Raw genomic sequence first — 65828 nt, forward strand, 5'->3', positions numbered from 1 at the left:
TAAATTTAAGTTTCTGTGATTCATCGTAAATAATAGTTAGATTTTTGTCGCAGATTGACGAGTGAAAAAGGTGTACATAGCTCCAACTTGTTCGATGTTCACATATAAGGCCACTTTTTTAATAACAAAGTTGAGCTAGTTTGCATCTAGATTGATGCAAGTGTAAGAAGATGCATGTGTCTAAGTTGCTAATTATTACATTATGATATATGAATATGGAAAATGGGGAATGAAGCAGAGGATGTACATAAACTAATTGAAACCCACAAAAATCCAACGCAAGAATCACGAGAATTGCATATGGCTGATATAAATATAGACGCGTAAATAGTTATAGATTTCGAAAATAAATAGTACAAGGCGGGCCTGTGTCCATGTCAGCCGCTGCAATGGTGTTCAGTCGCAAACCAACGAAAGAAGGAACAATGACAGCAAGTGTTACAGTAAATTAGAAGATAAGAAAATAGTTCTTCAAAATCATCAATCCAGAATAGAAACAAAGAGGATAGATTAGCATCAATAGTTTCTACTGTATATTTCATTTATAATTCAAACTTTATGCTTATATATTCCATATGTACCGGCATGTGCTAGTACACATATATCACTTATATGCACTCAGTGGCGGATCTGACTACAAATTAAGGGAGTCAGTTGTCCCCTTCCCCCTACTAAGATCCGCCTCTGTATGCACTTGGTCGGTCAACTTGAATTGGATATATTATGTGATGGGGAAACGGAAAATACCTTAATGTTCCTGTATAATTTATTTTTAGGATTTTCTTATCTAAAATTTATTCAAGAACAAATTTTTCAAAAAAAAAAAATAGGAAAGAGTAAACAGATACCTTTGTTCTACGAGTTAAAACAGTATTCAGTAGCATATTGGTGAACGTACGTGTAGGAAGCTAGCTAGCTTGGATATAGTTGGATGTGGGGAATTAGTAAAACCAGCTTGAGCATAAACTGAGTTCCAACAAGTAATGAGTAGCATATGCATGATCAAATGATCAGCTGGGATAGCTAAGAATAAATCTTACTACTCATCATTTTTTTCTTTATTGTTGATTCAGGGCCATATTACGTCCCTACATCCTCTCCTGTTACCGAGTAGTAGTATATCATAAGCTAGAGGAGTGCCTTGTTTTAGGCCGATATGATTCACCTCCTGGGAGGATTGCAAGGAAAAAGGCAACTGATCGTGTGTGTTAGAATATGGATTGCGTTCATCTCCTGAGTGTCTTGTTTTAGGTTGCGTTCGCGTAAGCATATTCATCAGAATATGGATTGTTTTCGAAAAATATATTTCATATTTAAATATTATTTTTTATATTTAATATTTACAAAATATTCAATATTTCTTAATCACAGAAGTATGTATTCATTCCAGAAATATATACATAACTACATATTTTTTAAAAAAAAAATAGAAGTGACTATTTTGAAAAAGTAAAATAAATAAAATAATGTATGTTTTCTCCTGCACTAAACTTGATTTACTATTTCGAAATAGTGCACTAAAAATCTATGATTAATTAAAAAATTCTGATTAATCCTTAAAGAAATTCCACCTATTACTCTTTGACTAAAGATATGCTATTTATTAAAAATTCTTAGATTTTTTTTTTTGTAAATCCGAAATCGCTAGGTTGATCAATAGATTTAATTTTCGATTTTTAAAACTTAAATTAAATAAATTTTAATAAATTTCGATACTGAGAGTGAATCAACAAGTTCGTCATATCGCTGGATTGTAAAAAAAACAGTGATGGATGACATAATCGTAACGTAAAAATAATTGAACACGCCTGATGAGTGATAACTGATATGCCAGGTTAGAACCTAAGTTGACAAGGCTCAAGTCGAAACATGACTAGCTAGCTAACGTCTGCACCTGGATGTGCATTGAATGCAGATAGGCGGCTTAGCTATGCCGATACAGATTGTACTATTTGAACAATTAAGCTCTGCACCCATACTCGTCATCTTTGCTCGATTCTCAATGATCTTTTCGCCATTTTTTCCCTGCTACTAGCTACTCTTACTATCCAGGGAAGGGATAGTGTTATTGTCCATTGTTTAATAAGCTTCGTTGGGTTCCTTGCCGGAATTTCTGGGCTGCTTACCCATATTAGCCCGACGACAGTATAAACTTAGCTTCCTTCCCAATCAACCTCTTCCTCTACGGTAAATTAGTACTCCCTCCGTCCTCTTTGAGTTCTAATGTTGCGGCACGTACTTTAATCTTTCTCTGTAATATAGTTTTATAATTTTTACTTTTCTGAACAAAAATTTTATATTTAAATATTTATTCATAAAATACATAATTTTAAATTAAGTTTTAAATTATATTTTATAAAAACATTAAAGTGAGTGTCAAATAGTGAATATATAAAACTAAATGAGAAAGAATTGGGAGTGGAAGTATGAAATATTTTTAGCATGGCTTGTTAATTTATTTATTTTATGTCATTCGGCATCCGTTTGACGTCATATGTAATTAACTTCGGCCTTTAATGTAGTATCATCAATGACTTAACTGATGTGATTAATTGCTGTCAAGTGGTTCAGACTTTCAGTTAAGAGTCCTGCTTCTGATTATGTGCTTGCAGCTGGTTTATCCGCCAGGTGTCAAACAAGCTTTTAGCTTATTTCAGAGTATCTTGAGTCCGATTAAGATCGGAATGATGATGACAATCACATTTGTCCTTCTAATTATAGTTGGCTCAACTGAAAGTTTTTAATATGGATTATTAAATTTTATTATGTAAAGTTTAACTGTGATGATACTGATTTTAGGAACGGCATATGTTGATTTTTCGGGAAGTCATTGCAATACTTTTAAATTTAAGTATTTGAAAAAAGTAGAAGTCGTGACTCGGGAGACAAAAGATAGTGAGAGCGTTTGGATAAATTTAAAAAAAAATTAGTTCTTACTTAAAATAAAACAATGGACTAGAAGTGAGAATTAAATAGTTAATAAAGTATTTGAAAAAAAAAACAGAATCTCTGAGAGAGAATTTAACATTTTTAGCTTTTTAAAAATGTTTCTACTTATTTAAACAAACGGGTGAAAAAAAATAGAAGCGCAATATAACTTCTGACTTCCACTAAACAAACATGGTAGTATTCTCAACTTCTTATAGGTATTCCTTGAATTTGTGTATAAATGATACGAATAAATATTTCAGGTTAAGCACCCGTTAAATATTTTAAATTTCTGAAATGACGGTTTAACCATCATCCAAACAATTTCACCCTTCCTCTTCTTAGTTCGTAAGAAATGTTTTATATATTATTTTGAAATCCAAGTCGTTCTACTGCCCTTGGATTTCACTAAAATAAAATTATTGGAGTTCAATTATCGTAACTAATTTCAGCTGGAATAAAATTATCTTAATATTCAAGCTCGATTCATTTCCTTGCAATTTAAACACAACTATGTCTCAAATATTTTCTCGAATTCGAAACTAAAAAACCGTTCAACTCGAATGATTCTCCAACCCTACCAACACACTTTTATAACTGTTAATTTCTCCAGCAAAAAGAAAATAAAAAAGAAAAAAGCTCCCCAACGCAGAATGGCAGTCAGTTAAAGTGGTGAGCAGAGAGCATATATGTCCCTAACACCTGCCCAAAGACGCATATACGTATATGCTCGATGTTATTGTAGTTTGGAATATTAGCTACAGATGAAAGAGAAAAAAGTGAAAAAGAAGAAGAAAGGTGAGAGATGGAAGAAGAAGAACAACAAGAGTCGTCACCTAGAGCACAGCCTTTAAAATCTCGTCACGCTGTTCGATGGCTCTTTTTATTTTTATTATTTTTTTATTAGCAGTAACTGTGGGACGAAATTAAATAATTGTGTAGTGGATTCGAGATTTTGACAAGAAGGTACGGTTCCGTTAGAATACAAGAGGAAGGTTACAAATTGAAAAGATGACGCCCGTTTGACGATGAGGGCGAAGCAAAATTAAAATCACCTTCTGCACCTCTTCTTTCTTCTTTTTCTTAATTATTCTATTCCGGTCATTTCTATCAGTTGGTTTTCGTGTAGTGCACAGTAAATTATTAAGGTGGAAATATCTGCCGATATTGCCCTTGATTTGTACTGTGTGAGCTGCACAGTATTAACGTGTTTGATCTTTAGTCACTGTGCAAATAATGGCTTCATTTCTAAGTTCTGTGCATTCTGTATACCTGAAATTTGTATATTTGGTCATTTTAGATAATTGATTTTAATCGAGATAAAAAATTTCAGTTACGTTATATATTGTGAGTATTCATTATAATATAGCTAAAGTGTTTGTTGAAATATAACCTAAGATCCGATTGAGTCCATCCTCGAACATCTTAAAATTTTGTATGAATTCTGGGGAGGTCTAAAATTCGACTTTACCAAAATTTTAGATGGGTTGATTTCTTATAGTATCTTCAGCTATCGGCTCGTTGGTAAGACAAGAGCTTCAAGCCTGATTTTTGATACAAATACAATATTAGAACTTTCTAATGAGCGGAGACGGGTATTATGTCGTTTAGATTTTATGGTTCTTATCGCATGTATAATTTAGTTTTTCTAGTGTTTTTGTAAATTTTTTTGGGCATGTAATTGAATTCGAGGCATTGTGCGCAAATTTAAAGGATATTAACAATCGTCATAACTTAAAAGATTTAGAAAAAAATTTGCGCGAAAGAAAGGAACAAAACGAAACACTTTATTCATGCAAAAAACGCTGTTGAACGTCCTTTGATATACGTATATTCACACACAGGAAGACTGAAAACGAGAGGGGCAAAACGATAAGTATAGTGCAGGGGGTTTGATAAAAGCAGATGCGATTTAAAATACGAATGAAAAATTGATCCTTTTGATAAACAAAAAGGAGAGCGGGGAAATAGGCAAACAAGCGTTTTCTCAAAAAGAGACAAAAAGGCAAGAAAGGGTTGCAGTGTCAATTTCACTCCCCGGTCTTAAATAAACCACCACTCTCGTGCTCTTGTGCGTGTGCGGAGCCAAGTGAAACCCAAAAAATTAAATAAATTTGTCACGGGATTGTCTTGAAAGGCCCTTATTTCACAGTCCTAGACAGACAGACACATATTCTCCTCTCTCTACATATTACCCCTCAGATTCCCTTGTTCTCGTCAATTTTTATTATCTTACTCTCTCCACTCTTAGGGCTACTTAGCCTACTAACACTCATCTACAAACATAAGGTTGTTTTGTTTTTCATTCTTGGTGGTTTTTGAGTAATGGCGCTGATGCTTGATGAGTGTGAGAGCATTTTGCTCTCTTTGGACTCGCATAAGTCTGTCCCGGCTCCGTTTCTTACGAAGACTTATCAGCTCGTTGATGACCCGGCCACGGACCATATCGTCTCGTGGGGTGAAGATGATAGTACCTTCGTTGTGTGGCGGCCCCCCGAGTTCGCCCGAGACCTCCTCCCGAATTACTTCAAGCATAACAACTTCTCGAGCTTCGTTCGTCAGCTCAACACCTATGTAAGTCGGATACTTTTGGCCGAGTCCTTGAGTAAAACTTTAAATAATTTTTTTAACTGAGTCGGACTTTGGCCCGAATTAGTATTTATTGGTTCGGACACTTTAATCATACTGATGTTGTGTTTTTTATTTTTTGATAATTAAAGTTATGTGCCTTACAAATTAATATATGTTCTAATACATTTCGGGATGATTTGTTGGGCAGGGTTTTAGAAAGATTGTACCGGACAGATGGGAGTTTGCGAATGAATTCTTCAAGAAAGGAGAGAAGCATTTACTCTGCGAGATCCACCGCAGAAAAACATCTCAGCCGCAACAAATGTCTCTAAACCACCACCACCAGTCCCCAATGGGGATTCACCACCCCGGCTTCTTCTCCTACCCGAACCGTCTCAGCATTTCTCCCACCGACTCCGACGAGCAGGCCAACAACTGGTCATGCGAGTCTCCGCAGCCTCTCTCGTCCCCTAACGGAGCCGCAGCACCGAACATATACAACACCTCCGTCATGGCCTTATCCGAAGACAACGAGAGGCTCCGAAGGAACAATAACATGCTAATGTCCGAGCTAGCTCATATGCGAAAGCTCTACAATGACATTATCTATTTCGTTCAGAACCATGTTAAGCCTGTGGCGCCTAGCAATTCTTACCCTCCTTCTCTCATTTTACCAAATGGCTTAGCCCCCTCAGGCGTTGCGATGAGCGGTAACGGATCGGGGGTGCAACAAAAGAGTATGAACCAGCACTTTAATATCGGGTATCATAATCAACAATATAATCATCAGACGAATAATATGACGAAACAAGGTGGTAATGAAGGAGCCAAGCTATTCGGCGTGCCACTTCAGTGCTCGAAGAAAAGATCGTTACACCCGGAGTTCTTGGGGAGCATGGGAATGAGCACAAACAAGCCAAGATTGGTGTTGGAGAAAGATGATTTAGGGTTGAATCTTATGCCCCCTTCACCATGTTAATTACTTAAGCTTGCTTTCTTTTTGTTCTTAGTTACACCCATTTAAGAAATCTCATGAGCTTTTAATTTAGCTGTCGCTTGTTGAATAATTAATCTTCAATATTTTTATTGTGTTCCTTCTGCGTATCTTTGATGGGATGTTGCCATGTTGGTGTGTGCTTCTGCATTGTAATTTATCTAGTAATGTATATATTGAAGTTTTGGGGAACTTGAGGATGAATATATGAAGCTTAACCTAGACTATATTTAATTATATTGTATTATTGATCAATTATAATTATGAGTTAGAGTTGGATGAGTAAAAAAGAGTTGAATATCTTGGCGCTCCTGGTCATCTGTTCCTTCTTATTTTCTTTATTTGTGGAGGATATTATATGGTCCCAGTGATGTTTCGGTTGCATTCATTAATGAAGAGATCCAAATATTGTCCTTTTTCAGTTTCACAGTGGATGAAACTCACAAGGGTTTTGTTTCATCACACACCTGCTTGTTCCATGCCAAAGTTTCTCTGGGTCCTTTTAAGGCAACGCATTAATGACTCTGTGTGCACCATTACATATACATTTTGAATATGCTCCCTATATATGCCAAGAAATTTAGTGGTACTCCAGTAAGTACTTGTTCGTCTTTTAATTTCAGACGATTCCTCAAATTAATATATGCTAGCTAGCTAGTACTACTACCATTGACTCTCTCTCTGAGGGGAGAGAGACTCTTTCCCTGTGGAGAGAGATGGAGGGAGGAAGGGAGTGAGAGAGAGAGAGAGATGAGATGAGAGACGGAGAGAGAGAGGGAGAGGGAGAGGGAGAGGGGGAGAGAGAGAGAGAGAGAGATGAGAGAGGGAGAGAGAGCAGCTGACATCCACTGATATACAATTCTTTTCAGAGATAGATAAATAAGAAGCTCATAATTGTGGTATAATAAGCATTATTTTCACCAAGGAAAGGAAGGGCATCATCATAGGTTGTGATTAAGGTTAGAATCTCAATTTTCTCGTGAAAATGAACAAATAGTACTAATGAGTGGTCACCCAAAGTCAAGAAAGAAACACACACAGATGCAAAACAAAAAGATAGGTAAATAATACTCCATGATATGCATGTATATGTAATAATAATAGACTGAGTAAAAATATGTGGGTTCGGTGTTATAGAAACGTTCCTATCAAACCTTACCTTCTATGCACTTGTTGCTTCTCAGAAAACCTCTGCCTTTCCTACTTTAAGTATCTCATATCTATCTCTCTTCAATCCCCTCCTCCTTTCCCCTCTCCTCAAATAGTGACATTTCTTACTGTAGGAAAGAGAGTGTCCATTTTGGCTGGTTTAATGTTTCTTATTGTTTTGACTGTACATTTCTTATTGTTTTGACTGTACATTGACCATATATTTCTAAAATATTTGCAAACCTCAGTTATTTAACTATAATTCTTGAAAATAAATTTTATTTTATAAGTAAATTTTAGTTTTAATACGATTTAAAATGATTTTAACATCCGGAGTTGATTCATACAAAACCAACTCGTTACTGAAATTAGCACCCGTATATAATTTGCCTTTCGTAATTCGCTCTATCAGAGTTTCGAATTAATAGTTTTTTTGGAATTATCAGAAGATCGGTAATTGTTCATAAATTTTACTCCCTCCTTCCCATATTAATAGTCCACTTTGTCAAGAAAAAATTTCCCATATTATTTGTCCATTTTCTTTGTCCAATACAAATTATAACAAGTTTCAATGTTAACATTTACTAGTTCACACAATTTTCATTATTTACAATGCAAACTATGTTGACTTTTAACCAAAATGAATGAAAACTTGGTAGTATATTTGTATAACCAATGCATGACAATGATAACAACATATCACATTTAATACTTCTTAATTTGTGTGATTTGTGCAAAGTGAACAATTAAAATGGGAAGGAGGGAGTATTTGAAGTTGAGACGAGTCACGTGGAGGAAGCATGTGCAGTGCAGCAGAAGGATAGATATATTGTTCAGGAGAAGAAAATGATAAAAGATACTGAGTGTCTGTGTTCGCTTATTTTTGAAATATTATACGGAAAGGTATAAACATATATACTTTGAATAAGGCTTGATTTGCTTAGTTTATGTCTTCCCAAGCTCACTTTATTGACATTTATATAAATCGTAGAAGAAAACTTTATTGACAATTTTTAACTTTATCATAAATTAGCGTGCATCTGGATGCATGGTAAAAACTAAAAATAAATACCTAAGTAAAAGTTATTGGAACCAACCTCTGCTTTAGTAGAAGGTGCGGAGCTTTTTCTAGTAATCTAATTTTTCCAGATTTCAAGTATTCTTTTTAGTTGGGATTCGAAATTCACACTTTTGTGTATATATTTACTTGCTTTGTGTTATGTTCGGCTAGTTTTTACACCTATAATTCAATAATAACTACTCCCTCTGTTTTTTTTATATGACGCTTTGACTTTTGGCACACATTTTTAAGTGCTTTGACCGGTTAGTGAAAAATATTATTTTTTGAATTTTCTTTTTTTGAATAAAAATTTTGATTATATATTATTATTCAGAAAAAGAAATTTTGAAAAATAATATTTTTAACTACCCGGTCAAAGCACTTAAAAGTGTGTGCCAAAAGTCAAAGCGTCATATAAAAAAAAACAGAGGGAGTATCTTAATATAACCTCTTAGTGTATAAAAAAAAATATATACTATTTACTATCATATTTAAACATATTACTATATTACTTCAATTAAAATAATATGTTTTTGTTTACAATCGTTTATAGTAAAATGTGAAATTTATAAAAATCAGTTTCAAAAAGTAATATAAAAAATAGAAACACCTATATTTTGTATGCATGAGGATCGTGAGCTGGTGCAACAGTTTTGATGTTTTTTTTATTTTTTTTGTCATAACATTTTGATGTTCATTTAATAGATACAACAGATACTTGTAATATTCTCTAAACCCAGCAGAAATGTGGTACCATGTCGCTAACAGTCTTCAAGTTCATTTAACACATACTTATAAATGTACTCAAAATAAACATACTTATCTCGTATAAATAATATAAGTTTTATAAGATCATCTCTAGAACTCTCGTCTTTATAAAAAATTAGTTTGTCCTATCCCAAACATTCAAAACTTCCTGAATTCGTAAGTTAGATAAATACATATTCATTCATAAAATTCTTCCCAGAGTTCGAAAAATAGATAAAATCATACATAAAAGTTTGCATAAAATCATTTGGCGAAAAAAAAAAGTTGGCATAAAATCAAATGTCCAAACCTTTATCAACTAAATTTCACGTGTCATAAACCATATTCGGCAATAACAAAGCATATTTTGTTAATAGAATAAGAACCAATTTGTTTTACTTTTGCGGTATATTATATTTTCTATGAAAATCAAATAATTCTGGAAAAAAATTGAAGTCAAATCATTATAAAATTTGTTCAATAATTGTTATAATTTTGTGGTTTAAAACATATTTAATACTCCAATATAATTAATATACATAAAAAAATTATATTTAAATCCATTTTTACAAACCCAATTTATATAAAATTCTGTTATAACCTATATATTTAAAATATATTAATCTGAATAAATTAATAATTTCGCAAAATAGATATAAAAAATTACCAGTACATCCTACCGCATATAACAAGAGTGTTGAAGTAATACAAATATTTCAGTAAAACGGATATTTTGCAAATATCAAATCCAACGCACTGATCAGAAGAAAACGAGGTACACCAAATATAAGAATCGGCCCCAATACCTCTCAAAAAAATCAAAAATTGGGCCAATAAGATGGCCATAACTGAACATGACTTATTCAAAAAAATCAAAAATTGGGCCCAATAAAATTGGACCTGGACGTAACTGAAGCTTCATGGGAGGATTGCATTACAAGTCAGTTTTCTCAATTCAAAGCTTGAGGACAAGCTTTTTGTTAAGGAGAGGCGTTTGTCAAGGAAGTTAGTTGTTAGGAGTTAGTTCAATGTGGAGGGAAAAACAGTTATAAGCAGTCCACTACTCTGTAATAGGAAATCTATCTGATTTGTGAACAATTCTCTTTACTGTAATTCTGTTTGTTCCCCAACTCTCTCTGTACTTACATTCTTTAGTGTGAATACTACTCCCTCTGTCCCCCTCATTTGTTTACAGTTTTTTCACACTGCTCGACACGCATTTTAATGCGCATATAAAACATAGTTCTATAGCTTATTTTTAAATTTTTTCTTTTTTGTATAAAAATTTAAACATCAAATTTTTATACAGAAGAAAAAAAAGTTCAAAATAATTTACCGAACTACGTTTTACGAGAGCATTAAAATGCGTGCCGAGCCCCCGTCCCCCAATGTAAACAAATGAGGGGGACGGAGGGAGTATCTTTTTGCATAACAAAAACTTGGTGTAGTTTTAAGACCAGTCCAACGGGCCAAGATGTACAATTCGGGCATAGTTAAAAACATTCGGCCTGTTCTTGAAAAGAATAATTTGGTGTGTTCTATATTGAAGTACAGAATGATGGAGTACATCTGATACATTCTCATTTAAACATCTATATTTTGTTTTAATTTCTTTTCATGAATGATGTGATAAATAAATATTTGATTTTAATTAAATAATTTAAGTAATTACAGGGGTTGATTATTATTAATGTAAATGTAATTAATCAAACATTATCTACTAAAATTTGAGAACAATTTGGAAACAATTTTTAATATAGCATTCTTGGTTTCAAATAAGAAATTCAAATGCCTCAAATCTAAGGCGTTTGAATTGAGGTTGAGAATGGAAATTGGGAATAACAATGGGAATGATATGGTAACCCAAGAGACAGGAAGAGTATGATTTAACCACCTAAAAGGATTGGAGTTGCCATTCCATAGCACCAAATAACTAATCCAAACACTTGTTATGAGATTAAGGTTCCGATTCCCATTAACCGGGCTCATTAACCATGAACCAAACACTCTGAAACAAATTTTACATTTTTCTTCATACCATAAGTAACGGGGTTTATATAACAAATTACTAATCACATATTATAATATTGTATATAACAAATAGTTAATTTTATTTGAGCGTTAATTCATTTGACCTTAAAAAGATTATTATTATATAATGTTACACTTTTTCCCCTCCCAATTAAGTATACCGAAGCTTTATAATCCTCTGGCGGCCTAAAAGAAAGCACCAAAGGTATAGGTCGGGGGTTGTTTTGTGCTTTGACATCATGCCGATAATTTTTTTTGGACTTTTGCAGCGAGTTAAATATTCTAGAAATTTTATTCTCGGTGACTGAAAATTTTAATTGTTAAACAAACACCTCTTCTTATCAATGGAGGGAACATTTATATATAATATATCGTACAAGACAATAATTCACTAAACAATATTATTTGTTTAATATCTAAATTATTTATTTAGTGAGCATGTCGGCATCAACAATAACACGATTGAGTAATATGTTTCTAAGATATACTTACATTTTTGTACAGATATTCACCTTTTCAAAGTCTGAACACACTTAATTAAGGTGGTGTTTGGCTACAGCTTTTAAGCCGACTTCTGGGCTTATAAGTTGGAAGCACTTATTTCGTACTGTTTGTGTAATAAGTCAAGAAGCACATATAAAAAGCTAGGAATGCTAGCTTTTGTTTCAGGACTTCTGCTTATTTGCCAAACACTTTAATCACTTATAAGTCTTGTCTGACTTCAAACTTCTACTCCACTTATTTATTTTAAGCAAGAAGCACTTATTTTAAGCTCAGCCAAACGGCCCCTAAATGTCTTTCATTTTCACTGGTCAATTCTTTGACAACTGATCGGAGAATTTGTATTTCTTTTTAATATAAAATATAAAATATACCAAAAACTAATGATTGAAATCTCTCTTGAGCCTGTGCCAGTCATGGAATCAATTTATAATCGACTAGTATTACAATATATTACAGAAAGATTTAGGTTTAATTTGAAGGAACTCTGAGATATTTGCTCATATTCTAGCGGAATACTAAGTTATAGGCTTTAGATTAAGTTTGTTATCAGTCTTGTAACATCATTATGAATCTTCATGGAAGCATATTTAAGTTAATTAAATTAGTTAATATACAAGATCAATCTTCTTGTCTGTGTTAAGTCGGATATATTTTTCGAGCAAAAGCATTTTGTAAGTTATTTTGCTAATTATATATGATCTTCAATATTTTACTTACAGGATATTGATAATTTTGAATTTTGTATTGATCAAATAAATATATTTATGATGATATATAAAATAATATATTTTTCTTGATGAACATACCTACTCTGAAAAGTCTTTGATGAAGTAACGGTTTTAAAAAAACTTGATTGGAATAAAAAAATATAAACATTTTGAACTCATGGCTTCCCCGTTTGATTGTCTCGTCCCGGCTAGTTACCGATTCAAAGTCAATGACTATTTTGTTCTGAAATATTTTACCGAAGAAACTATCATGTATTCAACTCAGATCACGACCACTAAAATAATTCAATGGATAAAATTGAGTTATCAATTGAAATTTAATCCCAAAATAACTATATATAGGAATTAGGTGTCGAATTCGTATCACGTATTTTGATTGACGGGTATAATGAATATGTTGATTTAAATTATTTAACTTATTAAATTTAGTTAGTTTAATGGCAAATTTAAACTATATATTTTTCAGTCATTAACAATTTTATATTAAATGCTTAAATAAAATTGTATAAATATAGATGCATATAATTTATGAGTTTTAGTTTTCATTATCAAAAATCACGCGTGACTTTAAAATAAATACTCTATCCGTTTTAGAATATTAATTGTTTTTATCAAATTCACATATATTAAGTAAATATTAAATAGTTATTTTGTTTTTGATTATACAGTTAAGTTAATCTGAACATTATTCAGAAAAACATGCTTTTTATTTATTTCAAGTAGAGGGTAAAAATTTAGTATAAAATCTCGTGCTTCCATAAATTCATTATATACCTCAAATTTCCTAGCATAAAATTTACTTGGGATCATATAAAAATGATAATTATAAAGATATAATTTAAAAAATATTTGCAATAAACCAAGAGTAGAACACGTTTTCCAGAAAATTTTATTCTTACGAGGAGTATGCAGGTATTTCAAGCAGAAAGACAGTAGGTCTGTAGATCGATACCCCGTACTCAGCAAATGAAGTTGGACTTGAGATTACATTTGTCTTATTTTAAGCTCATTTATAACTTCGTACATGTAACGCAATATATAACTTACAGTTCTTTTATTATTTGCGGCACACCAATTAGCCAAACTGAAATAATCAAATTATACATAAACCCTAGCTAGTTTGTTGACAGATCTGATCTACACGACTTGAGCGACTAATATCATTGTACTGCAATAATATTACATTAAAACTTCCACAGAAATCAAATAAATGTAACCTTACAAGCTATCGGAGTTAACCACAGCCACTTGATTGCGGAAAGACCCGCAACCCTTTAAGTCTTTAGCTCAAAACTTATTGTTATACCAATATATCCCTTTGTTCTGTTGATCTTCCTCAACGTAGACACAATCACTTATGGTGTTCCAAATTGACTTATAGAATGGGGTGAAATCATACTGATAGTACTCGCCCAATATTGGCTTAAATGCTTTGGTGGCTTCTACCGCATGGTAATGTGGCATTTTCGGGAAGAGATGGTGCGCTACATGAGTATTCGGCTGCTGATGAAACACCGTGTTGAGAAATCCGAAATCTCTATCGATGGTAGCCATGGATCCCTTTAGCCATTCCCACTCGGAGTGATCATAGTAAGGTACGAGAGGGTTCGTGTGTTGAAGTACGGCCACTATGATAAGCATAGCATTTGTGAATAGGTATGGACCTCCGTAGATGAAAGCGACCCATGCGAACCCTTTTAGCAAAGCAAGTTTGTACAGTGCAAAGATGACGGCCAAACACCCAGCATCGGAAAGCAGGACATGAGCGCGTTGCTTGTATGAAAACATTGGACTATACGGATCAAAATGGGAGGCGAATCGATCGTAAATTCGACCACGGAAGTTGACAAGAAGGTATAGAGGCACGGCAACAACTAGAACAGCACCAACAACAAAGAATTTCGCCACAGGGTTTTTGAGGTATCTGAACATCAAGGGAACTTGGGACTTGAGCAGTGGGATATCAAATTCCTCTTCTTCTAGGGATCCAGTTCTCGAGTGATGGCGATGGTGGCTGTACTTAAATGAAAAGTAAGGAAACAGAACGACAGAGTGGGTGATGAATCCGACTGTGTCGTCGAGCCATTGGTACTCACTGAAAGCGTTGTGTCCGCATTCGTGACCTATGACCCAAAATCGGGCTAGTATACAGCCTTGAAGCAATGAATATATGATCCCAGAAGTAACAAGATAGAGTTTAGAAGACTGAATCAATTCAGAGGTTAAGATATAGTTTGCGGCGATGTGGTAAAGAGAGAATAAGATGACGACATCTAAGACAAGGTATGACAAAGAGCGAATCGCCGAACGCTCAAAACAGTGAGGCGGAACTGCTTTCTTAACATCACTTAAAGTGAATGGAGGTTTAACGTAAGGAGATCTTGATGTTCTTTTGATGGCAGTGTTCAACTTTTGCTCCATGTTTCTGCAAGGATTCAGAATTAATTAGCTTCTAAACACTTGAAAATTAAATACAGTTAACATACAATTTAGAGATACAAGAATAGTTTACCTTGCTCCAGTGCCTTGACTTGCGAATCTTAATTGTTGTGGCAATTGTGTACAAAATGGCTGGTATATATAGGCACTTCGCACTTTCAAATCCCCAGCCGGTCAAAGCCCCCTTTATCCTAGTTGAAATATTAGGAGTGCCATGTTCTAGATGTCCTCGTAAGAATAAAAAACAATAATCAATACATAAAATTATTTTCTCTAATATTTAACTTCCAAATGGCATTTCTTTATGCAAGTAAAATGTGTCCTATTATGAGGTGGCCAATCATATTTTAGTCCTTGGTTTTCTACTGTTGAAACTTGAAAGTATACATACACAGGCGGCTTTTCACTCACGTAAGAGAGTAGGAGAACCTACTTACAACTATACAAGCGAAACGTAATTTTAATTTATGTGTTTATATATTTTTCGAAAAGTAATAATTTATATTGTATAAATATTTTAATAATATAATAATAAATTGATTGTGTACGTAATTGTAAAGTTTAATTTTCAAAAATGAAAAAGAAACGGAAAAAAATTAAAATTTGTAATTTTTAAGATTCTGACTTATAAATCAAAATATAATTTATAATTTTTTTATTGCACAAATACTACGTACGAATGAGCTTAATACAGAAACTCGAGAAATAATCAATACCCAAGTATACATGTAAAACATACATGTAGTATCATTTACATGTGATTGATATAAAATAGGCTCAATTATATCCTATAAGAAACAAGGTTAAGATTTATTTTATTTAAAAACAACAGACGCCTCTATGATTAACGGAATATTTGAGGGACTCGTTTCCTCGAAGGCAAGATAGAATTAAATATTCAAGCCATCACTTATATGCCGAATACCCACAGCATATGTGTGGAACAACGGACCGAGACAGATGTGCATCACGTTTTATATGGTTAAATTATCTGCACGCATATAAATTATCTTAAATTAAGTGTAGCATGTGTTGTTTTAGACTTAAAAGAACAACAAATCACAAGGATCACGGTATACGAACTACACTAAATGTAAAATACTTGTCATCTATTTTAAGCCTAGCTAATAGACCCTATCTTTCGACTGGTCTCACGTAATCCTATGATAGTCATAACTGGCAACGGTAATTTAATGATATTGGAATACAGATTAGATAGAAAAATAATATATATATATATATATATATATATATATATAGGAGGAAGATCCTAAGAAAACCTAGCTTATCAAGAAAACCGAGAAACCCACTTAATCACCGTTGATTTTATAATCATAATATATATTTTAATTTATCAAAAGATCAATCAAATCTAATTCATAAGGGATATTATGGTAATATTCTACATATATTTAATGCATTCAATCAGTAATATATTTAATGCATTTAATCAGTACATTCAATAAAGATTTGCAATTAATTGATTTCCTTTTTTATATTATTCATATCTCAATCAATCAATCAGTATTAAATTTGAATTTCAAATTTCAAAAGATTCACCCTGCTAAAAACTGATCGAATATCTTAGAGAATCTTGTTTATATATTTTGCGTTATCTTGTGTATGATAATAAATCTCTTACCATTGTTATAACGGACCATCTAATAATTTTTTTTATTACGGTCTTTTAAGTGTTTTACTAATAAATATAATATTTTCCTAAGATTCTCTTAAGTGCTCTATTAATTTAAAATAATTTTTTTCTCAGGATTCTTTCAAGTGTTTTACTCAGTTAAATATATTTACGATTTTTTAAGATTCTTTTAAGTGTTTTACTAATTTAAATTGAATATTTAAAATAATTTTTTTCTAAGATTCTTTCAAGTGTTTTACTCATTTAAATCTATTTAAGATTTTTCTGAGATTCTTTTAAGTGTTTTACTAATTTAAATTGAATATTTTTTTAAGATTTTCATAAGTTTTTTACTAATTTAAAAATATTTAAGATTTTTCAAGATTCTCTTAAGTGTTTTATTGATTTAAAATTATTTAAGATTTTCTATGATTCTCTTAAGTGCTCTAATAATTTAAAATAAATTTTTTTCTAAGATTTTCTAAGATTCTTTTAAGTGTTCTAATTGGAATCTTGAAATGTTATAATATTAATATTACATATTAATTAAAAATTGCATACAATGACTTAAGTTCTTTAATTATCTTTTTCTTTAAATATAAAATTTAAATATTGAAACAATACTTTAGAGAACCCTCATTTGAAAAATATTTGAACGGATATCGTAAAGAATCTAGTAGGTGTATAAGTGAACATCTACTAGAATCTCAACATACTGTTATGAGATTGATGATGTAAGTAAAATTATAACTAAATTGGAAGTTGTTATGTGTTCGGTTTGTTGATGATATATGATTTATTATGTGCACTTTTTAAATAAATCATAATTTAAATTAACACATTTTATTTAATTAAGTGATAAGTATTAAGATTCTAATAATTAATATTAAAAATTTATAAAAAAATTGTATACAATGATTTAAGTTCTTTAATTATTTTTTACTTTTAATATAAAATTTAAATATTGAAAAAACATTTTGAAGAACCTTCATTTGAAAAATATTTGAACGGGTATTATAAGAAATCTCTTCATTTACTATATATTATAATAGTTGTTTTAATTCAACTTTGTAAATAAATTTTTTAAAAATTCTACCTTATATTATTCTATTATATTTGAGCGAATATTTTAAAGTAATATAAATTTATTATAATATCAGTTTAAAGATTCTACTATATATTATTCTACAAATTTGAGTGAATGTTTATTGGACTCTCATGATATTATAATATGTTAATTCAATTAAGTGTTCAAGTGTATTTTAATATTTGTTATTTTGTTATACAAGCGAACATTTTAAAGAATCTCCATATCAAAAAATGGTATCTTTAATAAAATCATAATCTAATTATACTTTCTAATATATCATAAAACTAATTAGTAATTAAATGTTAATTTAATCGTTGAGCAAAAAATTTGATAATGAAATATTTTAGAGTGATGTATAGATGAACATCTACTAGAATCTCAATATTCAATTCAACATACTATAATGAGATTGATTTAAGTAAAATTATAACTACACTTGAAGTTATTAGGTGTTCGTTTGTCGATCATATATGATTTTATTATGTGTTCTTTTTAAACTATTCAATCAACTAAATTTCAAAAAATTTAATTTTAAACACCTAACATAATCGTAAGAAATGTATTATTAGAAACATATTTTTTATAATCAAGTAGAATGAATTTAAAAAAAAAAACATAACGTTAATGGTATAGCGGCACCTTGTATATATGAATTTTATCAGAAAAAAAGAATGTGCAAAGAGAGAACTTCTTTCAAAAAATCACAAAGAACACACTCAAATAAGGAACATCTACTACAAACTAACAAAGAATACAAATATAAATTCTCCATTATTGGAGAAAATAAAAAAAATCTAAACAAAACTAGACAAATAAATCAAATCAGACCCCCGCCTCTACCAAACAAAACTTACCAACAAATAAAGGAATTCTTAGAATATGTACTGGAACCTTGTGTTGTTCTGTAAAACAACTCTGATTAGAATACTGAACATAATATTGATTAGAATTCTTACAAAGATCTAAACTGAATGCATTAGTAATGAACACCAACTGAAGCATGTGCGAAATACAACTATACACACAATATCAACTTCAACAATCAACTATACTATAATGAATCTCTTATAGAACACTAACCAAACAAGGAGAATCTTCAAACTTAAGAATATGACATAATCTTCAAATTGAGATAAGGTGTTCTGGATCCCTGATTAGAATATTGGTGAGGACAATAAGAAAGTTCAATCTAAATTTCAAGCCAACATCCGTATACTCTCTATTGTAAGAATTCTCAAACATTAACTCCCCGTTCGGCAAACCAAGTACATTCTAGACATCATCTTCTTAAAAGTTTATAATATTCTCACCAATTGAAATTGTTGAATCGATTGGTTTGTACGACTTTGGAATCGAAAAACTCAGAAGTTGAGGGTATTCCATGATGTTGAAAAGTAGAAGCTTTTCGAATCCGATTTCCACAACCCATTGTCTTTTGTGCATCGGAAAGATTCCCCACGATTCTCTTTTAAGAAAATAGGTTTTACTCGTACCAACAAATGACCGGTGTTCTTATGGAGATTCTTCTCCGCCATTATATCTCTGAAAAGGATTATATGGTTCTAGAGATTATACAAAAGTCATAACAGATAAATTTTATGAAAAAGTTTTAAGATCCATGAGGAGGATACGTGGTACAAACCTTCAAACGATGAATCATGGTATTTTCAACCACGGCGGTCTCTTTCTTACAATTGCAGAGATTCTTATTAGAGGATAATATATGTATGTAATGATTCTAGATTATTTGTGTGCTTTGATTGGATTTTATTAGATGCCAAAAATAGAAGATTTTTAATTAATCAATGACAGATTCTTTACAATTTTGCCCCGTGTGTGTTAGATTATAGATATATTTGATTGATTTTAATTTTAGAAATAGTTATATATGAGAAAAATAATCAACGGTATCTAAGAGGGTTCCTCGGTTTTCTTGATAAGAGAGTTTTCTCTGGAACCTCACTCATATATATATATATATATATATATATATATATATATATATATATATATATATATATATATATATATATATATATATATATATATATATATATATATATATATATATATATATATATATATATATATATATATATATGGGTCAGGTTCCAGACAGAACCGCTTAAACTTAGAACCTTAGAACCACATTAATAGTCATTAAATGAAAGTAATTTTAATGTATGAAATTAAACATATGAATTGTTTTAATATGGTACATATTTAAATATACATGCCTTCAATTAATGCACATTCTTAATTTATATTTGATCATTTTGCAATAAAAATACATTCAATATTTAATTCACATATCTCAGTAAAATACAAAGAGTTCGAATGTGTATGTTTTGATATCTTATTATTATTTATATGTACTGCTACAGAATTTTGTATTTTGTAATATTATATGAGCTAGATATGTACTGTACCAGAATATCGTGTTGTATAATATTATATAAGCTAGATATGTACTGCAGCAGAATCTTGTGTTTTGTAATATATTTTAGTTAGATATGTACTACAACATAATCTTGTTTTTTGTAATATTACATGTACTGCAGCAGAATCTTGTGTTTTGTAATATATTTTAGTTAGATATGTACTGCAACAACATCTCATTTTTGTAATATTACATGTATTGCAACAGAATCTCGTGTTTTACAATATTATATTATTAAAATTGATTGAGAATCACAAGTTGTAGATTTGATTTGCATTTATAACAAAGTGCATATATATTAACTGATTATTATAATGAGTAGGTAGCATTTAATGATTATTATGATTTGTAATAATGATTTACATATAAGATAAGGTATATTAAATAGTATTAAGTTGTAATTAATATAATATAGCTAGGCACATCATGACCATTGAATTCATATTGATCTAATGGATGTGTGTGGTCCTAAGTTCTAATTTTAATATTGGTTCTAATTTGAACCTCACCCATATATATATATATATATATATATATATATATATATATATATATATATATATATATATATATATATATAATATTAGAAGTCCACTTACTTAAGAATTATAATTTTCGCTCTATTATTAGTATTTGGTTTAGCTTAGTCTTTTGAAATGAACAGTTCATTCTTTTAAAAATGATATAGCACTCATGAATTAGCTGAAATATTATATACTTGTTGGGCCGCGCAACACCCGTCAACTCCGCATTAGTATGATATTGTCCGCTCTGGGCCGTGGCCAAGCCCGCACGGATTTGCTTTCGGGCTCCTCCCAAAAGGTCTCATACTAATGGAGTTCTTTGGCTGCTTATATTCAAGATAAATCTTCTATATCTTTCCGATGTGGGACTTGGGTTGAACCCACTCAACAATCTCCCCTCAATCCAAGAACCACCAATCTTGTGACCCTTATACCGCCGCTCCTCATCGGTTCCTCATCTTGCGGGACACGCCGTCCGACCACCTTTGTCGGAAAGACTTTCGACACAAGCCGTCCAAGACCTCCAATCGCAGTTCTGGAGAGCCTCCCCCACATGACACAACTACAGCCCGCAACCCCGGGATCAACTTATGAACCTCGCTCTGATACCACTTGTTGGGCCGCGCAACACCCATTAACTCCGCATTAGTATGATATTGTCCGCTTTGGGCTGTGGCCAAACCCGCACGGATTTGCTTTCGGGCTCCTCCCAAAAAGCCTCATACTAATGGAGTTCTTTGGCTGCTTATATTCAAGATAAATCTTCTATATCTTTCCGATGTGGCACTTGGGTTGAACCCACTCAACAATAATTCTCTTTCGCATTAATTTTCAATCTCGTATCCTTTTACTTCATTGTCGTTTTTCATTTCAACTGGTGATCTCAAATATATGTGATTCAGAAATAAATAATAGTCAGTATATAGTATTGCTTTTCCTAAACCGTTCTAAATACTTGCACATTTTTTCAACATTATAATCATTATTTTTTATCATGCTTGCTTTGCTTTCTAGAATGTCGAATGTAAGGTAACGTGACAGTCTAGTACTATCGAATGTCACGAACAACAATCGAGAGCGCAAGGACTTGACGATATGACCAATATTATAAGATGTCCGCCACGTTCAGTTGCTTGACGAGAACTGAATATATATTTTAAATAAATCCGTTTTTCTTTGTTTATGACTGAATTATTGCAGTATTCTTTTAGACGACAGAGGCCCATAAACTTGACTTGGACCGTTCAAATTAACTATAAGATTCAAGAGATATTCTTGATATACTCCCTCTGTCCCTCTCATTTCTTTACGGTTATTTTGGGATGTCCCTCTCATTTCTTTACGTTATTATAAATAATAAGTTTTTCTCATCATTACACCCACTATCTTCCTCTACTATCTCATATTTAACAATAAAAACTACTATTACACCCACTACTTTCCTCCATTATCTCAAATCTATTATTAAATATTGATAGGTCCCACCACTTTACCCACTTTTCATCTAACTTTACTCATTTTTTATACATTGTCTTGGTCTCCGTGTTTTCCTCCAATGTAAACAATTGAAGGGGACGGAGGGAGTATATAAATAATTATATACTCTACGAATTTTGTTTTTTATAACATGATTTAAACAACATGTTACTATCGAATGACATGAACAACTGTATAAAATGCAGGACTTCCAAAATTGAACGACTTTTTTGTCAAGTCAACAATTGAAGGGTTATTTCTATCATTAAATAATAAATCCAAAAGATTATGTGGGTGTTTGGCAAACTCAACTTATTGCTTATTTGGAAGAGAAGTTGTTTCAACTTATTTATGTAGTGTTTGGCAAACACGTCGAAGTACTTAAAATGGGGCTTAAAAGCCCCGAAAAAAAAGCTAGGAAACCTAGCTTTTTTTGGGTTTGAAGCTTATTATAGCAAAATAAGTCACGAGTATCCAAACACTTTTAATAACTTAAAAGTTCAAACCAACTTTTCACTTATAATACACTTCTTTACTTTAAGCAATAAGTCACTTCTTTTAAGTTTAGCCAAACGGCCCCTATAACGCATCCATTGAAAGTCTGCATAGTGCATACACTTTTTTATCCGTTAAGTAACAAAACTTCACAATTTAAATAATAAAATATTATCTGCTCAAAATTTATCGGTCAGCCATTCAAAGTTAATTTCACAACCAAGTAACGTAAGTAATCGTCCTCACTATTTACAAACACTCAGCTGAGACATTCCCAGATCCGGTAAAATTGTCCTGATTCGAGAAGCACACATGAAATATATGATTTTAAAAATCGTGTTTATAATCGAATCAAATAATTAGAAAATTTGTGACAAAATATATATTTTGAAAATTAATTAATTAATCCTGTCAATATGATTTGAAACAATATCTTACCCAACATGTCTATAGAATTGCAGGACAACTTAGAGCATCTCTATATTCAGCTAAATTTGATTCATAGAATTAAGACATTCCGTTTTAATGATATATTGATTGAGTATATTTTAAAATTAATATATTATTAATATTTTAAATTATTATAAATAAAATATTTCATTTCAATATGGTAATAATCGACATGAAACTTTCATACTCATTTCTTACAAATATGTAGATATTCGACAAATATAACCAATATTCGAAAGTTGATTATATTTATCGACAAGAAGAATGTACATTGGAGCTGAATTTTTTTATACATAATCTCTATATTTTTTATTTATACCATGTATTAGTGATTTTTAATGAAGGATTCTACGTGATTCAAGATGTTCTTAAGTGGTTGTGCGGTATTCCTACACACACACATAACTGATTTTTTTTTTTTTTTTTTTTTTTTTTTTTTTTGAAAATGAGAATAAATCTCAACGAGAATCGGCAATTCACCGTAATAATTCTTTCATTCAAGAAAGCTTATTATCTAACCGTCGGACATGCAAGATGACCGGGGAAATTTAGACAATAAAACTTTAATGTCCGAAAAGAAAACCGGCCTTCTTCCAAGAATCCTGAAAATAAAGGAGAAACAAAAGAATATAAGTCGATATATTTAACAGATTACATCAAAATATTCCCACAATCATGATAACTCATGATTGAGACAATTAAGCTCTTAATTAAGGCATCATAATAAAATATTAATATCCTTAATTAAGACACAATTAACGCCCTCAAATAAGGCCCAATTAACGCCCTCAATAAATAGGCACAATTTACGCCCTCAATAATTGAGGCACAATTTACGCCCTCAATAAAGAGGCATAATTAACGAGGCACAATTACCGCCCTCAATTAAGACACAATCAACGCACTTTCCTTTCTGAAACCGGATCCGGATCCCGTTCTGAAACCGCCGTCACCGCCACCATCGGCCACCACCACTATGCTATCAATCAAGGTGCCTCGTCGTATGCGAAGCGAACAACGAAGCGTATCACATGTAACATGAAAAATCGCCAAAAACACCAAAAACCAAACGAAACACAGGGATTAAACAAACAAACAAATACACACAAACAAATAAGATTAAAATCAACACCTTTCGTAATTCCACTCAAAATCGGCTATATGAATATTGATATGGATAAAAATAGAGAAGCAGAAGGAGAAATGAAAAGCAGAGAATGAATGAAGAAATTAAAGAACTAACCTTCTGCATAAATTGTATGGTTAAAATAGAGGAAGAAGCATGGCGATTCGTGTCACCATCTTTTACAGGTAGAGAGAGTCCTTCACGGTGTCCATTTGTGCTTCCTTCTGCCATCGCTCTTGTTTCTCTTTGTTAAATTTAGATGTATTCGCCCTTGATAAGGGTAAAATGATCCAAAAGTCTCAGTTGCTCAGATGATTATATTTTTTCCGGTAGCAGTTGTTAATTACCAAGTTCACGTATATAAGCACACTGATATACTATAGAACATGTAAATATACATTCTTTTATGCATTAAGAGCAGATCATGTACGAGAATTGCTTAGTAGAGAGTTGTTTAAATTAACACCGACACACAAGGGGATTCTATATTGATCATATGCGTAATGATGCTATTATTTACAAATAACCACGAGGTAAGCTCCTTTCTCTCTTCTTAGAAATTGTTGTCTTTCTTTTTGCGATGTGATATTTCAACCAAATTACGAACATTGTTGGGCTATTGAGCACACAAGGAAAGTAAAGCATTTTGGAAAAAATATGATACTACTTCCAAAAGCACTTAAACAAGGAAAAAAGAACTTTTTTCACACATAACTGATTTGTTTGACAATTAGAGCATTTTCAATTGGGTTAGTTAAAATTGGTTGGCTAAATGAGATATATAAGATATTGTGTAAAATTAAAATTTGTTGAACCCATAAAACATTATACTTCAATGATAATGGCTGTATTGATTAGTTATATTTTGAAAATAGTATATTAATAATATTTTAGATTGTTATAAATAAAATATATCACTTCAATTTCGTTATAAAATGGATTTTTGTAAAAAATTTCTCATAGTTCTGTAGAGATTGGACAAATATAACCAATTATAAAGAGATTGATAATATTCATAGATAAAGAAAATGTTTGAGTGGTTTCAACCCAAGTCTCACGTCGGAAAGATAAAGAAGATTTTTCTTTAATATAATCAGTTAAAGAGCTCTATTGAGAGGCCTTTTTAAAGGAGCTCGAAAGCAAATCTGTGCGGGTTTGGCAACGGCTCAGAGGCACAATATCATATTAATGCGGAGTTAACAGGTGCAATATCATATTAATGCGGAGTTAACAGGTGCTGCGCGACCCAACAAGTGGTATGCGGGCAAGGTTAAGAAGTTGAGCCTGGAATTTATTTTATTTTTATGATTTATTCGACAATCGTCAGATTTGACATTCAAATGATTAGCTCATCAAATATTTATTTATTTATTTATTATTATTATTATTATTATTCTGATAATTTAAAAATCATTTATATAATAAAAACATTCAAACTAATAATATAAATTATACAATTATCATATTAAACAATTATAAGACATATTTGGTTATTTTAACTTTAGGCTTTAGCCAAACCTGCTCTATGACTGACATCCATGAAAGATATACATGTAGCAAACAAAATCACATCATCCTCACATTCATCTGCTCCGATCTCCGGATGAATTACATTTTTCTTGATTTAAGTATATATTATTCCCTCCACCCCTCATTTGTTTACATTGAGGGACGGGAGCTCGGTACGCATTTTAATACTCTCTTAAAACGTAGTTAGATAAATTATTTTGAACTTTTTTCCCTTCTCAATAAAAATTTGATGTCTAAATTTTTATAAAAAAAAGAAAAATTTTAAAAATAAGTTACAAAACTATATTTTACCTGCGCCTTAAAATGCATGTCGATCGGTGTGAAAAAACGGTAAAGAGACCGGATTTAATTTATAACAGCAATCACAGTACAACGTAAGAGAACTGAAACATGAACAGAAACCAACTTAAAGCATTACACAGTACCAGACGACACTCAGATTTGAGCATTTTTACTCAAAACTTATTGTTATACCAATATATTCCTTTGTTCTTCTCATCTTCCTCAACGTAGACACAATCTTTCAGAGTAGTCCACAGTGACTTATAGAATGGGGTAAAATCATACTGATAGTAGTCTCCCAACACTGGTTTAAATGCTTTGGTGGCTTCCACTGCATGGTAGTGTGGCATCTTCGGGAAGAGATGGTGCGCTACGTGAGTATTCGGTTGCTGATGAAACACCGTGTTGAGAATTCCGAAATCTCTGTCAATGGTGGCCATGGATCCCTTTAGCCATTCCCACTCGGAGTGATCATAGTAAGGTACGAGAGGGTTCGTGTGTTGAAGTACTGCAACTATGATAAGCATAGCGTTTGTGAAAAGGTAAGGTCCTCCGTAGATGAAAGCAGCCCATGCGAACCCTTTCAACATAGCAGCTTTGTATACTGCATAGATGACTGCAAAACATCCAGCATCCGAAAGTAAGACGAGAGCCCGTTGTCTTGATGAAAACATGGGACTGTATGGGTCAAAATGGGAGGCAAATCGGTCATAAGTTCGACCACGGAAGTTGACAAGCAAGTATAGAGGCACCGCTACAACCAAAACTAAGGCAATAACGAAAAGTCTTGCGACAGGATTACTGAGGTATTTAAACACGAATGAAACTTGAGACTTTAGAAGAGGGATATCAAACTCTTCTTCTTCTAGGGATCCAGTTCGCGAGTGGTGGCGATGGTGACTGAATTTGAAAGAGAAGTAAGGAAAGAGGACGACAGAGTGGGTGATGAATCCGACTGTGTCGTCGAGCCATTGGTACTCACTGAAAGCGTTGTGTCCGCATTCGTGACCTATGACCCAAAATCGAGCTAGAATCAGACCTTGAAGCACCGAATATATAATCCCGGCTGTAACAAGATATAATTTAGAAGACTGAAAGAATTCAGAAGCTAAGATATAGTTTGCGGCGATGTGGTAAAGAGAAAATAAGATGATGACATCGAAGACAAGGTATGACAAAGAGCGAATCGCCGAACGCTCAAAGCAATGAGGCGGAACTGCTTTCTTAACATCGCTTAGAGTGAAGGGAGGTTTCACGTAAGGAGATCTCGAAGCTCTTTTCACGGGAGGATTCGATTTTTGTACCATGTTTCTCTGCGAAGATTGAAGAAGATAGTAATTAGTTAAAACGTTTACTTGATTTGATAACAACTTAAAAAACAGTAAATTTATGAGAATCGCAGAAGAGTACCTTGGCTTGGATGCACCTCTGAGAATTTTGTTGTGACAATTGCATAGGAAGCAGTAGGTACATATAGGCAGATCAAAATTACCAACTCCAGTCCTGATTGGCTGATTAAAATAGAGGTCAGGTGTCTAGCTAGGTTGTCATATGTGTTCTGGACGCCCCCTCACGATGTTACATTCTCTTTTCATTCTTCTCTTTCCTAGTTTAATAATCCTTTTCAAAATATGTGCTCCCTTCGTCTTATTTTATCTCATTACATATATAATAAAAAAATCTTTTTCGATGTCCTAAAAAAAACTATCTTTTATATAATATTTATTTAAGATATTCGTTATAATCACACGTTCATAAATTACCTCGATCGCTAACTCTTTTACATGATTAAGGTTAAGTTAGATATTCATTTTCCTAAAAATCGTATCAATCATCAATATACTTATATAAAGGAGAAGCGAGGCGTGTGTAGGTGGCACATCTCATATCGCTCCGTTCTATTTTTCTAATTTTCTGCAATTTTTAGATGAAAAATACCAAAAATTAGAACTACTTTTTTTAGTTTCGGATTTATTAGAAGCAAGTTTTAGAATCTGATTTTGTTTCAGATTTTCAGATTATTTATGGAATATAGTAGTTTGAAAGTTTTAATTTGATTTTATTTCTATATAATCTGATTTTGTTTCAGATTATTTATGGAATATAGTAGCTTGAAAGTTTTAATTTGATTTTGTTTCTATATAAAGGAGGAGCGAGGGGTGTGTAGGTGTCGCCTCTCACATCGCTCCGTTTTATTTTTCTAATTTTCTGAAATTTTCAGATGAAAAATATCAAAAATTAGAACTGCTTTTTTTAGTTTCGGATATATTAGAAGCAAGTTTCAGAATCTGATTTTGTTTCAAATTATTTATGGAATATAGCTGCTTGAAAGTTTTAATCTGATTTTGTTTCAGATTATTTAATTATGAGAAAGAGTAGCACACAAGTCTCTCTCTGCACCTATAAATACCCCTGTAGGTTGTAGGGCTTTGGATCATCTTAACACAACCTTCTCTCTCGGTATCACAACCCTAACTCTCTCTGGTGATAGTTCTATTGCTCGATTTCTAACTCGGTGTTGCCGTTCTTCTGGTGAAGGCTGTTTATACAGTATTAAAAAAAATAAAGGTTGTTGTAAGCAAAGGTAGTTATCTACGTGGGAGTCGACAAATCCAAACACGGGAGAAGAATATAGTCTTGACATGATATTGATGGATGATATCAATAAATTAACTATTAGTGATGTATGTTTGTTTGTTATTCTTTTATAAAATTTGTTTTGTTCATCGGACATGTTTGTTGTTGTTAATTTTTTATATGATTTACTTTGCATACAAGAAAATATTATTCATGCATTATCTGTTTGCTCAGTTCAAACAACTTTTAAGTGAAGACTGTTCATACAGTATTAAAAAATAAAGGTTGTTGCAAGTAAGGGTAGTTATAGACCGCTATCGCACGGATTTAAGTTAGATGTTTTTGTGCACAATCAATCCAAAAAAATTGGAGGAAGGTGATAATGTAAGAACATGATTACTTTTAAAAAAAACACAAATAAAATTAAGATTTGTCGTGCTTTAAATTGTTAATTACGTGTAGAAATTTATTTTCATATTTTCAACATGAATTATAGGCCACAAAATATATTAATATATTTTTTATATACAGCCACAAAATTATTGCATTCTACAAATATTAATATTAGATCGTTAATATAATTTTTATAGGCCGCCGCAACGCGCGGCTTCTCAACTAGTTAAAAAAGTTGACAAAAACCAACAGGTAAAAGAAGACGAGGCCAATCTGAAGAATTTAAAGGCCGATGCAAAATGATCCAACAGGCTTTTCTTCAAAATATTATTAAAAATAGTAAAACGAAAACTAACTTTTCTTGAAGTTTGAACTTAAATGCATCTGACCACGACTAGCAAACATCATTTTGCCCCGTTCAAGCACTACAAAATCATGAAACTGTCAGAATATACAAACTCTATATATTGTTGAAAGAATACAATCAAGAATATTTTAACGATTAACTTTGTTCATTAACTACTCCCTCCGTCTCAATTTATATGACCCTTATTTTTTTTGGGACGTCTCAAAAAAAATAATCCATCATATTTACTATTTTTGAACACTACTTTTCACTATTACATCCACTACTTTCTTCCACTATTTCAATTCTATAATAATATAAACACTATTATATCCACTACCTTCCTCCACTATCTCAAATTATTATTAAATATTGATAGGTCCCATCATTTTACCTACTCTTCAACTAAACTTACTATTTTTTTTTAATCTCTGTAAGAGTCAAACCGGCTCACTCAATATGGGACGGATGGAGTATAATTGAGACTTTGATAAACTCACTGTAATATTAAAGAAACTAGATGGTACAAGATTCTGCGATGAAACTAGTTGGAAAGATTTAGGTATTCTTAGATTACTTTGAAAGAGTTAACCGCTTTATTTCAAATGCAAAGAGTACTTTGTCCAACTTTCTTTCCTTCACAGATTAACAATGCAAGGAGAATTGATAATATCACGAGAACACAAAATTGATAACACTATCTTACACATATATATTTTTTTTGGAAAAATTTTTAAAACTGAATTCCGGGTATGGAATATCCTACTAGACCCAATATCAATGTATTTTATATATAATTAAACTTGTATTTAAATATAAATGTTCACATTATCAAGTCCGGTATAATCAGAACCACCTAAAATAGAATATAATATTATAATAATTGATAAAAAAAATTTGTGACAAATATACATATAAAAAAAGGTTATTATTAATATTTAGAACAAAACTAATGTAAAGACTTAATATCTGTAATCATCTTCCATAATTTTTTAATTCCACGTGTTTGTTAAAAATAGGCAATTAAATTGCATGTTATCATCTTGTTACCCTAATTTCATAGTTTAGTCCCCCACTTGTTACTAGCTCCAGTAGCTTCCGTGCACTTATATAGGCAATTTATTTATTTATTTAGAATGGACCCGGATATATCTTATAAATATAAGTTTAGTTAACCACTTAGATTGTCCTTTCTCATGACCCCTTCTCTAAATACCTCGTTACATGTTAAGATCATTTCTAAAGTAGTATAGTATATAAATATTTAACAGATCGACCAAATCTGTATGCACATGGTGTAAAAATATATTTTATAAATTAATAAATATATATTACAGTAAAAATCTCATTTAAATAAAATGCAAATTACGAAGATTTAAGCAAAATTATATAGTGGACATATATAAAGCTTGTCGGAATGGTTTGAGGCACATGAGTCCATGACCTTGACCGGCGGTTTTCCTATAATTATTCAACTAACGCATTTGTTTATATAAGAATATCTTTTGCATTTTAATACAAATTAATTAATAAACAAAAAAAGATGCTTTAATAGTAATTATATATCATGCGATTTCGATGCATGGTTAATTATTAAACTGTCGACTAACTTAGAATTATGCATTTCTGTCAACAGCAGAATAATAAAAAATTGCAATTATGAATTGTTTTGTTCTAATCGATATGCATGCTTCGAATAAATTATCAGTCGCCCTCATCTTGGACCTTTGTTTTTGTTTGCATGTGTCCAAGGGGAATAAACATTATTCTCAGAATTGAATACGAGTACAATACTACACTCACGTTTTCCCAGCTGGGCAGTTGAAACCAGCTTGAACAGATCCGCAGAAACTAAATTTTATTTAGTAAACAGAGGCGGTAATTCAAACTTCTGCGACTTCCGCCCCTATTATAATCTGCATCAAAAGCATAGGTTAAATTTTTAAATAGATTATTATAATTTGTAGAGTTAATTATAGTTTGTAACCTCTAAGTTTGCTCCAAACGCAGTTAGTACATGAACTTTAAAACGTGACAATATGCACCGTAAATTTAACATTCTCGTCATCTCGTGCAAGTTGTAACCCCTAGTCACTATTTTGTCCAACTCTGCCGTTAACTTTAACTGTTTGAGAGATAGCAGTGTGTATATTAGTTTCTAACAGCTACTTTACACCTTGTGACCCCTCAAACTTTATGTATTATATTTTGAAATTATTACTGAACACACACAATGATGTAAAAAAAATTAAAATAATTTTTAAAATATGTATTTATTTTAAAATTTTAAAATAAGTTACATCGTTTATGTAAAAAATAAATAAATTTTTAGATTCTAAATCTAGATATATGTTTTAAAAATTATTTTAAATTTTTTACATCGTTGTGTGTGTTCAGAAATAATTTCAAAATATAATACATGATTTTTGAGGGGTCACAGGGGGTAAAGTAGCTATTAAAAACTAATATACACACTGTTATCTATCAAACAGTTAAAGTTAACGGCAGATTTGGACGGAATAGTGACTAGGGGTTACAACTTGCACCAGAATGTTAAGTGTAAGATGCATATTGGCACGTTCTAAAGTTCAGGTACTAAACTGCGTTTGGAGCAAACCTAAGGGTTACAAACTGTAATTAACTTTAATTTGTAACTCTTAAGTTTGGTTCATTGACAAATGAGTACCAATATTTTAAAACGTAATTTTTGACAATCCAAAATTCATATTGTGTTGCAGTTTGTAACTCTTCCGTTAATTTTTTTTATTAAAGTTAGATAGAGATGTTAGTTCAAAGACGTTTTCGTACTTAGATAATGTAGTTTTTTATTTTTATCAAAAAAATTATCTAAATATGATTATAAATATTAAATGAGAAATTTATTTATGGTTTAACACTAGTATACGTAATTTATAGTTTACATTTGTTTTTTGAAATTTATTGATATGTACAAAAATTATTTATTTTATCAAGCACACATTTATCTTTTATATAAGCTTGTCGTCGTAGAAACAAGAAAGAAGTAATTAAATTATTTTTATTTATAAATATCTTTACCAATTTTGTATATGCCAAATTCTGGCCAACACCAGGGTCGGGAGAATTTTATTTGACGGAAAAGGTCCGCTATATTCGGTTGGGTCGATTAAATACTAACACATCATCAATAAGTAAGGCGGTTTGTTTGGTTTGGAAGAATTCACATCACCAAATTTTATAACTGCAGTCATAGTACAACGCGAGTAAATTAAAAACATGATCGAAACCAAGTAAAAGCATTACAAACTCCCGGGAAGTAAAATTTTAACCGCTATTTTGTTTAGTCAAATAGCTCACACAGTGCCTGACGCTCAAAACTTATTGTTATACCAGTATACTCCTTTGTTCTTCTCATCTTCCTCGACGTAGACGCAATCATTAAGAGTAGTCCACAGTGACTTATAGAATGGGGTAAAATCATACTGATAGTAGTCCCCCAATATTGGCTTAAATGCTTTGGTGGCTTCCACTGCATGGTAATGTGGCATTTTGGGGAAGAGATGGTGCGCTACGTGAGTATTCGGTTGCTGATGAAACACCGTGTTGAGAATTCCGAAATCTCTATCAATGGTAGCCATGGATCCCTTTAGCCATTCCCACTCGGAGTGATCATAGTAAGGTACCAGAGGGTTCGTGTGTTGAAGTACGGCCACTATGATAAGCATGGCGTTTGTGAAAAGGTATGGTCCTCCGTAGATGAAAGCGGCCGATGCGAACCCTTTTAACATAGCAAGTTTGTAAACTGCATAGATCACGGCAAAACATCCAGCATCGGAAAGCAAGACTTGCGCGCGTTGTTTTCGTGAAAACATTGGACTGTATGGATCAAAATGTGAGGCAAATCGATCGTAAGTGCGACCACGGAAGTTGACAAGCAAGTATAGAGGCACCGCAACAACTAAAACCAAGGCAATAACCAATACTCTTGCTACTGGATTTTTGAGGTATTTAAAGATGAATGAAACTTGAGACTTAAGCAGCGGGACATCAAATTCCTCTTCTTCTAGGGATCCGGTTCTCGAGTGGTGGCGATGGTGGCTGTACTTGAATGAAAAGTAAGGAAACAGGACGACAGAGTGGGTGATGAATCCCACTGTGTCGTCGAGCCATTGGTACTCACTGAAAGCGTTGTGTCCGCATTCATGACCTATGACCCAAAATCGGGCTAGAATCAGACCTTGAAGCACCGAATATATAATCCCGGCTGTAACAAGATATAATTTAGAAGACTGAACCAATTCAGAGGTTAAGATATAGTTTGCGGCGATGTGGTAAAGAGAGAATAAGATGATGACATCGAAGACAAGGTATGACAAAGAGCGAATAGCCGAACGCTCAAAGCAATGAGGCGGAACTGCTTTCTTAACATCGCTTAGAGTGAAGGGAGGTTTGACGTGAGGAGATCTTGATGCTCTTTTCACGGGAGAATTCGATTTTTGTTCCATATTTATCTGCAAAAATTGAATTAGCTGTAATTAAGTAATCACATTCCGATAATCAGATAAATAAACATTTTGAAAGCATAAATAATTAGCTATCACTAAGAAATGTACCTTGCTGCAGTGTCTTGACTCGGAATTGTTGTGGTTAATATATTTGAAATCGGCTTGTATATATAGGCACATTAAAATTACCTACCACTTTCCTGATAGGCTGCATATATTATGGCTAAGGTCTAAGGATGTCAATGTTACATGCATCTTCTGGACGCCGCCATTAAAAAGCAAAGCTGCATACAAGAACATCTGATACAAATAAGTACCGTAACCTTTTTTATATTTCTTGAATGTCATGCAAGTTGAATATTGTTTTGTTAACCTAGTTTCATAATTTGATCAGCCTGTTTTTCATAATATTTTAGTTCCCCACTTGGTTCACTAGCTCGCATTGTGACGGTGAGTAGTATTATCTGTAATTGCAATCTCTTAGAAACCAAAGTATACATCATACCACTGACTTTGTCCTTTTTAATAATCTCTTCCCATTATTTCCCAATGAACAGTAAGATATAATATATATTCCTATATAAAAGTTAAAATAATGTGTATTTTTTGATTTTAAGGATTGAATCTTTATGTTTTTCACAAATTGTTATTTATATTTTTCATGCTAAAAACTAGTTTATAGTTTATTATGTCAAGTGACAATTACACAGTATATATCATATAGAGAATTCGGAATATAATGTGTGTGTATATGTATATATTTATTTATTGATGAAACATAAAGCTGGGTGTAGGACTAGGCAGCTTAAGCGCCTCCGATCCAAAAATTATAAATTTTTTATAATAAATATAAAAATTATACGCGTCAGAAAGAATTAGTTAATGTTTACAGATGGGTTTTAACACGTATAATCTTATATTTGATATTAAAAATTATCAATATTTGAAAAATATTTTATCTAAATTTTTTTTTATCAAACTTTTTATCCGCCCTTGCTGGATGCCGTGGTATCAATTGTCAAATGTCAAAGGCACCTTACGGTCCTTACCTGTTCCTATAGCTACATTCTTTTGTCTAGGCATACTTTGATCAGTATTTTAATGCAAAAAACCAGAGAATAATAATTCACACATCACTGAATGCTTTAATAATAGTCATCATCCATCCGATATTGATGGCTAATTAAACTGTCGTCTAACTCGCAAGTGTGCATTTCTGTTGACAACAGAAGAAAATGACAATCATAAGTGGTTTTGTTGAAATCTATATGCGTTAGATAGTAGAAGAAAATGACAATCATGAATGACTTTGTTGAATATCTATATATTTTTAGAAAAATTAGCTTGCCATCGTATTAGACTTCTGTTTTGATTTATAGCTATAAAGAAAAGAATTTAAGCATTGAATATGTGTAGAGTAACTTGCACGCTTTTCTGGCTCAAAAAGGTGTTAACAAGAGCTTCATCAAATTTTTTCAAAAAAAAAGAGAGCTTCATCAAATTTAAAATATTAATATTAGTATGGGAATTCAGAAAAAGTTATTTATCATTTAAAATAATGAAATAAATTATAAATAATATGATGGTCATGATTTAGAAGTTATTAAAAAATAACCTATAAGTTATTTAAGTATTTAAATAATTTTTGTTAATTTAAACGCTAGATCGAAACATAAAAAAACTAGTTTTTTCTGTTTTCTAATTCTTCCCACATAATTTTTGTAAGTGTTTTTATTTTTTATTTTATACAAATGCGTCAAGAAAAACGAAAATGAACTCAAATAAAAGAAAAATGAATCTACTTTTTTGCGCAAACAAATTATAAAAAACCGACTTCTCTTGGGGAAAAAAAAAGCACGCCGGATGCCCAAACATGCCCGTACTGATGCGTCAATAAATTAAACAAGGTGATATGAGGCCAGAATTAAGATGACATGGAAGTACAGTGTCAACTAAAAATATTTATTATTCAAATCTATCAGGTTTCTTCTGATAATCTGATTATTTATAAACATTTATATATATTATATATTTTATTTCAAAAATAAACTCTCGTATTGATTTCAAAGATTTACTTAAATTGATACTGCATATTTTACTTAAATAATATAAAGCTTAATGATCTTTTGGCCCTCGAAGTATGGGTGGAAGTTCCGATGCGGTCTCGAAGTTTAAAAACGTACCTTTCGACCCTCAAAGTATCTTTGTCGTACCTTTTAGCCCCTTTTAAAGATACCGGTATAAATCGGAGGATAAACTTGACAATTTATATTCGGGGTAAAGTTTGGGCGTACCTTTTAACCCTTAAAGTATACATCTCATTCCTTTTAACCCCTAAAGAATATATAAAATACATTAGATGTTCCTTTTAACCCTTAATGTTTAATGCCCCTTTTAACCCTCACGTGTGAAATGTCAACTTTGTCCACCCCGTTATATACTGGTATACGCCGTAAAGGCTAAAAGGTACGACAAATATACTTTGAGGATCGAAAGATACGTTTTTAAATTTCGTGGCCGCATCGAAATTTTCATCCAAACTTCAAGTGTTAAAAGGTTATTAAGCCATAATATAATGACACTAGTTCAATCCTTTACGTATAGATTAAAAGTGACTACAATATCCCGGCAAAAAAAATGTGACTGCAGTATAAGTTAATACATAAAGTTCAAAACCCAAATAATAAATCTATGTACATCATTAACGAGAAAGAGTAATATTAGAACCGCGATCCTGACCCAGAGGCAAGCAATACGTACTTAATATTATACGAAACATTGTAACATAGAGTGCGCATGAAATGGCTTTCATGCCTGAGATCCCACTTCATATATTGTGCGATGCTTAGGGTAGTCATATGGACGCAATGTTCATGTAAATTTCTCGGATATAGCCCAAATAGAGGGTCTTTCATTAGTATATTCAGACTCGGCCCAATATTTGAGCCTAATATATATTTGAGCCCACGACAAACAAAGCCCATTCACAAAAGGCCCGGGACCATTAACAAAAAGATAAGCAGCTTCTGACAATGCCTAATTAGCTAGCTCCGTTTCTGTGTATTTGATCAAAGAACAGTGTTTATAACAATCATCATGATACAATACAGGTAACTAAAATTTTTCCAAAGAAATAAATATAATTATCACCATACAAGCTCCCTCACTAATTTTTAATTATTATTTTGTTTGTCAAAGGTGCCGAACTCTCAATGCTCAAAACTTGTTGTTGTACCAATATATCCCTTTGTTGTCTTCATCTTCCTCAACGTAGACACAGTCATTTATGGTGTTCCAAATTGACTTATAGAATGGAGTGAAATCATACTGATAGTACTCCCCAAGCACAGGTTTAAATGCCTTGGTGGCTTCCACCGCATGGTAATGTGGCATCTTCGGGAAGAGATGGTGCGCTACGTGAGTATTCGGCTGCTGATGAAACACCGTGTTGAGAAATCCGAAATCTCTATCGATGGTAGCCATGGATCCCTTCAGCCATTCCCACTCGGAGTGATCATAGTAAGGTACGAGAGGGTTCGTGTGTTGAAGTACGGCCACTATGATAAGCATGGCATTTGTGAATAGGTATGGTCCTCCGTAAATGAAAGCCACCCATGCGAATCCTTTTAGCAAAGCGAGTTTGTATAGTGTAAAGATCACGGCCAAACATCCAGCATCCGAAAGCAAGACGAGAGCGCGTTGCTTGCGTGAGAACATTGGGCTATACGGATCAAAATGGGAGGCGAATCGATCGTAAACTCGACCGCGGAAGTTGACAAGAAGGTACAGAGGCACCGCAACAGCTAGAACTGCAGCAACAACGAAGAATCGCGCTACAGGATTTTTGAGGTGTCTGAAGAGCAATGGAACTTGGGACTTGAGCAGCGGGATGTCAAATTCTTCTTCTTCGAGGGATCCGGTTCTCGAGTGGTGTCGATGGTGGCTGTACTTGAATGAAAAGTAAGGGAACAGAACGACAGAGTGGGTGACGAATCCCACTGTGTCGTCGAGCCATTTGTAGTCACTAAAAGCGTTGTGTCCGCATTCGTGACCTATGACCCAAAATCGGGCCAGGATACAGCCTTGTAGCACCGAATAAATAATCCCGGACATAAAAAGGTACAATTTCGATGATTGTACTAATTCGGAGGTTAAGATATAGTTTGCGGCGATGTGGTAAAGAGAGAATAAGATGATGACATCGAAGACAAGGTATGACAAAGAGCGAATGGCCGAACGCTCAAAGCAATGAGGCGGAACTGCTTTCTTAACATCGCTTAAAGTGAATGGAGGTTTTACGTGGGGAGATCTTGAGGCTCTTTTCACAGTAGAACTCATCTCTTGTTCAGTCTTCAATAGAATGCGCTTCTTAAAGGATGTGGATTATTGTTGTGATAATTGGAGAGGCGATGTGGCTGCTATATATAGGCATGTTAAGGCACCAACTCCTCTATCTAATTAGCTGAATGTGGAGAAAGTAATTTCCGAGAAAGCAAGATAAATTTAAATATGTTTAAGCCGTCATTAATCTAACATTTACTGGTAGTTTATGTCTATTGCTGTGGACTAAGAGATATGCTGCATTTAGGCTCCGCTGTTATTCAAATATGATTGCTCTAATATATGGGACCTACTCTTTGGTTTGTAGTTGAATAAGAGGAATGAGATAGACTAATAGTAGTGCAGTTACTGGAACGTTGGCCTAATTCTCTAACCTCATGCAATTGTGAGCTTCGACTAATAAAACGAGGGAAAACTATTACTCTCAGGACTTTAAGTGCTTTAATCCGGCGGCAGTTAAAAATTTTATTTTTTAATTATTTTTAATAAACAATTGTAAGTAAATTTTTTAATTCGTATAGTGTTTGTATTATATAAACTTTTTGTTTTTAAAATTTTTGAAATATAAATAATTTAAATAGACATTCAAAAACGAAAGTGTGTAAAAAAGATGATGGAACGTAGCGAGTATTACAATGGTGCAGTTACTTGAACGTTGGCCTAATTATAGCTCAGGCAATTGTGAACTTCGACCAATAATTGTATACAGAATTATATACATAATGACATGTGGGAGGTTTTAATTGAAATGGGCCTCCTGTATTCACATCAACCACCCCAGTTAAAACCCTCCCCCTCAATTGCCACATCATTATGTACAAGTTTTATGTACACAATTATGTGCACCTAGCACTACTCTAATAGTATACAGACGAGAGAACTGTTACATGAACATGGACCTTAAACAAATTTACCTCTTGATATTTAGTATATATTTATTTAAATTATAAATGAAATTTAGATTTCACTTAATTAACAAAAGTATAAACTATATTTAATAAATCAAATTCAAATCCGGCCTAAATTATTGTATTTCATTTTCAATGCATTTCATCTCAATCATTATTTTCACATTTTGTTTGATCATCATCTCATAATTTGGTTATCATTATCATCTGGGGTGTGGTTGTGATTTATCATTATCTTCTTTAGAATTTCAAAATTGTCTATATGCAACGTCTATTATTGTTAATGCCCTATTAACTTATATTTTATTCTTATATATATATATATATATATATATATATATATAAACTTTTTTTTTGTAAATATTAAATATTAAAAATCTCATAAATATTTAATTTTAAATATACCATATTCATAAAAAAGATTTCAAAATAAATCTTTACTTCTATATCTTGAACTTTTGGCATGCGCCCACTATGTTATCAATCAGTTTTTCAAGGTTGACTCTTAGATAAATTACTCTGTATTTTGTAATATACATAAATTACTTTAATATAGTGATGTGAGACTAATTTATTCAAAAATTTGAAGCATGAATATTAAGAGTATACTTAATGTTGATCTGCACCTGACCTTTATAATTTATATATATATTTTTTAAACTCGTTCTTACATTTATAAATATAAATATTATCGAAACATATATCAATCACTACATCTATTTACTTTCGAAAAACTTGCATGCATATTCTAAAAAGCATACACCCCAGTTGCAGCTGTTTAAAATAAATTATGGGATAAAATTATTCCAAAAACCAGTCCACGCTCCACGGAGTTCATCATCCACAAGCATCCCAATTCATTTTAATCATACTTGTATATATAAACTCAGAGTATAGTTCTACTGTATTTAAGTGTATATATCTAAAATATCAAGTATACCAAAGATTAGCACAGAAGTAGATGTAGAATGCAATTGAACTTTAACACATCTCCAAATTCTTTGATTATTGCAATAATTTATTATACTAATATACAAATTAAAGCTAGCTACTTTAGTGTCTAAAAATAGCATCAATGAATATAACTGTAAAACAAATCACAATACAGTGCAAGTAAAAGCTTCAAAAAAGAAGCAGCTATTTATGGGACAAGCTTCCAGGCCGACTTTACTCTCTGGTTTTTATTTTTTGCTAGTCAAGAAGCTCAAACACCATACACTTGATAATTCAACTTAAAACTTGTTGTTATACCAGTATATTCCTTTGTTCTGCGTATCTTCCTCAACGTAGACACAATCGTTTATGGTATTCCACAGTGACTTGTAGAATGGGGTGAAATCATACTGATAGTACTCGCCCAATATTGGCTTAAATGCTTTGGTGGCTTCCACTGCATGGTAATGCGGCATCTTCGGGAAGAGATGGTGAGCTACGTGAGTATTCGGCTGCTGATGAAACACCGTGTTGAGGAATCCGAAATCTCTGTCAATGGTAGCCATAGAGCCCTTTAGCCATTCCCACTCGGAGTGATCATAGTAAGGTACGAGAGGGTTCGTGTGTTGAAGTACGGCCACTATAATAAGCATGGCATTTGTGAATAGGTATGGTCCTCCGTAGATGAAAGCGACCCATGCGAATCCTTTTAGCAAAGCAAGTTTGTATAGTGCAAAGATCACGGCCAAACATCCAGCATCAGAGAGCAGGACTAGAGCGCGTTGCTTACGCGAAAACATTGGGCTATACGGATCAAAATGGGAGGCGAATCGATCATAAACTCGACCACGGAAGTTGACAAGAAGGTATAGAGGCACTGCAACAGCTAGAACAGCACCAACAACCAAGACTCTCGCTACTGGATTTTTGAGGTGTCGGAAAAGAAAGGGAACTTGGGACTTGAGCAGTGGGATATCAAATTCTTCTTCCTCGAGCGATCCAGTTCTCGAGTGGTGCCGATGGTGGCTGTACTTAAACGAAAAGTAAGGAAACAAGACTACCGAGTGTGTTATAAATCCAACTGTGTCGTCGAGCCACTGGTATTTGCTGAAAGCATTGTGTCCGCATTCATGACCTATGACCCAAAATCGGGCCAAGATACAGCCCTGAAGCAGCGCATAAACAATCCCAGAAGTAACAAGATACAATTTAGAAGACTGTACTAATTCGGATTTCAAGATATAGTTTGCGGCGATGTGGTAAAGAGAGAATAAGATGATGACATCGAAGACAAGGTACGACAAAGACCGAATTGCCGAACGCTCAAAACAGTGAGGCGGAACTGCTTTCTTAACATCACTTAAAGTGAACGGAGGTTTCACGTAGGGAGATCTCGAAGCTCTTTTAACCGTAGTATCCACCTTTTGTTCCATGTCTCTGCAATAAATATAGCAAAAACACAGTCAATTAACTGGAATTAAAACAGAAATCAACAGGAGCACGATCGGATAGCCCAAGTGGTGGGTTTATCAACCGTTGTCTTGATACACACATGTTCGATTCTGACTCAGATATTTATTTGCAAGGCATATAAGGCTAAATTGAAGAAATCAACGTAAGATTTAGAACTATTGAAGATTGTAAGTACCTTGCTACCATGATTGATTTGAGTTGTATACACTTGTTCAAAAGTATTAGTTGCAGTGGTACAAGTAAGTTGCAAATGTACAAGGAATCGGCTGGTATATATAGGCGCATCAAAGGCACCAACTGCCCTTCCTATGAAGGCTGTAATGAAAGTGATTATATTATCGATCCGTCATTATCGATTGTGTATCGTCGGCTAATGAGCTGCTGACTAACTGACAGATGCATGAATTTCTAAATTATTTAATTGTGGCCCCTCCATTATTCAAGTAAGCTTGTTAGAATATATTGGACTTCTTTTTTGGCGTGCAGTTGAAGTTTACGGTAAATTTTGTATGTACTAACAAATTTTACTTCATCATCTTCCACTTATTTGATCTTGGATATTTATGTATGAACGGTTTGAAGACAGTCTGGTACCGATCGCGACAGGAGACGAGCTTGAATTTTTCCAACAAAGTGGTTTGTTATCTCATTATTGATTTGTGCAGGAGCCGGTCAACATTTTTAGTGCAGTAGTGTAAGTTTATGCAACTGCTGATCGGTCTAACTTAAAAAATATAATTATTATTTATTACACTACACCATAAGTGCTCATATGCAACGCGTTTTGTAAAGTGTTGCACTCCTAGTGTTTCGTTAGCTCTGTCCTGGTGATCTTATGCAATACTCCCTCAGACAGTATTGCATTAGACATGTATGTTGTGTTGCGCGGCCACATTAGTGTTGCGAGGTGCAATATCATGCAACACTAGTGTTGCATTAAAGTTATTTTTTTTTTATAATTAGAAAAATTATATATATAATCAAGTATCGTACATAGAAATTTATATTCTGATATTTTTTACATAAAAACTTAACAAAGAAAAGTATAATATTTGACTTATTATATTAATATTTAATTTAAGTAGAAGTAAGTATTTCTCACGTATATATCATTTATAATTTAAATTAAAAATCTAAAATTAAATATATATATATATATATATATATATATATATAAATTATAATTTATAATTCATATCAGCTGGTGAAATGTTAAGCGGGTAAAACTCCGCCCAGCGAAATTTCAAACACACATACATTTCAAACAAACACCTACACCTCTCAGACAAACACTCTGGCCGCTCTCACCACTCACCTTAGTCGCGACCTCCATTTCCTGAACTCACCATCCAGTCCCGACCTCACAAACACTCTCACCTCTCTCACCTCACAATCGCGACCTCCATTTCAACATCTCACCTCACAGTCTTGACCTCACATGTCAAATTAGGGTTTTGGTGTTCTCGATTTGGAGATTTTTGCTCAGTTCTCAACATCACATCTCCATCACAACATCTCAGTTCTCGATTTGGGGAGTTGGGCATCTACAATTAAGTTTTTAGTGTTCTCGATTTAGGGATTTTGGTTTTCAACATCACTTTTCGGTTGGGGTTTTGGTTCTGAGTTCAATCCGTTCTTCAGGCTGGTAATTCCTGTTTTTTAATTAAGATACAGATTTGTATTTTTTTAGTTGATATTAGCTAGGTTGGGTGTTACATGTAATTTGCCTAGTGACTATGTAATTAGTGTTTTCTCAATTGACCACTGCGAATTAAGATTTTTGGGTTTGAATCAGTGAGAGAGTTCAATTACTTTATTTAGTATTGTTACTTTTTTTTTCAGGGGTTTGAGAGAGGGATTGCTGATGTGTGTTAAAAACTCTAAGCGTGGATTTCATTTTGCTGCTAATATCTCCAATCTGTGCACAACTGCTTAGGTGGTCATCATTCTTTCCCTCTTCTATCTGTGTGTTTTTTTGTTATGAATTAAGATTTGTTAAGTTTGTTATTATTTATCTAACAGAGTCTTTATTATGGTTGTTTAGGACTGTGTTTCTTGCTTTCACATCCTCATCTATGTTGTTTGTTTGTTCTTTTTTGATGTGGTCGATTTTGGATAAGTTGGAGGAAGTCAGCGACTGATTCTTGTAAAATGGAGCCAGTATAGTGTACTTAAGTCACTAGTTTTAGTATGGGGAGTGGCTTGAAAAGTGGTCTTGTGTAAAGTTTCTGAAACATCTGCCACACTCAGCAACGTTGGTGCTGTTGTACCTCCAGGAGGAGATTTTTCTGACCCTGTTACATCGGCCACACTCTGCATCCTTCAGGTATGAATTAAGTTGCTAATATATATATAATATATATGATGATTTGTCAATGGTTGGCAACTCTACTAGAGAGGATCTTAGTTGTTTTAATTATACCGAATAATGAGAGTTTTTGAAATATTCTATGTCGCGTGGTCTTATATTTTTTATCTTGGTTTATATTGATTTCAAATTTTATTTGAAGGCCTTTTGGGGTTTAGACAAAAAGTTGGCACAGAGGAAACATTTTCCTTCTGTCAACTGGCTCATATCCTATTGAAAGTATTCAATAGTGGATTTTCATTTTCAAACTTTAGTTCTGATATATATATAATCATGTTGCCAAGATAAATAAGGTAGAATTTGATGCTGCACAAGATATGTATCCATACTGGCAGGAAGAAGGTATGTGTTTTCTAGGTCAAATATGATATTCATTGAGTAGCTAGTGCCAGATTGCCAATTATATTTATACTCATGCATTGTATGAAGTCTGACCATCACCAGACCTGCATTGTATGTCGTTTAATATAACGATGCATTGTATGAAGTCTGACCATCACCAGACCTGCATTAGGTGAGAGACATACTATATTTATGAGAAAGAAGTTATTCTTCTCATTACTTGGCGGATTGTTATAACACGTCAAGTGTTCTGCCAAAAGTGTTCTTGCTTAGGCATTTTGTTATTATGCAGATCATGGGTTCAATTCTGTTTACTATACTCGGTCTAAGTTTTCTGATTTCAGGGGCTTTTGTAATTAGACAATTATGCATATATCACTGCCTCATCTACCATGCATCATCCCCAGAAGACTAACACAAAACCAAAAATAACAAGAAATATATCAAGTAAGTCTGACAACTCTGAAGATAGATCTTACGGCCAGTTATTTTAGTACTCTGAAATATTTTTTAATTTAATCTTGTCTAAATTGAGATACACTTGGTGGGATGCTGGTTAAATTATAATCCTTAATATCACCTGGTACATATGAAGAGCTTTAGATGCCTGTATTATGAAGCCCATTTCTTTCTGAGCTCTCTGGCTGCAGCTGGTTATAGTTTCAAATGCTAATTATCATAATTATTTATTATTAGACAAATTGTATTATAAAAAGGTGCAGTGTGTAAAAATCTGTTATTACGTTTCTTGTTGAATTAAAATTTCGGATCTTAAATCCTACTGCTGATTTGGGAAGATCTCTGTTGAAATTTCTCATTATAATCTATATTCTTAAACTTTATTTAATTTGAAAACTAAAAAAACAAGATGTTTTTGCCTTCCTAATATATACTGGGCACTGCCTATATGTTTATTCTAGTTTATTGATAATACTGCAAAGGCCATGTCACATATCAAATTTCAATTAAAAAGTAGAAATCTGATACTCTTTGTTTGGTCCATCTTTCGTAGCCAGACATTTACATCTTGTTTTTTTTCCAAATATTTCTGCTAAGAACCAAAGCTTTCAGCTGAGAATTGTTCTTTTGAAGAAGGTGGGTTTCTTTTGATAATGATTCTTGATTACAAATTACAATCAAGATGAGTTACTAACATTGTCTGAACTTGGCATTTGTGATTGATGGATTGATGTGCATTTGAACTCTTTCTTATTTTCAGTATCCTGGCAAAGCTTGACAAGGCAGAAAGGGTACTTTGCTTCAGAAGTGGAATGGCTTCTTTGGCTACTTCTTTGATACCATGAAGGAAATCGGTGCATCCTCAAAGTCATCTGTCTTTTTTGTCCCACATGGACCTGGTGTAATGAAAGACATAGCCTCACAAATCAGGGACGGTCTTTTCCAAGGCAATGCTGCTCAGTAGTGATATAGTATCTACAATGAGCATACGACATTGAGAAGTGATTTATGTAGATTTGAGACTAGGTTATTTTGTTGTTTACTTGCTTCATTAGGAATGGATTTATGAATGTACAAGGCAGATATTGTCAAAATTTTATGGAAAGTGTTGCATTTTACTTTTGTCAATGTTGCAAATATAAATAACCTAGTGTTGCATATTGAAATATATGGTGTTGCAAAAGATATGTGGGACCCACTAATTATTTTATAAAAATTTGGATCATGTGGGACCCATCCATGAAGTGGAAAGTGACTCATCAATGACGTGGCAAGTGGACCCAGCTGATGTGGCAAGTGGGACCCAGCTGACGTGGCAGATGAAGTGGGACCCACCTCTGCAATGTGTCCACCTTTAGGGGCAACACCAGTAGATGTTGCCTTTACAAAACAGTGGTGTTGCATTATAGGTATAAGGCAATACATTTTCGGTGTTGCATTACATAGCAATAAGCGTTGCCTTATAGGTCAAAGGCAAGGCTCGCATATGCAACGCTCAGAAAGTGTTGCATATCTCGATTTCGGGCCTAAGGCAATACCATTTGGGGTATAAGGCAACACTATTGGGCGTTGCATATGAGCACTTATGGCGTAGTGTTAGTGAAAAATTATTATAAGTGAAAATAAATCTTTTATTTATATACTTGGACAATTTTTTTGTATTTATAATTTATTTGATATAAAAATTATTAATATAATAATTAAATATTGTAAATTATCTTTTAAGATATTTTTCAATATTTTATTAAATCAAATTTTAAAATAAGAATTAGTCACTAAAAAAATTAATATTTTCAACTTGTCAATTCTGAAGTATAAATCGGAAGTTTGACTTAAAAAAAATTACACAAGTATTACCAATAACAACTCATAAGCAAGAAACTAGGAACTGTGTTTAAAAAGCCTCGCGTACCTATCATCCAGCCTCGTCACTCGTCGTGAAACGCAAGTATTTTAAAATCAACGGAATTCTGAAGAGCGGATTAATACATAATTCGATCGTTTTCTAGAAGTATATACCCAATATAATTAAATTTTTATAATTATTTTTGACAAAGATTTGAAATGATTAACTGACTGATGATCTTATGACCAGTAGACTACTAGATTAATGGGGTAAAACAAACAATTCAACTTGATTTCCGACCCGCAATGCATAACATGAATAAAGTTACTGCTCTTTGATCAGACGATATTCCTTTTCTAAAGCTGAGTGTGCTTGGTTACTAAGACAAATGAAACTATGACAAGAAAATAAAGCCATTCCTTTTTCCCATTCTTGTTAGTTTACTGTTCATGCATTTTTTTTTATTAATTTATGCAGCTAAAATACTAATTGAATTGGATTAACTTGCATAAGAAACTAACCTTTAATTGGTATAATCTTGGACAAATTTTATGTCATTATAATTTGCTTAAGAACTCAAAAAGTATACGCCAATTATCTCTAAACTGTCTGTTTCACACGAAAAAGAGTGGATACAAAACTCAGAACTTTCTTTGTTTTTCTAGGGTCCCTCCGTCCCTCTCAATTCTTTACATTGGAGGGGGACACAGAGACCAAAATAATATATAAAAAATGAGTAAAGTTAGATGAAAAGTGGGTAAAGTGGTGGGACCTATCAATATTTAATAATAAATTTGAGATAGTGGAGAAATATAGTGAGTGTAATAGTAGTTTTTATTGTTAAATATGAGATAATAGGGGAAGATAGTGGGTGTAATAATGGAAAAAACTTACTATTTATAATAACGTAAATAAATAAAATAAACATACCAAAATAATAATTGTAAGAAATGAAAGGGAGAGAAGTAATACATTGTTTATAAGTTTGTGATATAATTTCATCCACGTAGTCGATAATGCCCAATCTGTGGACGAGAGAGAACCTATACTGTCTACGTCAAATTGGTAGGCCATTTAAAAGGTAGGGATCTATGGTTTCATTTTTTTGAATCTTTCCTAGCATTTTCCGCTCAAAATATTTTTAAAAAAATGATTCAAATATTTTAATTATATATCTGAGACAGCACAGAGCATAATTTGCCAACAATTAGAGCAAGTTGGACTGTTGGAGACTGCTCTACTGAAGTTACGAACTGAAGATAACAAGTTGATCGATCCACAGCACGATAATCAATGAATTAACAACAACATCCAGAGTGAACAACAAAGTTGACTAGGCTCCGTGAAGAACATGCATGGTCCGATATTTCTACTCGTAACGTTGAACAGCAACTTGCAGTTTTCCAATAGGCCCATTACACGAAAGTCAATAATAACTTTTTAATGAACTTTGAATAATTAAACGATTGGGTACAGAACTCAGGACTTGGTTTACACTACACGTACTGCGGTCTGGCCAAGATGCCACACAGTAGCAGCAATTATTACGAGTCTTCTTGACTGAAGTAGGGGAACAGGTCAAATGTCAACGATTTAATAATTAAGTTGAGATATTAGTATGTTGTGATGAAACAATTTAAATAAATGCAATCGTCAAAATATGGTTTAAGTTTTCTGCTATTAGACCTTAAAATAAAGGTTGTCCAAATGATCAAACACCGGGCTCAGACGGTCAATGATAAAAATATATATTATGAATATGTCAAAAATAATTACCGGAAGCAATATGTCAAAATTTGAATTAGTCAGTGTTTGGCTGTATGCTAATCGAAAGAATAAGCAGCAGACATACATAGTAAAATAACCTAACTGTTTACATTATATTTCCGAAATTTCGAGAGGGAAGAGAAAATAAGATGTTTAAAAAAAATATATGTTAAAAATGAATATCATTTGTGTCACAGAATTATGAGGGAAGATGGAAGAAAATTTCTCTTTCTTCTTTTTTTCCTTCTCTCTTTAGATCTTTTCACTTTTAAAAAGATGACTATTTTTGAAAATTCACTAAAATTTATCTTTTTTGTTACATCTCTCCTTAAAAAAAACTCGAAAACACTTCTGGCACAATGCAATTTGATCGTTTTATAGGTTATAAATTGTGTAATAGCGTCTTTCCTCTTTATATGTGATTTTATATATTATATTATAAAATAATAATTATTTATTTCATGAATAGTGCGATGATTAAAGAATTCGGCTGCACCACAATTAGCCAGACATCAGCCCAATGTTATTAATATGAGATTTCCCCGCCGTACTAAAATCTTTATATATACTTAAATTTCATTTGATTTCATATATTCATAATATTGTATTAAATATATATATATTTATTAATTATTTTGATTAAATAAATAAATATATATATATAATATATACACTTATTAAATTAAAAATATATAATAATTTAATGAAAGATGAGAAATATCTTAAATACCTAAAGAATCTCCATTTCCGTTTCCAGTTTGGGTTAGGAGTCGAGATGCAAATTAATCTCATTCAAGGGGGGTTAGTGAACCAATTTTGAATTTGTTGTATGCTAGTGCCTAGTTGCTACCATCTTAACTTTTATTTTTTTCCTAAAATAATTTTTTGACAGTGTGATTTATACGATTCTATAATTAAAATTTGTAGGAAATATTTATTTTGGATTAAAAAAACCAAAAACACATGAAAGACAGAATTTGTTTTGGATTCGGAAGGAATTATAAACATGCTGAGTAGATATCAGTTTACTTATAGAACATGATTTAATTTTGTTCTAATCTAACGGTGCTTATTTGTTCAACATACGATCCAACGGATGATAACTTTTTGGATCATAGGACCATGCGACCAAATTATCTCCCTTACGCTTATTATATATAAGTATATAATATGTGATTTTATATATTATATTATATTATAAAATAACTAATTATTTATTTCATGAATAGTGCGATGATTAAAGAATTCGGCTGCACCCCAATTAGCCAGACATCAGCCAAAAGTGTTATTAATAAGTATGAGATTTCCCCGCCGTACTAAAATCTTTATATTTAGGGGAATTATCTTGTATATTGTTTTTTCAATCTTATTTTCAAAAATACTACCTTATCCAATCTTATTTTCAAATCTCTAAAATATTTTCAAAAATACTACCTTTTTGAAAATATTGTCCAAAAATACGGTGGTTGCATATGCAACCATATATGCAACTACAAATCCTGATTTCGAGTTCCAGTTTTCAAATGTCATTTTCGACCTCATCTTTGGAATCCATATATATATATATATATATATATATATATATATATATATATATATATATATATATGGATTCCAAAGATAAGGTCGAAAATGACATTTGAAAACTGAAACTTGAAATCAGGAATTCAGTTGCATATATAGTTGCATATGGTTGTATTCAGTTGCATATGGTTGCATTCAGTTGATTTTATTGCAATCTAATGGCCCCGCCAGGGGCACACCATACATCGTTGCAACTTACAGTTTTCAGTTGCATTTAGTTGCATATGAGGTTGCATTTAGTTGCCTATGAGGTTGCATTCAGTTGATTCTATTGCAATCTAATGGCCCCGCCAGGGGCACCCATACTTCAGTTGGAGCTTACAGTTTTCAGTTGCATTTAGTTGCATATGAGGTTGCATTTAGTTGCATATGAGGTTGCATTCAGTTATTTTATTGCAATCTGGCCCCGCCAGGGGCACCCATACATCATTTAGAACTTACAGTTTTCAGTTGCATTTGGTTGCATATGAGGTTGCATGCAACCTCATATGCAACCGAAACTGTAAGTTGCAACTGATGTATGGGTGCCCCTGCGGGGCCATTAGATTACAATAGAATCAACTGAATACAACGTCATATGCAACCATATATGCAACTACAAATCCTGATTTCAAGTTCCAGTTTTCAAATGTCATTTTCGATCTCATCGTTGGAATCGATATATATATATATATATATATATATATATATATATATATATAGGGGGCTTCTCCTTGAGTAACCAATATAGATGGGTAACTAGGAACTAATATCTTAACCGTACATTACTTAACCAAATGAGCGGATGTGATCATACAGATATATACTACTGTATCTTATCCTAGGGCTCATCTTATCCAATCCTATCCACTAGCCACACCATAAACCGTTAAACAGTTATCATGACTCTTTTCTGCTTATTACGTGCATAATTCAAAATATTGTTCTGTATTTTGTAAATCTATTCTATTATATATATTCTTTTAAATATATTTTGTATTACAATTTTAATTCAGTTTCGTAAATTTTAAACATAATTATTTTGTAAATCTCATATATACATTTAAATTTTTATGAAAAATATAGAACGTAGCTTAATAGAAAATACCATAAAATATGGAATATAAGAAGAATTATTTTCTTATGAATTTTTTTATATATATAAAAAAAACTTATATTTTCATATAATTTTTATTTAATGAAAAATAACATGTAATATTTTTTATTTTAAAATTTTAGAGACGTATATGCACTTTTGTATATATTTTCTTTCTTTAAATTTTGTATTTAATAATTTTATTTCTTTATTTAATAATATGTAACTTATCTTGTTCTGCAATTTTTTAAGTATCTTGTAAATTTTCAATTTGGCAAAATTTATTATAAATATTTATGTTCTGTAAGAATTTCGTAATTTATAATTCTATCGTAGATTTTAAATGATGTTATGTTATGATTTTTTATTATTTAAATATTGAACATAATTTGTTTAAATATGTAAAGTTTTTAAATTTTTTATCGACTTTTGTTTGTGTTCCTTTCCTAAAACCTACTATGTTCTGTAGTACTGTATAATATCCTAAAACCTATTATGTTCTGTAGTCCTGTATAATATCCTATCCTAACCTATTATGTTCTGTAGTTCTCTATAATAAATCTATGTTCTGTAGTCCTGTATAATAAATCTATGTTCTGTAGTCCTGTATAATAAAGAAGTTTGAATAAAAACACTTATATATTCTAAAACTTACTCTGTTATGTAGTAATAAATATAAAATATTTATAAATATTTATTAAAAATAAAAATTGGTGTACTATAAAAATTTAAAATTAGGTATTGTTAATATTCATAACACGTTCATATTCTATAAATAAATATAAAATTACTACATGACACATTTATATTTGGTAAATGGTTTTAAAATTAGGTATTGCTAAAATACATAACACATTCAATTTCTTTTATTCTTTGTATTTATTATGTTTTGTAATTGTTTTGTAGTTTATATTGTCAAATATTTAATTTTATTGTGTGTTTCTTTAAATTCTAACATGTTTCGTATTTTTTCTTATTTGGTAATATTTTCTAATTTTTTAATCTTTCTTGCTTGTAATATTTTAAATATAATATATACTTTTCATATTTCTTTCTTAGAAAAATTATTTTTTATACTAGTTTTGTAATATAATCATTTAATTATTTGATGTGTTATATAGTCGGAAATTTCATTTATGTTATGTAATACTAATATTTTTTTATCATTGTTCTGTGTTCTATTTTTTATGTTCTATAATATTAATGTTCTGTAATTTTTTAAAGGAAAATAAATAAACACACTAAACAACATCTGATAATGCGGCAGTTAACATTAGATAACAGTTACAGCTCGTCAAAGTTGACCATCCTGTGTCTATACTACACCCTATCTATGCTATACCCTATCATTCAACCGTTAAATTTTTTTTAATTCAACCATCATGATTTAGTTACCAAGTTACTAGGGTAGTTTAGTTCCTCGTTGAACCATCCCCTATATATATATATATATATATTCAGTTGCATATATGGTTGCATATGCAACCATAGTATTTTTGAAAATATTTTAGAGAAGGTAGTATTTTTGAAAATAAGATTGGATAAGGTAGTATTTTTAAAAATAAGATTGAAATCGTGGTTATGAATAAAAAAAGCCCTTATATTTATCATAATATATACTTAAATTTCATTTGATTTCATCAATTCAAAATATTGTATTAAATATATATTTATTAATTATTTTGATTAAATAAATAAATAAATATATATATAATATATACACTTATTTAATTAAAAATATATAATAATTTAATGAAAGATGAGAAATATCTTAAATACCTAAAGAATCTCCATTTCCGTTTCCTGTTTGGGTTAGGAGTCGAGATGCAAATTAATCTCATTCAAGGGGGGTTAGTGAACCAATTTTGAATTTGTTGTATGCTAGTGCCTAGTTGCTACCATCTTAACTTTTTTTTTTTCCTAAAATGATTTAATTGAATCACATAATGTCATCCGAGTAATAGGACTTAGTTTCAGAATGGCAAAACTTATGATCTACGTACGCAACACGTTCTATAAGAACATACTTATGAATCTGAGAATTTTTAACAAAGTGCAGTGCATGATTGTTCAACCTAGCAAAAATCCAATGTGTCTTATCTTGACTCACGCACTCAGCTTAGTAGGACGAAGAGTAAGCGAGCACAAGTTGTCCGACGCCGCATGATGATAATAAAAGAGCAGACAAAGAAGAAGCTTCTCTTTAAAAGCAAAGATGATAAAATAAAAAGATTTTAAAAAAAATTGTCATAGACGTCAAGATAGATATTATGGAAAGCTGATCAAAATCCACAACTGAAAGCCAAGATGACGATAAGTACACATTTACATGCTTATAAACTATTTATAGACGTCAAGGTACAAAAGATATATTGTAAAAGCTCAAATTTCAGAATCGGCGATAATAACAATCACGCTAGTCAATAAAACGTGATTGCAAAAGACAATAATATATCAAAAGGTAAAGTAGACATGTCTAAGCATGACTAAATGACTGGACATCACTTGAACCCAACAAATACCGGGAATATGTGGCCTTGACTGATTAGATTGCATCAAGATTTTTGAAACATGGTACCACTTCTCTTTTTTCTAAATAATTGTCTTTTTGGAGATGACAATTTGTTTCCAAGGTGCATGCATTGGTAGGCTTGGCTTACCACTACACCTTGACCTTGTTACCTCATTATTCAAAGATGTAAAAAGAATATATTCTTGATTTCTAGTTTTGAATTTACTTTTTTACTTTGTTAGACCTACTGCTATCACTGTTTGTACAGTTCTCGCTTACCATAAGCTTGAATATTGAAGTTATTTGCTCGTCTTAGTCGTGAAAAATAAGATTTTTTGGGAGAGAAAAGCTAGATGAGATGCATATTATTAATTTATGAAAAATAATCTTCCATTCTCAAAATAATATATTAATATCGAATTTAACATTTCCAGATAAATTTTCATCATCATTATTTAGTGATATTTAAATGATGAAAAATTATTTTGCAAAATATATTTTTACAAACTTTTTCTTCAAAATAATTTTCGGATCAATATTCTTTCTGATAGTCTGTCGTTCGGTTCTTCTTAGTTGGGTTAAATTTTAAATTTTTTAAATTATTATATCACAAACAAATGACAGGTTATCCCCGAAACTGTTTTAAACTAATCTTTTCCTTTAGGCAGTGAGTAAGAATAATTTTATATTATCAAAATTTATTACTTTAAGAATTTCAAATATAAAAGGTAAAAATATGTAATTAACAGATTTGTTACATGAATCACATGTCTCGTTTAGTTTACTAGTTTAGGTACTACAGATCTTCCATGCAAGTTTCTGGTAATTTCTACATAATAAAATAAAAACAAAACTGGGCGTGTTATAGCAAAAACACATGAGATTGCGTGTATTAAAATTAAAAAACTGTAAAAGATAAACCGAAAAAGTTGAATACGTAATTAAATTGCTAAATTTGCACGTGATATCAGGTGCCCATCCAGCACCCGGCCATCACTGTCCGTTTTCTTCGTACATTGAACTTCACGTCATCTATGTTCAAAATGATTGTCATAACTCATAGCCATCAATTTAAAATTAAATTGCTTTAATGGATCAATTTTTTAATTAATTTCGTAATTGAAAAAAGAATTAAAATATGCATTACCCTGCAAACAATGCGGTACATTGGTCAATTTTGTATTGCTGTCCATCTCGAAACTAAGCCACCTATATATTGATCGGAACGTTTATCGTTCTCACATTCACCTATTTTATAATCAAAATATATCGACTGCTAAAAAGAAATATAGGGGCCGTTTGGGCAAGCTTAAAAGAAGCGACTTCTTGCTTAAATTATAGAAGTGGAGCAGAAGTGAGAAGTAAATAAGTGAATAAAGTGTTTGGAAAAGAAGCAGAAGCTGTGAGAGAGAAGCTAGGATTCTCAGCTTTTTAAAAGTGCTTCTGCTTCTTTACACAAACGGATCAAGAAAAGCAGAAGCCAGAAGCAGAAGCTGCTTCTGGTAAACAAACAGGCCCATTTTGAATATTTTAAGGGACTGAAACTTAGACAAATAAAATTCATAAACGGGCAACGTGACTATTTTTGCAAGTTTGGAAGTGAATTTTTTTATTACAAAAACGTCATCCAATCATACATGTCTATGAATTCAGATAAGTCACTTAAAATCGACTCTATGAACCATTTTATTTTCACCAAAAAAATAAAAAAACTGTAACAGATTAATTTTAAACCCTGTTATAATGAGAAATTGTTAAAAGCTCAGCAGTCGGCTCACACACAGAATAATGGACTGAGAAGAAGCTGGCGCGCTTGACTTGGTGCTAGAATTTTGGAATTCTTTCTCTTGACGAAAACGCTACAGACGGTTTCTTTGAAGAGAAATTTTATTTTATAATAGGGAAAATTAATTCTAAAGTCCCTGAATTATATACACTTTTTTTTCTAGGTCCCTGAACTATAAATGTCAATTCATAAGTAATTCAACTCTTGATTTTTTCCTATCTGGGTCCTTCCGTTAGATTTGGTTTGACGCCGTTAGTTCTTCTTAAGTTCATGAGAATCAAAGATAACTTTGAAGGTGATTCTGGTATCCAAATTTGAAACTTGAGTAATCAAATTGCTCGTTTTTCAATCCTCTATCCATCTATACCATCAAAATTTAGTTTGGTAATTTTCGAATTTTGAGTTGAATATTAGTTTTCATTTTAATAGCTTTTTTCGAATTATAATGATGTAGATTGATAGATCGTTTGATTATGAGCATGTTCATATAATTTTCGTGATTTTTAGTGTTCAAATTAGCCTCGTCGGAAAATTCGAGCTCACCGGATTTGAGCTTTTCCGACCAAGTTCACCGGAAAAACTAACGGCGTCAAATCAGATCTAACGGAAGGATCCAGGTAGGAAAAAATCAAGAGTTGAATTACTTATGAATTAACATTTATAGTTCAGGGACCTAGAAAAAAAAGTGCCTATAATTCAGGGACTTTAGAATTAATTTTCCCTTTATAATATTATTTTGGTATCATTGTCTAATTACTTTCTAGTCAGGCTTGATATTACAATGTTGACATTCGATCTCTAAATGGCGTGTTGGACTGGGATCAATAGAAGGTTCTCCAGCTGAATGGGCTGGACCAAAATCACAGAGCATTCATTTATATAGCAGCACTCCAGGAAGAAATGTTATGCTCTTACGAAATTCAACTAAAAAATTGAGTAAAAAAAAAAAGATATACATGTTTAATTAAAGGTACTTTATCTAAATCATAGAATTTAGGCACTGGTTGAATAATTTCATCCCCATTGTTTTAAAAGTTGCGATTAATCAACTATTAATTCTTATTTTGTAAATCGTCAAACTAGTTAAATTTTTATTATCCAACTAATTATTTAATTAATATTTGATCGATTCAATTAGTCATTATTTCATATTTTTACAGTTTTATTCCGGTTCTCATTTTTTACAACACTGATCCATTTATAGTAGCTTAGCTTTGATAAAATCTAGCCGATGCGCATTGTGTTAGATTTTAACATTAAATTATCTATTGCATCAAGTCAATTAGTCAAATTTATTGTCTTAAAGCCCTAAAAAAGTTATTTAGCAAAAAAAGAAAAAACAAACCTAAAAAGGTTTCAGTATTGTCCATGGCCATGCCAAATTTGGGCCTTATACCTGCTCCCGCTGGTACCTGTAACAACATTTTTAGCCCCATACTGGCATACTGCAATGCTGGAAAATCATTGCAATAACCTCTAGTAATATTTTGTTGAAATCATTCTCAACTTTTTTTTTGATACATTATGTTTCGTATTTGAATTTTATTAGAAAACTAGAATAATTTGTTTATAATTCATATTATGTAACAGGGCAGAATTTATCGTATTATAATAATAATATACCAGTATTTTTTTTTTACAAGAGTACTATCAAATCAGCTGCTGTCAATAGATGACTTTTGTCTGTCTAAAAAAGTTATGAAAAATATTGTGCTGCTCGGTTTCTCTGAAAAATGTCAAATGTAGGTTTTGGTCTGCCTAGAAATTAAATCTGTATGGGCCAAACTGCGCTCACCAGAAAAAGTAAACAGCCCAATCATTTATTGATAGTCATGTCAATTATGAGTAACTAAGTATGCAGTCTCACCAAGAGAGGCTGAGGCGTTGAGTCTCGAGGAAGTATTATCATGGACAAAGGTATGCGGATTTACTCGATGTGTGTTTGAGACAGATTCAAAGCTGTAGGCAGATGCATGTAATAGGAGTGCAGGGTGTTCTTATTTCCATATCATTGTTAGGGAATGTGTTGATTTAATTAAGCACTTTGAAAATGTGCTAGTGCAATTTGTGCATAGATTTGCGAATGAAATCGCTCACATGTTAACTCGAGTGTCTCATTCTACGTCAGGTCCGCAGGAGCGGGAAAATATCGCTCCTGACTTTTTATTGGATGTACTTTCATATGATTCAATTTAATGCAAGTACGATTATCATAAAAAAAAAAAAAAACTGAGTATGCAGTCTATTGTTTTATTAAATTATACTCCCTCAGTCCCCCTCATTTATTTACGTTGGGGACGGGGCTCGGCACGCATGTTCTCATAAAACGTAGTTTGATAAATTATTTTAAAATCTTTTTTGTTCTGAATAAAAATTTGATGTTTATATTTTTATATAAAAAAGAAAAATTTTAAAAATAAGTTAGAGACCTATGTTTTATATGCGCATTAAAATGCGTGTTGAGCAGTGAAAAAAAACTATAAAAAATGAGTGGGACGGAGAGGGAGTACTAACTTTGACCTATGTACGAGATACGGGTTTATTTTTTTTAATTTTATTATTTATTATAATTATAATTATCATTTCTTTATTTGATTATATTATCATCTTATTAGTTTACCTGCATATCATAATTTTGTCTGCATATAAAAGTTTTGATCTTATTTGAAATTTTGATTTTTCCTAGAAAAGTTATCCTCAAATAGATATTATAATACAAATATATTTCAAAATGATATGTTTATAGTAAAATCATTATGTTCTTTATGTTCTCTAAGGAAATGAAAAAAACAATTAAAATTGGTTTGTTGGGTGTTTAATTTCTAAAAACTTAAAATTGTTATTTGTAGTTGTTTTAAAAATCTGGGTAATTGTTATGTGTAACACTAATTAGAGTTCTGAATGTTTTCTTTTTGCTAAATAAAATACAGAATGTCAAAATATGGATAATTGTATAAAAAGTAATGACAGTGAATCAATTTTTCATTTTTATCATAATATTATAAAGAATAAGATTTGAATTAAATTTTGATTCTTATTAATGCCTTGTTTATTTGAATTCTAATATATGATGGATATTTTAAGATGTTTTATAACTAGATTGTTTGAGTATTAAAAACTAAAATGAATAACTATATATATTGATGGAATAGTCGATCCTTATATTAAGTCAAGTCTGTTCATAATAATATAATAATAATAATTATTATTATTAAATAAAAAAATTATAATAATCAAAATTGGGTACTTTGATATCTTTTGGTTCTAAAATTTTCACTGAAAAGGGGATCGTTTAATAAAAAAACAAATATGGACAGAATGTATGAGACGCGACAAAAAATGGTTGAAACCAAAATTTGGCCGATTCTTTGAATGCTTGGTTTTTCCGGTTGTAGAAGAATCGAGTGCATGCATATAAAATAGTGAATAATAAATAAATGATAAAAATAATAATGAAGTAGAAAGAGATAGATGCAACTGTTAGAATGCAAAGGGTAGCTAGTAAATGGGGATAAGAAGAGATAGGATATAAAAATAATAAATGGAGGATGTGGGGGAGAGGAGATAAGGTGGTGCCAATGCAACCGTGATAATGTCAAGTAAAAAATTGAAAACCCACCCAACAACAAAATCTATCTCTTCTGGATTCTTTTTATCCAATCGAACCTCTTTCTTGCAGAGAACATATCCTTTTATTCATGTCTTGTTGGGTCAATTGCGCTCCCTTATTTTAATGTATTATTGTTTCTATTCTCATGGTTAGAATACATGTAGAGAAATCGTAGATTTGTTTCTTTAGTTACTTCGTGATGAAAACGCGGCCTTTGATTCAGATCTGTAGGCAGCTGATATTTGAAATCTCGAATCACAAACATAAGAATTATACTATCGAGAGCCTTTCGTCTAAATGATATCTCTCGCTCTATCTCTATGAAACACAGAGAATATGAGTTTACATTAAAGATTTATTACAAGAAAAATGATTATTTTCGGACTGTGAATTTCGATCGGCAGCTATATATATTTAACCAGATATAATCGAAAACATAAATGATCAAAAATAATTATTTTCAATCGAAAATGATCTTTTCCGATCAGGTTTCATGGCCGCTTTTCTTGTAATGGTTGGATGAATTTAAACTTCCTTAATCAACTGTACAACCATTATTTTTGTTTATAAGTTAAAATCATGAATATCACGGTGAATTCGGCGACTTTGTTTCCAGTTGTTTCGATGTAATAGTGGGTGAGAGAAATGAAGAAAAATAGGGCTGGCAGTGGAGAAAACACCTCGAAGCATACAAACAAACACATGCTTAATTCCTTTTTTTTTTTTTAATTTATTTTTCTCTTTTTCTATTGGTATCCCTTTATTCTCCCAGCTAATATACTTTTATCTCTGTATGTGATCTGCAGAGTACATGAGTGGTGTTGTTGATTACCAAAACATCAACTAGTGCTTATAATATACATAAATTTATATGGTCACCAACATTATCATGGCATTCCATGCAAGCTGTTGTAAGAATCACCAGCTGGTTTCCTTAATTAGCACATATTACACAGAATCACTACACCAACTTCTGCATAATTATTCATAATTTAGCTATATACGTGTGTCTCAGAAAGTGATTTATTATATATACCAGTTAACTAAGGACTGTGATACATTATACTTGATCATGCACGCATCATTATTGATCCGAAAACACAGAGATAAATATGCATACAAAAAAAGAACTACATACATACAACCGACCAGCGGCCGACCGATGTAAATCAGTCGGTGACTCTCGACTCACTTGCATCCCCTTAATTTGTACGTGAACATATAGAATAGGTGTTATGCAATTGCTTTTAGCCTCTTAGATAAGAGTTGACGAAACGGCTTAATTAGTGAAAATATGATATAATCGTGGTAAGCCCTCTCAGTCTAGTGAGATTGAGTTTCGACTCTCTATGACCTCCTATATTCTAATATTCAATTATGAATATTGATGTCTAGCTACGTGCATCTTAATGGAAATTATGAACACTGTAGATTGAAACTCGGAGAAACTTCAAAAACTTCAATTACCAGAAGCAACTTTGTCGCTTCATGGTGGCCAGACTTGAATAATCTAATAGTGACATTATTGATCATATCTTCGTAGTTTAAGTTTACAAACTATATATGTACTCCTTAGAGCAAGTCCAAGAGATGCCCTATCTCATGTCCTAAGTTATTATTTAGGGCATTTAATGGAAAAAGTTGCTCCAACAATGTCCCAGTGATGCCTTATATCACTAGGACAACATTCTCAAGCCCTATTTTTGAGGCACCTCTCTCCTTGCCCTATAACATATTTTATTATAAAATCACATCAACACTCACTTTCTCTCTCTATTTTTATATTATGCTTTAATGATGGAAGAGAGTCTTTAATAATAAAATATTAAACATCTTGTAAGAATAAGGCACATTGTTGGAGTTCAAGTTGGCAAAGTATGTCCTAAAATACTAGGACATGATATTTTATATTATATTTAAGGCATCAACTAAGACACTCTTAGACTTGCTCTTAGATGTCTCTTTCGACCTCTTTATCTTCTGCAGCTGCATGCATATTAAGGTCCATGGACCATGGATTAATATATTAATTGGTATATCCAATAAATAATAAGAAATTAATGAACCGTTGTCAATCTGGTTTTGATGAAGAATAACTGTAAATCGTTGGTATTGCATGAATCCAACATTGATTAATATAAACTTGACTAATTAAATTTTGATCGGTGGTTGTTCCTAAATTAGTTTCGACCTCATATATAAGCCGGTACTGTTCGATATTTCAATGATAAAACGTACATGCGGAGTTAAATTAAATGTGTATTTTCAGGACACCCAAAGATCACATTGGTGGCCAGTGGCATTCAACTTGGAGAGCCACTACAAAAATTTCAAAACCCCAGCAATTGAAGCTTACTCTTAATTAGAAGTCGATCAATAACCAATGCTGATCTGATCAACTAAGTTACACTCCCCGAAGTTTACCTGCATTGTTCTTGTAGCTAGTGTGAAGTTACATGTATTATATGAGTCGGGTCCGACAACTTAATTCTAGAATATTTACCGTCTGTAAGATTTTTCACGTTCAAACACTTTTTTTCGCTAAACGTATGCTAATATCATTCATATGTTTTTGGATCATATATTTTTGGATCATGTCATATAATATACACAAGAAAGAATAGATCAATAATTACATGCAGACATTCGTTCCCTTGGTTTTTGTTAAAATTTAACGTTAGCATTATAATTTATATTATGCATATGAAACTTCCTATTTGCATCATCATCTCCTCCAACTTGGCATAATGAATTGGATTCTACTGTGTGTGTGTGAAGTGTCTGTCAGTGTGTGTGTACATATTACTCCTGGGCTGCCTAAAAGCATGGTGCAGTGAAAAAGCTGGCAAGCGATGAAGTAAACTAGTTGGTAGAGTAAGTTCGTTTAATAAAAACAGTACATGAAACAGTGGTGCAACAGCAACCTGATCCACCTCGAGAAGCGTTCCAAGAGAGTAATATATGAAATTTAGCATGTTGCTGCAGATAGCATTTCGTTTTCATTACAAATCTGATAGCTAGCTAGATATAATAAAATATTATATCGGAATATACAGTATAGTCCAAACTATTAGGTTGCCGAAATGAATGCGCATCGGCAACAGAATTTCTCACCGGCGGTGAAGCCACCTCATTAAAAGTGGCTGGGGTGAGATTTCTGACGCCTTTCATGTGAAGTGGGCCTAGGGTTTTTTGGCTGGATATTTTAAATTTTAAGGCAAAGTTAGACTTGGACAGGTTCCACTCAAGAGTCGAAGAGTTGAAACTGTGGATAAATTATTTGTTATTGCCAGTAGCTAAAGCACTTATGGCATCTTCTGGAGCAGTGGGTAGATCTGTTATCTACACCGTTGAAATCGTAGGGGGCCATGTTCCCCTCATTATTTCGCTTCTTGCCCTAACCTTTTAATCCCACATTCGAAACTTAGTGTCGTAAGTTTTTTCCCAGCTGCATACCAAAGAAGTTTAGGGATTGTTAGGCACTATATAGTTGAAGTAATGCACTGTTTTTATTATAATTAAATATATTTTTTAAATATACACTAGAAATGTTGAACGTATACTTTATTAAATCCATGCCGCTCATATAATTTCATTTGATTATGTAAGTTATAAAATTCATCTCCAGTTTGAGGATCATATAACTTGGCAAGATAGCTATATATGTAAGTGTATAATATCTTAGATCGGACATTAGTTTTGATAACAATTGCTTATTAATTGTTTATATCAAGCGGAAAATTAAACTAATCAAAAAACAATTACAGCATACCGGGCCATGTATACAAAATTACGGAGAGTCGTATGTTCAACAATGTCCCAAGTCTAGATAATTCTGATCAACAACAGCTGCAAAGCGTGCCCCCATGAGGGTGTTCAGCCGGGTAGCTACCAAACCATCACAAAATAAATTACTCCCTCCATCCCATTTTAAGTGTCCACTTTGCCAAAAAAAAAATCTCAAAATATGTGTCATACTCTTTAACCCATGCAATTTTTCACTAGTTCCAATATAGTATTAAATACAACCAACTAATTCCAATATGAAGAAAGGTCAAATACATACTAGGAGTGGTGCTATACGTAATTAATATTTATAAAAACCAAGGTGAATAGGTGTGTGAAGATAATAATAAAAGCATTACATTATTTGTTTCTTAAGATGTGTGAAATTTGCAAAGTGGACACTTAAAATGGGATGGAGGGAGTATTTAACTATGCATAAAATTAGGTATTCATGAGAAAAACGATTTCTTTTTTAGGTATAGAGAAGAAGTATACAGTACAGTTGCCTGTGAAAGAGGGAGAAATTATAAAAGACAAGCTAAATTATTATCAAAGAATAGCATTTTCAATATGCAGAAATTAAAATATTCAACCACTTGCTATATAAAGTCTTATCTACCTCTGCAATTGATAGACTGTTCCCGAGATCACTATTATTATCCCCTATTCATTTCCCTCACTGTCTTAACCCTAATGTTTTCTCCTTTCTTTCACTGCATCTTCTGATACAACTCCCAGTCTTGTATATCTTTCTTTACCCTTACCCATCCCTCTGTCCACCAGTTTTCCTCACTTCTCAGCTTTTAAATACTTTCTTTACCTCCTCCCATTTCCCAATACTTGATAAAAATTAAAGGGTAAACACTTTCTTTTTCTAAGGCTGCAGAGTATATATAAGGGTGTAGTTTTATTAGTATGGATATTGATATGTTGAAGTCTGCTCCTGAGGACCAGATAGATATGTTGATGATGATGCAGATGGACAAACTTTCCGAATTCTGTGGAGGTTCTTACAATGAGGTGGTCTCCGGGATGGCTCCTATGGAGTTTCCTCAAGGAAACAATATTAGCAGTGGGAACAAAATAAGTGGCCTGCCGCAATATATAGAAAATTCACCTACATTTATGAACCTGCCTTCGAATAATATATCTTTCACAGGCTCTCCGGTTCAAGAGCCTAATGAGCATCCGTTCTTGTCGAACTCGATGGGGAGGTGGAGGAATGGAGGGGAGGTTCCCAGCCAGGCACAGAAGCGGAACTCGATGGCTGCAATGAGGGAGATGATCTTCAGGATAGCCGCGATGCAGCCGATTCACATTGACCCGGAATCAGTGAAGCCGCCCAAGAGGAGGAACGTGAAGATATCGAAAGACCCTCAGAGCGTGGCTGCAAGGCACCGGAGAGAAAGGATTAGCGAGCGGATTAGGATACTGCAGAGACTTGTTCCGGGAGGGACTAAAATGGACACGGCCTCAATGCTGGATGAGGCCATTCACTATGTCAAGTTCTTGAAGAATCAGGTTCAGACGCTCGAAAGAGTCGCCGTGAATAGGCCAGCTGCTCCGGGACTAGGGTTCCCTGTGCCGATGTCGAGTGGGAGTTTCATTCCTATGCAGCAGGCAACAAAAGGGTTCCAATCATCAGTAGCAGCACAAAATGTTCAGCACTTTTTAGATGCTTAGTAATTAGACAAAATAAAGAGAGGGCCACTTGATATAAGTATAAATGCATGTCTCTACTCAAGCTAGCTTGTGGGCCGAGTTCTAGGACAAAGAGGCTGCCCAGCCTGCAGAGAGCGCCTCTGCATCACCATTCACCAACCTGTTAATTATTATTAGTCTTTTAACTCTGCAAAATTTTCAAGTTAATTTGTGTTTTTGTTCAAGTTGTATTTCTGTAAAATAACTACAAGTACTAAATACAGAGCCTTAATCACTGCACTCCATGTTTAGCATCAATATGTATTTATCATAACTTTCATGGTGCAATGCTATATAAGCTACGGCATTTCAATGTATGATCTAATAAAGACTAATTTACATGAACATACACGAAGTAAATCTGTCATAAGTTATCTGTCGTAAATAAACCTGTTTGTTATAGTGGCATTCGTTTCGATTAAGGAGTATAGGAGACCATGATCAAGAATACAATGAACTTGGCAATAGTCACAAGATTTTAGTGACAAGAAGGATAGAATATAGGGCAGCAAGCCCACATAATTGCACCAGTGGGTTGGTAGAGTATGAACAACTACAAAACACTATCTTCCCAACAAGAAGAGAAGAGAAATCAGAGGCACAGAGGAGAGGACGACGTTGATGGGTTGACCCTTTAAGGATCAAAAGATCAGCCTTGGGAGATGGGACCATATATGTACTGTCTGCTGTGAGCTAGCTAGCTAGATCCCCTCCAAAGCCAAAGGTCAATTACAACACATGCTTTGTGTGTTATTACTATTGTTTTTTTGTGGTTCTACTTGTACTACATTGTGGTATACACTATATAATATGAAACCAAGAAATCAGAAATGAGAAGAGAGAAGAAATTATATGTTGAAATTGGAAGGTAAACAAGATCATTAAAGAAAGTCCTTTTCAAGTAACAATCTGCTTTCCTGGTTACCTATTCCATTGTCCTTTCTGGTATATGCACATGATGTGTTCTTCTTGTAGGTAATTAAGTACCGAATATAAAAACATTGATTGCGGATTGTTGTGTTGGAAATTTAAGAGGATCTTATTTCCATTATATTATACTTGCCCAGGCGTGGGTTAATTCAATATTATATTTTTTTCAGCAATTTTTAATTTTTCTAGTTTTAAAAAAATATGAATATAATTGTTAAATTTTAAATTTATTTAAGTCTAAATATAAGTACTATTAAAGTTAAAATGTTGTTGGTTGAAGTCAGAATTTTATACGTTCGTATACATTCTTTTTAATCTGAGTTGGAAATCTAACCCTAATTCTTATACTTATTCTCTATTTATATTTTATTATTATTTGAAATAAAAGTTGAAGGGAGAAGTGAATAGAA

General features: G+C 32.3%; 7 protein-coding genes and 1 long non-coding RNA gene across 8 annotated transcripts; 3 read left to right on the forward strand and 5 right to left on the reverse strand.

Moving 5' to 3' along the window:
* The first annotated feature begins 5026 nt into the window (after positions 1 to 5026).
* LOC108220913 (heat stress transcription factor B-4) lies at positions 5027 to 6593 on the forward strand. The gene is made up of 2 exons (XM_017394801.2): positions 5027 to 5502; positions 5708 to 6593. Exons 1-2 carry the CDS (start codon positions 5254 to 5256, stop codon positions 6476 to 6478), a joined length of 1020 nt encoding a protein of 339 aa, XP_017250290.1. The 5' UTR covers positions 5027 to 5253; the 3' UTR covers positions 6479 to 6593.
* A 7156-nt stretch (positions 6594 to 13749) lies between these two features.
* Positions 13750 to 15361, reverse strand: LOC108221065 (delta(12)-fatty-acid desaturase FAD2-like). Its single transcript, XM_017394966.2, has 2 exons — positions 15225 to 15361; positions 13750 to 15137 (listed from the first exon to the last, which is right to left on the reverse strand). Exon 2 carries the CDS (start codon positions 15131 to 15133, stop codon positions 14000 to 14002), a length of 1134 nt encoding a protein of 377 aa, XP_017250455.2. The 5' UTR covers positions 15134 to 15137; positions 15225 to 15361; the 3' UTR covers positions 13750 to 13999.
* Positions 15362 to 26235: 10874 nt separating this feature from the next.
* On the reverse strand, positions 26236 to 27734 carry LOC108222186 (delta(12)-fatty-acid desaturase FAD2-like). Its single transcript, XM_017396092.2, has 2 exons — positions 27608 to 27734; positions 26236 to 27510 (listed from the first exon to the last, which is right to left on the reverse strand). The coding sequence occupies exons 1-2, from the start codon at positions 27668 to 27670 to the stop codon at positions 26371 to 26373; spliced, it is 1203 nt and encodes a 400-aa protein (XP_017251581.1). The 5' UTR covers positions 27671 to 27734; the 3' UTR covers positions 26236 to 26370.
* Positions 27735 to 32692: 4958 nt separating this feature from the next.
* Positions 32693 to 34264, reverse strand: LOC108221989 (delta(12) fatty acid desaturase FAD2-like). The gene is made up of 2 exons (XM_017395861.2): positions 34106 to 34264; positions 32693 to 34003 (listed from the first exon to the last, which is right to left on the reverse strand). Exons 1-2 carry the CDS (start codon positions 34175 to 34177, stop codon positions 32864 to 32866), a joined length of 1212 nt encoding a protein of 403 aa, XP_017251350.1. The 5' UTR covers positions 34178 to 34264; the 3' UTR covers positions 32693 to 32863.
* A 2603-nt stretch (positions 34265 to 36867) lies between these two features.
* LOC108221821 (delta(12)-fatty-acid desaturase FAD2-like) lies at positions 36868 to 38401 on the reverse strand. Its single transcript, XM_017395675.2, has one exon. It carries the CDS (start codon positions 38333 to 38335, stop codon positions 37214 to 37216), a length of 1122 nt encoding a protein of 373 aa, XP_017251164.1. The 5' UTR covers positions 38336 to 38401; the 3' UTR covers positions 36868 to 37213.
* A 1819-nt stretch (positions 38402 to 40220) lies between these two features.
* Positions 40221 to 41984, reverse strand: LOC108220169 (delta(12)-fatty-acid desaturase FAD2-like). The gene is made up of 2 exons (XM_017393858.2): positions 41828 to 41984; positions 40221 to 41616 (listed from the first exon to the last, which is right to left on the reverse strand). Exons 1-2 carry the CDS (start codon positions 41935 to 41937, stop codon positions 40479 to 40481), a joined length of 1248 nt encoding a protein of 415 aa, XP_017249347.1. The 5' UTR covers positions 41938 to 41984; the 3' UTR covers positions 40221 to 40478.
* Positions 41985 to 42892: 908 nt separating this feature from the next.
* LOC108222365 (uncharacterized) lies at positions 42893 to 46347 on the forward strand. The gene is made up of 4 exons (XR_010292029.1): positions 42893 to 43297; positions 43495 to 43588; positions 43697 to 43978; positions 45582 to 46347. It is a non-coding gene; the product is annotated as an uncharacterized LOC108222365 (long non-coding RNA).
* Positions 46348 to 63428: 17081 nt separating this feature from the next.
* Positions 63429 to 64719, forward strand: LOC108222393 (transcription factor HEC2). The gene has a single exon (XM_017396310.2). The coding sequence runs from the start codon at positions 63703 to 63705 to the stop codon at positions 64468 to 64470; it is 768 nt and encodes a 255-aa protein (XP_017251799.1). The 5' UTR covers positions 63429 to 63702; the 3' UTR covers positions 64471 to 64719.
* The last annotated feature ends 1109 nt before the right edge of the window (positions 64720 to 65828 follow it).

Source organism: Daucus carota, chromosome 5 (assembly GCF_001625215.2).
Source record: "Daucus carota subsp. sativus chromosome 5, DH1 v3.0, whole genome shotgun sequence".
In the NCBI taxonomy this organism is placed as follows: Eukaryota; Viridiplantae; Streptophyta; class Magnoliopsida; order Apiales; family Apiaceae; genus Daucus; species Daucus carota.

Excerpts from the sequence above, each read along its gene's own strand:
- LOC108222393 (XM_017396310.2), top strand. The coding sequence starts at position 63,703 with ATGGATATTGATATGTTGAAGTCTGCTCCTGAGGACCAGATAGATATG.
- LOC108221821 (XM_017395675.2), bottom strand. The coding sequence starts at position 38,335 with ATGAGTTCTACTGTGAAAAGAGCCTCAAGATCTCCCCACGTAAAACCT.
- LOC108220169 (XM_017393858.2), bottom strand. The coding sequence starts at position 41,937 with ATGCGCCTATATATACCAGCCGATTCCTTGTACATTTGCAACTTACTT. Across the intron at positions 41,617-41,827 it reads AAATCAATCATGGTAGCAAG|AGACATGGAACAAAAGGTGG; the intron begins GTACTTACAATC and ends TATTTATTGCAG.
- LOC108222186 (XM_017396092.2), bottom strand. The coding sequence starts at position 27,670 with ATGTACCTACTGCTTCCTATGCAATTGTCACAACAAAATTCTCAGAGG. Across the intron at positions 27,511-27,607 it reads AGAGGTGCATCCAAGCCAAG|AGAAACATGGTACAAAAATC; the intron begins GTACTCTTCTGC and ends CAATCTTCGCAG.
- LOC108220913 (XM_017394801.2), top strand. The coding sequence starts at position 5,254 with ATGGCGCTGATGCTTGATGAGTGTGAGAGCATTTTGCTCTCTTTGGAC. Across the intron at positions 5,503-5,707 it reads TTCGTCAGCTCAACACCTAT|GGTTTTAGAAAGATTGTACC; the intron begins GTAAGTCGGATA and ends TTTGTTGGGCAG.
- LOC108221065 (XM_017394966.2), bottom strand. The coding sequence starts at position 15,133 with ATGGAGCAAAAGTTGAACACTGCCATCAAAAGAACATCAAGATCTCCT.
- LOC108221989 (XM_017395861.2), bottom strand. The coding sequence starts at position 34,177 with ATGTGCCTATATATACAAGCCGATTTCAAATATATTAACCACAACAAT. Across the intron at positions 34,004-34,105 it reads AGTCAAGACACTGCAGCAAG|ATAAATATGGAACAAAAATC; the intron begins GTACATTTCTTA and ends CAATTTTTGCAG.